The following is a 72,089-nucleotide window of genomic DNA, read 5'->3' as shown; positions in this document are numbered from 1 at the left end:
TACTTTCTTCCAGTCCTCAGAAACTTCCCCCAATCCCCACTGTCCTTTCAAAGATTATCAAGAGTGACCTTGCAATGATATCAGCCAGCTCCTTCAGCTCTTGTGGGTGCATCCCATCAGGGCCCATGGGCTTGTTTATGTCTAGCTTGTTTAAATGTTCCCTGACCYGATCATCCTCCACCAGGGGTAAATCTTCCTTGCTCCAGACTTTCTCGCTGACCTCAGAGGCCTGGGAAGGCTGGTCTTACCAGTAAAGACCAAGGGAAAGAAGGCACTGAGTATCTCGGCCTTTTTTGTATCCTTTATCACCAGGTCCCCAACCCATTYAGAAAAGAAAGCCATATTTTCCCATCTTCCTTTTGCACCTTATATATCTGTAACTGCCTTTCTTGTTGCCCTTAACATCCCTCACCAGATTCAACTCCAGGTGGGCTTTAGCTTTCCTAACCCCATCCCTGCCAGCTCAGACAGTGTCTCTGTAGTCCTGTTGGGTCACCTGACCCTGCTTCTACCTCTTACATGCTTCCTTTTTACATTTGAGCTTTGTAAAGAGTGTCTTGCTCATCCATGCAGGCCTCCTGCTACCGTTGCTTTATTTCCTGCACATCGGAATGAACCATTCTTGAGCTTGGAGAAGATAATCCTTGAAAAATCAACCAGCTCTCCTGGACCCCTCTTCCTCTGCAGGGCCACATCGCATAGGATACTTCCAAGCAGATCTCTGGAGAGGCCAGAGTCTGCTCTCCTGAAGTCCAGGGTTGTGATCCTACTTTTTTGCCTTGTTCCCTCCTCTTGGGATCCTGAACTCTACAACCTCATGGTCGCTGCATCCAAAGCTGCCCCCTACTTTCACATCTCCTGCCAGTCCCTTGTTGTTTGCAGGTATAAGGTCCAGCAGACCATCTTCCTTCACTGGCTCCTCAATCACCTGTGTCAGTAAGCTATCACCAGTGCACTCCAGAAACATCCTGGATTTCTTGTGCCCTGCTGAGGTGCCCCTCCAGCAGATGTTCATATATTGGGGTGATACTGGGGTGGTTAAAATCCCCCATGAGGACCATAGCCTGTGAACATGAGACTTCTTCCAATTTTCTGAAGAAAATCTCACCATCTTCTTCTTATCAGGCAATCTGTAGAGGACACCGACACTGGCTGCGCACATTGGTCTGCCCACTAATCCTGACCCATAAGCTCTCAGCTGACTTGTCATCCATCCCTAGACAGAGCTCCATGCTTTCCCACTTCTCTCACGCAAGAAGGGCAACTTCACCTCCTCGCCTTCCCTGCTCGTCCTTCCAAAAGAGCCTGTATCTATTCATTGCAGAACTCCAGTCATGTGAGCTAGCCCACCACGCCTCTGTGACCTCTAAGGAGGTCACTTTTCCCTCATGAACGTGATTTGCRAAAGAAAATAACACTTTCAGTGCCAACAAAAATTTCATCAAGAAAAATTTTCAACTCTAAAGTGTAAGTTCAAACACAGAGTAGTTTGGACTTTTACTTGGAATTTGGGAGATCCAGCTGCACAGTCCTACCCTGTGTTTAGAAGGTCTTAAGCCTGTCCCACAGTCTCCTAATCTCCATATTGTCTGCTGTTCTGGAATCAGTCTCTCTTGGGTTTGTCTGTCATTATTTGTTAATTTGAGTGAAATTGATTTTCTTCACTTTCAGACAAGGGAACAGCTTTGGCATTTTTATGTTGTTTATACATATATGTGTGTATATATATACACACACATGTACACACACACACACACACACACACACATAGAAAATATATTTTCTATCAGATTTTTCTATCCTGGCAGATTTTTCTAAAACTCTAGGCAGCTACCATAAGCAAAAAAGACTAAGGATACTGATGTTCTCAGAATGACACAAACTTTCCTCAAATGTGCTTTAAAACTTGTACACTGAAGTTTGTGGGGTTTTTAAGCAACAGGCAATATTCTAAGAAAGGCATTAATTTATTGTTGTGACAGTGTAGATCACAGCAGTGTATGGAGTGCAGTTTGAGCCAATGCAGAGTGAGGCACTACAGAAATGCTGAAATTGCCTCAAAAGTGTTAGAGCTGATTCAGTTGCATTTACTGTAACTGGAGTTCCCTTGAAAATGGAAAAACATTTTTATTGTCATATTTTCTTCCTCCTCTTTTATTATTGTATATGTCCCATAGCCTTTTGGACCATAAACTCCCCCAAACTAGGATAGGATTCTTCCTGGATCCTCTTCCTAGAAAGGCTGCAATATCTGTTACAATAATAACCAGAATTTATAGAGACTAGAGTGTTCTCTATAGGTAAGATTCAACAGTTAGTATGGTAACTCGGGTAGAATTTTGTCTTGCTTTCTTTCAGCTTTATATTTAGCCAACGTCCTGTGGATCAAGGAATAATGGGATTGGAGAGCTCAAAAGTGATGGCCTAACTCTTCACCCTACCCAGCCACACTGCTTCTTGAACCTGAACAGAAAGGAATATGACCCTCCAAAAACCAAACGCCTGACCATAAGGATTATTCCCTTTTCTGAGGTTCACTCTGTTCCAAATGTCAATATTACCATGGTTTTCTTGGTGAAAGTTGATAGAACAAGATAACAAACAAGCAATTCCTGAAAAAGTAAGGACTCTAAGTTATTAGGCTAATAGGATAATAGCCTGATTCCAGTTGGGTATATCTCCTACGGAAAGATGGCTCTTCTTAAAAATCAACATTTTATGAACTCCATTTGACAAGAAAGCCTGCAGGTATGCTTCTTCCTACAAAAAAACACCCCAAGCACTTTCAATTACCCAGGCTGCATGGTAAGGGAAGTACATGTAAGAAAAGTATTTTCTCCCAGACGAAAAAGAGCACTAGGAATTTCCAAGGACTGAAGCCTCAGGCTGTGTCAGCAGAGATGAGAACAAGGCAGCAGTAGGCTGACACCTGTGATTTTGAATCAAGCCCCCCAAAACTTAATGGAAAGTAAATTTTCTCAGGAAGTGTTGGCGTATGCAAACTCACCTTGAGCACCTTGAACACTGAGCCCTCCCTTTGATCCACAATTTCAATATCCTCCCTGCCAAGAACTGCAGCAGAACAACTCTCTCTCTGGAAGCTGAACTGGAATTGCAGCTTTTGATTTACATGACACGGCCACAGACAAGAGCTAAACGCCACGGAGCAATCTACACTTTTAGAAAGTTAGAGGGACCAATAGCTAAGGCAAGCCAAAGAAGGTACATGAAGATGATTCCCAAGTAAACAAAATAACTGAGAGGAACTTTTTGGCAGCTTCTGTATTTGAGCTCATTTAGGGCAGGGAAGTGCATGCAGAAAGCATCCATTGTATGCTGTGGAATAAGAGAATGCACTAAGCCCCAGCAAATTAAAGACAGGGATTTTCCTTCAGAAAGGCATAAAGGAAAATGGTGTCTGGATCCTTGTCTATGTTCTTTATTTAGAAAGTGAAAGATCTCAAAACTCCTTTTCCCTTCAGCCAGGAGGCACATTGAACTGGGGAGTTTTCCAGCACGGAAAAACTAAATTTCCAGCATCTCCTAGAATGCATTTGTGTCTCCTTCAAACTATACAGTTAAAAGAAAGCCCAGTGAAGCAAACAGCTAAAGGAGGGGAAACACTTTGAAATTATATTATACAGAAGGAGATCATGTTCTGGAAAGCTTTTAAATGGTGCCATTTGACTTCTTAACAACATAATTTTTCAAGTGTTGTAAAAAGCAATACATTTTCTATTGACTCCTCTAGGAAACAGCATTTTGGTTTTGTTTGTTTTGCTCTTGTCATGTTATGTCAACACAACAGGCTGGCACCTGATGCTGACCTTAATGGATTCTTGATAGAGGACCCAGCACTTGGAGCTAAAATGCTGCCAGTCACTACTTAAATGAAAAGCAAAACAACAGGTTTACAAAAACATGCGTCTTTTAGGTTATATAATATTTTATGGTGTTTTTTTCACCAATTCCTYCTGCTGTGCTGAGTAATATAATAGCTCTAAAGCTATGGATTTTTAAAAGAAGTGTGGAGTCCTGCAGTTAAACACACGGTTGTGCCTCTTTAGAATTAAAAGCATTATAGATGTTTACTTAGAAACCAGAATGCAGCTATTGCTGTAGAAAAGCATTTCTCCCTACTCAGAAGTTAACAGTTTTTTACACTGCCTAACACAGAATCAGTTCAATTCCAAATTGTCACTGCATTGGCAGAGATTCAAGCTGCTCTGAATGAATATTGGAAGGTAGTAATAACATGATTCTAACCAGTCAAGTTTGGTTTCATGTGAAAGGCTTTTCTTGAACCATGTACATGCTTTTTTCCACTGTACAGCACTGTGACAGAATGAGATCTGAAGAACAGCAAATTATAGATCATATGTTTGTTTAAATTTGGAGTCTTGCAAAGCTTAAGATAGAATAATGGCCAATAAGGTTGATCCAGAATGCAAATTCTCTGTCCTTATATTCTTCAAAATATTACAGAATTATTCAGAAGTTACAACTATTTTATGACAAGATTTAAACTAGATCAYGCTAAATCCTTGGAATCTTGGAATCCTTGGAAGTCCTCTGTTTATAGAGTGAAAACAATACCAGAACAAGTTTCCTTAACCCAAGTGCCATGTCAGCGTGTTTCAAATAGGATAAGGAAAGGGATTTCTCTGAGGGGCTCTAAAAGCAGACACTCCCCTTGGCTTATTCAACATTAGCCAAGACAGAAAATTGATACAGGTGAGTTTAGAACAGGTGAGCTAAACTGGAGACCTACCAAGCCCATCACTTATGAGAATACCTCACATTCATAAACCAGGAATTATTTCAGTYCTTGCTACATTAGTCTTGATTCAAACTGACGCCTTTCAGTTGTCCTCTATACCTCCCYGACAATTCTTAACAGTGCCTAGTTCCTCACAAGTATTATCCCAATAACCACGGAGAAAATGGACTGCTTTAAGAACAGAAAGGTTCCTAAATGAGAATATGATTTGTCTGGACCATATGCAGGAGAGTTGTCTTTTCCCCAAACATCTAAACAAGATTCTGCCGCCACCCCCCATACTTTTCTTAATCTTCTTCAGACAAGCTCTCAAGTTAAAACATACCTGCCTACAGAAACCAGTCCTATTAAAATCTGTCTTTTGCAAGTATATTAAGAAGTATGGCTGTAGAGGCTTCCCCGAGTGCTTTTTAAATTAAGATTCATGGCTTAAGTGAGAATTGTGAGCATTCAGGCAAGGTTCAAAACTTTTATCTCAGCTTTTTCATCATGGGTGTCAGAGGCAGCTCATATAGCAGGGAGAAAGTCAGCTGTCTTCTCCTCCTCTCTGCCTCCCTCTCTTAAGACAAGCAATGGCATGCACATCACAGATGTGTCATAAATTAGATTGGTTCACTCATGTAGCTGAAACTTTATAAAAAGTCCCAGCAGGCAAACTCACGCAGGGTATAACTTAGATTCTGGGGTTAAGCACACAGAAGTAGCCGTGAGCAAAGGATACATGTCAGATTGCTTTTCATTTTTGCCTGAGATTCGTATCCATATGTGTGTGTGTACGTGCACATGGGCGTGTGTGTGTGTGTATGAATCCATGGGTGTACAAGACAATCCAGTGAAAAACTGATGAAGTAGTAATAAGATTTTATTATTCTCCTGAATTCAATCATTTTTTCATCARAACACTAGGAAACTAGTGGACTCAACATTTATAATTTTTCAAATAAACCTTTAAAAATGCAGTTTTAAAGTTCCCATTGACACTGTAACACAACATTAACTATGGTACACTCACTACTGAACTATAAGAAAATGAAGCAAACAGTATTTTTAAATCTACTGAAAGCAAGGTAAAATGTACATTCCACAAAACACTCCTCTTTGCAGATGGTAAACTTCATCTTTGTAGCATTTCTCTAAATTTTATGATCAATAACCACAATGGGGAAAGATAAAGAGCCTTGCAAATGTATACCATGGTAAATATTTGTGCCTGTATTTCTTCCTTTGATTTCACCCATTAATCTACAAAGAGGTTGCCAAACAAAAAGACTCTTGTTGCCTACTGCCAGTTTTGTGCTTGAAACTTGTATTACATTAATTGACAATGATAATTATCAATTCATAATGAGAGGTTTACAGTTAAATTCCAGTGTAGCAGAATAAAACCACAGCAGTAAMAAACCAACTTTCACAAAATAAAATGGAATCAAATATTATCAATTGTCTCATACAACCAGACCAATTTCCAATGTTGCATAAAATCAAACAATAGCAGACCAGTATTTCAGGGAAAAAATCCAGTCACTAAAAAATTAATGTCAAGCAAAACTGTATTTTGTAGATTACTGAGTAATAACAGCAAACTAACATGCATGTTTTGGACATATGAGCCTTCATCGCCATTTTCGTTTTCTTTACCGTAATACCTTTCAATATCAATGTCCTTCATACTAACCTAGGTAAGTTCTGACAGTTAACATTTTTATCACAACTTGCTTACAGAATGTTCCGTATGTGAATTTATACAGGACATAACAGCTCCAACTCTGTCAATCAGTCAGTTTAGTGATGACAAATATTAAAGGCATCTAAATGTTTGCTAATCACAAATTAATTGTTTGCTAATCACACAACTAGTTTATTATTAAGAAGTTAATACAAGTTCATAAAAACAGTGTGTCTAGGGCATGAGAACCCCCTGGTTTCAGCTATTACGTTTCAGATACTAAAAACTACTTACAAATGTACTTCATATATTGTTGCAAGTGAAGGATAATTTCAGTGATGTCAATGGAGTTACAATAATGTGATAACTAATGTGAGATCAGGTATAAACCCCTGAGTTTTGCAGTGCTATTCTGACCTATAAATATTTTTTGCAATTAAATTAGAGTGCTACTGAATATCAGTATGAACAAATACTAATGCTAATGTGAAAAGCCATTAGAAAAGTGGGCTTGATATTCTAATATTAATGAGATACAAGAACTAGTTGATTTACCTGACTTTGCAATTCACTTTGTTGCTTCAGGCGAAGATTTTCTGGTGTATCAGCCACTGTAGTGAAGGACTGCTTTGGGTAATGTCTAGAAGAAGAAGCACAAAGCCAAACAATAAATATTTACACATGCTAGAAAGTCAAATGTAGTCCAGCACTCTTTGTTACTTCAGTTCAGCRTGTAGCACTTTTTCACAGTTCAATGGTTTTGTGTCAGAAGTATTTACTATAAAAATAGTGTCAGTCATGCCTTGTAGAAAGAACATGAATGAGTTCCTCTAACAAGTCCAAATCCCTCACACCTATCCTGGCCACTGACTGGCCAAAATTTGTTTTCAGTAGAAGGAATAAAACTATGTTTAACTGCATTTACCTGGTATAGTGAGGTGCTAAATAAAGACTAAGCTAATATGCTTTAAAATATAAATGTTTTATGGAAACTGAAAAGTTACAAAAGCGAGTACAGTTGGGATACTACGGTGTCTTAAATCCAGACCTCATTAGTGCAGAAACCTGAATGATCAAGCTAGGTTATACTGACATTCCAGGTACAGAAAGCTCAAATGTTTTAATGTTAAATGTGCCAACACAGCTGTACATAAAAGGAAATTACATCCAGAATCAAAGTTTGTAGTGGTTCAGAATAGCAATCTATCAGGCTTCTCTTCTTCCATTTGAAATTTTACACCTATATTCTTATTATTTGCTTTGCCATTATTTATAGAGACCTTTAATAGTCAAATCCTTCTCATCATATTTAGGCCTCTTTTACAGAACCATGACTTGCTCATTTTTACAGGCTTATCCTGCAACTTTACATCCAAACAAAAAGAAATGTTATAGGAAAGACCACCAACAGAAGGAAACAACAACAAGAAAACCAAGCAGGCTATCCCAAAATAGGGATATTACTATATGAGGTAGCAACACTTTAAAGCAGCTGATTCTTACTAATTTCTGTCCAAAAGCTTCAATCTCAAATCAAGACATTCAGCTTACCACTATGTGAGGCACTCATACATTCAATTATCACTCACAGCTGATTGTCTGCCAGCTATCYCATTTGTGCCTCTCCTTGCAGAGGTGCAACAAAACAAGCACATATTTCAGATACAATAATGTTTGCAACATAATTTCTGCAGCAGAAGTAAGCAGTTAAGTAAATAAATGTCAGAATACTGAGGATATGYATTTTTAAGCATTTCCATGTTCAAACTCAAGGTTATCTCTAATGTGTTCTTTCAGCAGCTAGTTCTATCAATATAGCTTCGTAATAAAACTTCTATACCTTCTAAAGATGATTTGTATTTTCATTCAACTGTATTTTGTTAGAAAGTTTCTTTTGCTATTTACAAGATTTTTCTCCATGAAATGTGTGCTTTTGGTAGAAAAAAGTTCCTTTTTATTTGAAAAATTTAAAAGCGCACATAAAAAATTAAATAGGATTTCAGTTTTTAGCCAAAAGCTGAAAACTTTCTGTTCAGAAATGCAAAAGCAATATTTGATGAGAAATGCTGTCTGGATTTCATATAGCCTGTTCTCCACTATGGGCCTAATTTCCCCATCAGACTACATCTTACATTACCAGACTTCTGCATTGCAATATGATGGAGTAGATCGATGCATCAAGGGAGACTAAGCAGGAATACCTCATAGTTCATACACAACAGTGGTGGGAAGCACCTAACTAGAATCGCCAGACCATACAATGTAAGATTTGGGGGTTTCAGACATATTTTTTTGGTTCTAATCTTTATACCAAGAGGTACCATCTAGTATCTGCTACTATACTGCTATAAGGAGTTATGCATCCAAACTCTCTATGTTTATTACATTTGTAATAAATACATTTGTAATACCTTCCTTTTGGAAGTCATAAAAGTTATCTTCAGGAAGGCACCTTCAAAACTGGTGGACAGTAAGATCCCCACATACATAGTCAACTCATATTACTAAAGTGAGTTTTAGAATAAATACAAGTAAAGGATATAGCTTGCAGGGAAGGTTACATCAACACTTCAGTCCTCATCTGCCACTGTACCACCCTTTGGTCAGACTATTTAACATATTCAGGAATAAGGCATTTGCTGCATTTCAACCACCTTCATTTCCCACCCAACRTCTTGATAAAAATCAAAGATGAGGCTGAAAAGCCTTCCTTAGACATGTACTAGGAAAAATAATCAGGTGACAGAATCAGAAAGATGTATGTATTCTTTATCATGCAGATGCAATAATGAGTTATTACGAGAGCTCACACTCACAGGTGTGCATAAAGTGCATCAGCACTGTCACGTCAGTATGGGATGCACTTCACTCTGGGATCCTAGCTCACCAATCATCTGCATTGCCTAAATGTTGGCAGCACCCAAGATCTCATTTAAAGACTGCTAAATTAGCTCTTTTCTTACATAAACACAGATACACAGTGAGGATGCAGGTCACCTTCCCAAACGGAGAACAACCTTGGATGCCCCACACCTGAGTTAGCTCACGTCCCTCCAAAAGGTAACCCAGCAGACCTCAAGCACACTCACTGTCACCCTTGTGCACAGACACCAAACCCTCAGTCTCTATAAAAAGCTACCTTTTGCAGGCTGTGGAACATCCCTTCATTTACAGTGTCACCACACAAGGAAGGCAGAGGAGAAATATGGGACAACCTGGGGATCTAAGGTTCCCAAGCCCTTACTAGTAACTGCACAGAAAGAGCAAAGATGCAACACTTTGAGGAAGTTCTTTTCTGCCATAAATATGAGAGCTATCCCAGGTTGGTTATTTGCATACTGAGAAATAATGCCACTACAAGTTTAAAAAATTAAGGTGTAATATATTCATATCCATTATGTTAACCACTTGTCTAGGAAGACTCATGTCACTGCAAACTAAAACAAAATTTTGTAGGCATAACACCATCCAGCCTATTCTGCTGTAGTTACAGCTAAGTCCTTCAAGTTCCCCCTAAGCTGCAGCTCTGGCCTCAGAAACCACGGGGAGTGCTGCATACACTGAAGGCTACCTGTCTGCCCTTGCAAACTAAGGGCTCTGCTATGGTCACACCCTTATAAGCAGAAGATGATAGGTAGCTGCACAGCTGAACCCCAACGCCAGCAACACGTAGCAACAACTAGCCTTTGCTAAGAGGCATAAACTGGAGTCAGCTCTTGCGTGAAGCAGATGGCATCAGCATGATACAGTGCCTTGGGACCAACAGACACTTCCAGAAGGGTATTTTTGTTCTTTTTTTCATCGCCTCTGTCTCACCCTTCCTTCTTCTGTCTAGAGGAGAAAGACAAATGTCAGAGTGGCCACAAGGAGGGTCATGAGCCCKGTCTGGAAAGCAGTAATAGGCAGACAGGGAAGGCAACAAGCCACCTCACGGCTGGGGTTCCTGGTGTCCAGTTACAAGGAACTGTGGCAATGAATAGTGTATAATGTGCATACTAAGGAATACCAGCCTTTCAGACATCTGTAGGTAACTCATGTAAATGACAGAATGCCTGTCCCCCAAAAATCAAATGCCATACATGCAGTTTAAAAAATACATCAGGCACCTGTTGAGTGCAAAAAGCCATGCATTCCCATAAGCTTTCACAGCACTGCTTTTTATCATGGTTACATATGACCCAGGTACTCTGATCACAGCACTCACCTGTACTCATTCCATTTAACACGGAGAACAGAGGGCAGGAATCAGCTCAGGCTACTAATGCCTTGTTTTGCCTTGCCCCCGCAAGAAATATAGGATGGCACTCCTCCTGGTCACAGCCCCCAGGGCCCCTGCCAGCAACAGCAGAGGAGAATATGCCTTTCTAAACCCGGGCTCCCAAATTACACCTTCTCTTTATTCTGAAGTACAGGAAAGYATACCTTGTTTGTATCCATTTACATGATAGAGCAGCTTTTATTCTGATCATTTGCAAATGAAATGGTTTGTTCCACAAATTAGTATTCAAAAATTCACAAGCATTTTAACAGCCAGAGCAAATCACTTAAGAGCTGATGCAACCAAGATCATTACTTTAGAAACAGTAGCTCCGTATTTTAAGTGAAAAAGGTATGCTTAGCCTTGAACAGGTGCTATTATGGTTAAAATTACTATGTAAATTAATTGTATCAATGAAAAGTATTTATATATGAACATGGAAGTAAACAATACCCATGACAGAAGTAAAAAAAACCTGCTGAAATTGAAATTGGCCTTTAGAACTGATCAAATTAACCATTTATCACAATGTATTACTGTGATTAAAAAAGGATCATTTAGCAAAATCGAATTACCAGAGCATTCTACTATGGAYTGTCATTTTAACTGTAGCTGATTTATGAAACCACCCACACAGTATATCAAACCAGAAAGACATGGTTTTAGATACGGTCCCTCTAATTTATGGAAATTCTTGCTTCACAACCATTAAAAAGGCTAGTGTTACATTTAAATCCTATATTCAGCATTCACATTTTTGTAGTATCAGTAAGCTTAAAACAATGTCTTCAGAATTATTAAAAATATCAGTATTTAAGATAATAAATTATCTGAAAACTGAAATGCATTTTAACATTGTATAGCTTTTATCTAAAACAGAATGCTTGTTAAACACAAGTATTAAAATGACCAAATCTGCTTAACTACCAGTTTAAGAATATACTGCATTTCATTAGAACATTCTGAGTAAGGACGAGTAAACAGATGGCAACAGCTTTTAATTTACAAGGCTTACAGTAATATCATAGTCACTGGTAATCCATTGCTCAGTTTCTCTTTTGTCTGAGATGATGTCTGAGAAAAAGCAAGGAACTGGTTAAAGAGGTTGATGTCATGCCAGCTATTTAATGGCAATGTCCAGAGGATTTTTGTTTGTTTGTTTGTTTGAAGTCTTTGTTAGTAGTCTAAGTCTACTTAGCAATATGTCTTACCACACTAGTGTTATTAGGATTAATCCTGTATAAAGATCTATACAAGAAGTTCCAGAACAAATCAATATAGACAGTATGGTGTTTCTGCTATGTGTTACTGTATTGCTAGGTTCAGCTGCACAGCTTGATTAATAAACTAAATCACAATTCAATCTTTGACTCTTTATGAGGAAACTCCTTCACTCTGGGATTTGGAAACAACAGTAAAACCTCCCAAGAATTCAGGAAAGTACCTAAAAGTTTGTGGTTTTTTCCAGCCATTAATCATAGAAAATTTCCTAACTATTTGTTTACTTGTAAGGTTTTCATCAGCTTTTCCACTTTTTCAAATCAATCAAAGGAATACAAAACATTTTCTGATAGATAATGGGATGAAGATTCAGACTTCTTGGCTTCACAAAAGGTCAGATTCAAAGCCTTGGATAAATTCAAGTCTGTTCTCAAATCAACTTGTTCATACATCATTCTTGTTCATTCTGACTTATCCAACACTTAAGATGTTATTTAAGAAAGTTTTTTTGTGTATTTTCTTATCATAATGTTATCTGTTCATGGTTACAGAACTACAACACTTGTCAGAATTACTAAATTTCTGTGAGGATATCTGTTCCCCTAGAATATCTTTTCAATYGCTTGCTTACAACATACAATTTGTGACACCTTTTAAACAGACAATAGTCACAAACTACATGAATCAAAATTATTTTCCTTCTCCTAAGCAGAGGGTCAAGCCCATTAAATCTTTTCATAATACCAATTACCATCACTGGCTGTTACATTAGACTATGTCTGTCCTCTCATAATTTTTGTATGTGGTAACTGTTCTTCTAAATAAAGCCAACTCTAGAAGATAAGGAAGGGAAAAAAGGACACTTATTTACAGTTGCAGTAGTAGAGAGCTGAATTTAAATATCCTAAAGTTATCAAAATAAAACTAAACCAATTTTAAAAGAATTATGGAAAACAAGTAACTAGAGAACTAGAACTTCAGTATAGCATATGCAAGAGTTTCAAGCTGAAATTAGTTAGTTGATAATGATGCAGTTGTTAGGCTGCAGTCCAAACAAGTGATGGATGGGTAGGGAAGTTGCATCTCAGACTTGGAAGGGCCCAATCTGTTAATCATGATCTGAGCCCACGGCCACAAACAGCACTGAATTCAGCACAAAACACAGAGGAAAAACACAGGAGAATGCCAATTACCTTTCATGTAAAAGATATGGGGTGGGATAATTTACCTAGGAGGAAGGAGACAAGTTATTAAGTTCTCCTCATCCAGGGAGTGTTTAAATTGGCAGACATCGGATATGAATCCCAGAAGATTTTGCTTACCACCAGGTTTGAAAACGTGTGGGACTACTTTCCACTCTTGACCTTGAAACTGTGCCACTACACAGAAAGGAATGTAAGATGTGAGAGAGCAGAGACAAAAGCAGCAGGAGGGAAATCTTACCCACAGCTGACTTTTTGCTTTGAAGTTCTTGCTCTGTAGTACTTTCTGCTGTGAAGCTCAGAGGACTTCTCTGATTTTCTTTTTGAAGTTTTCTGTCCAAGATTATTTGTCTGTATGGAATTAAAAAGGCTTTTGAAAGAGGAATAAGCTAATCAGTGGAGAATACAGATTTGGTACTTGGGAAGTCAGGCAATGAAGAGGGCAAGGAAAATTTAACAATTCTCCAGAGCTGAATTTGAGGACAGAATTCTCTTTGGCTACTGGTAACTGCTCTGCTGTATGGAGAACAGATCCTCTTGCAGCTGGAAAATATTTTTCCACCTCTCTTCTGCTGTTCCAGGGACCAGCTTCTGGACATATTTAATTTCCACCTCTGTGTCACGGATGGGTGCACACCGCCACACTCTGTACTTCTTACCTGAAGCAGAAGAGAAGGTTGCTCCAGTATGCCCACTCAACATGAGGTCACATTTATGAGAAAAGTACCCACAGAGAGAAGAGGTTACACTGTTTTGAGAAGATTTAGCAAAAAAAAAAGATTCACGAAAAAACGCTGCAAGCAAGGATTTTCAACCTGCTTATTGGGGTAGGCCATACAATCTATTTTGGAGCAAGTGAAAGGCTATATAACACTCTATCATATGACTAGATACACATGTGYACATCATCACGTGACCAAACATGCACTTGATACCTGGCTATAGAGACCCATATCYGGGGCCCCCTACAAAAGTTAAGGTTAGGTGGCACATGAAATATTCTGACTGTACCTGGCCTTAAGACACAGGTTAGTTTCCTCTGCTACAGGCTGAAAAAATGAGGCCTTTACTGAAATATAACAAGACAGAAAATGATGCTTAGTTTCAGAAAGAACAGTGTAAAAATAAAGTAGCCAATGCTAGTATCAAGTTTCATCACTCCTACCATTTGAAATTCCATATAGAAATTCCACTGCACCAAAAGAGTAGAGTATTAGAGGTTACCTCTGCAAATGTATGTCATATAGATGGAGAACATAAAAATCAGGAAGACTATGTAAAAATCTTATAATCACTGGCATAAGAGGGAGCTATGCAAAACAGGTCTACTTAGGAGATCTGGAACCTAGATGAACATATTATTTTAGAACTAAAAAAGTAGATTTCTTCTTAAAAAGTAAAATTTTGTAAGTTTCCAGCATTTTCACAGCCTATATCCAAAAGCATTAACATTCCTCAAGTAGCCAGTATCTACCAAGTTTTAGAAAAAAAGTGTAGCGGTAACGATATTAAATTACTTTCTTCTTATAGTATCAAAGATGATGAAGAAACCTACTCCACACACATTTTCAGATATTGGTTAGCAGGAAGTCTGAGTTCAGACTGCTCAGATTTTTATTTCAACCAGCTAACCTGAACACTATTGCGAGTCGGGTCTGCGAAGGCGAAAGGACGAGCGCCAGGGAATGTCAGGCCACCCGCACTGTGTCCCACAGGACCCTGTGTGCGTGCTAACAGCAGTGGAACTGAGCCTGGAAGCATCCCCAGTTGCAGATCCGACAGAGGCTGAACAGCTGAGGTGCTGGCCTGTCTCAGCTACCCCAGTAAGTGAAAACCTGCTCTTATCACAGGGCCTAACGATTGCTGTCTTCCCTTTGCTTACCCAATGTTGTTTTGGTATCAAACAGTTCTTCAGCTCTCAGGTGATATTTACATTTTTTCCATGTCTTATATTTTCTCATTCATTCTTTTAACTTTCTTTCACAATTTTATATTTATTATACATACAAAGTCATACTGGGTGAGTCTTGCTACTTGAGAAATTCATGTCAAAAGCTTTCAAAGATTTGAAAGACTATAATAGAGACACAAAGTTAATATTTAAAATACTTAATGTATAACAAGAAGAATTGTTATACTGCACATCTCAGCCTGCTGAATCCAGATTTAGCACAAAATCAAAAGAGTAAAATACAAGCACAATTAGCATCAACAGTAAAACTTCAAGAATTTTGAGTGAAGCCAAGACCTCACCCCTTCATTGGTCAACATTCAGACATAGGTGTTTCTCAGTATGGGATTCAAATGCTCAGGGAAAGAAGATGAACCAGGAGTGCAGTGAAGACTACAGGGCAGCCCTGAGCTGCAGGGGAGCCCACGGACACCAAACAGCCAGAACAGCAGGTGACAGAGACAGACGACTGCCAAGGGAGAGCCACAGCCACGGCAGGAGCCAAAAAGGGAGCTAAAGAAGTTCAGGGAGACTTGGAAGATGAAGGCAACTGTGGCAACGCAAAACAAAAAACAAAAATGCGACTGCACCAGCAAGATCTATAAAACAGCACTGGAAATCAATCAAGAAGGGCAAAGAGGACACTTACACACATTATATCATTTGCCACTGCAAGACTGCTACCAGGATTTCACCCAGTGACTCTAAAGCTCAGCTGGGTTTATACAGGACCTGTGCCTTAACACAGAAAACCCCACAGATTGTTTTAAAACACTGTTTTTTTAACATTTTCAGTCATCACCAGCAGCAGACCTAAAGGCTGATGCCTCTGTGTTTTCAAATCCTTTTCTTCCACATAGCATCTTAAGTATTAAGACATCAACATGTTGCTGTCCTCCTTTAAGAAGGCTAGTAACAGCGCACAGAGAGATATCGTAGAAGAAGTATGTTTTGGACAGGTCCAAATGCTCTGTCTGCCTACTCCAGCATTGTTCTGATGCGCTACATCAATAGATATTTATCACATTTGTTCAGTGCAGGTTTGTTCTTTTTCTAGATTTGACTGGGGTATAATTCATGTATCCAGCAGTGACAAATTTTCTTGAAAATCTTCTAAATTTTCCTATCAATTATTCAAGCAGCAGTGAGTTGGTAACTCGAGCAGCATGACACTGAAATATGCAAGTAGTTTCTAAATTCTGTTCTTACGTAGAGCATGATGAATGTGCTAATTTTCCCTAATACTGGAATATTTTCAAGCAGTAAGAACATTTATGCAAAAAAATTGTTTGTATAAATGCTTTCTCTGCTTTCCACAAGCCAGTATTTCTGTATATGGCTAACTCCAGGGGTTCCCATCTTACATATCATGACTACCAAATCTTGTTCCCATAGAATGTTCTGTAATTTCTTTTCTTCCAAAACCTGTAATTTAAGTTCATCACCTGATTTCTAATCACAGATATGTATATTTATATCATTTACATAAGTCTTCCTCAAGTAATCAAAATGACTTGTACTCAGTGAAATGTGTCAAAGACTACATAGGTAATTTACCTAATTATTTCCTTACCAAAAGGAACACTGAGTTAGATTAAACTGCATCTTTACAAGTAACATAGCTTAAATAACATTCTTTCCCTGATGTTCTAATACTACATCTATTCAATTCCTAACCCTCAGACACAGCAAGGTATTTTTAATAGACAGCCATTGTTAAGTCACAGCAGTGCTAAACCTCAGCCTGCCATACTACAATGAACAACTCTGTGCTTGCATGGCAATTCAAGCCTTCTCATGACTGCTGAACACACGAAAGGCCCACCCAGTACCAGGAGTACCTCTGAGTGATCTCCCTTGAACCTTAAATCAAGGCCGATTTCAAAAGATTTATCTACATTAAACATCATAGCAGAACAAAGAAAACACGCAAGATAAAAACCACATGCATCGTATGAATATTGGAAAAATATTGTTGCAGTATTGCGACAGAAAGTGTATTTACAAAGGAAATGCTGTAACGGTAAACATTACAACACATTTGGCATAGGATTTTGTACAGCCCTACATGACCCAAAAGCCTGAAAAGAAGATTGTAAATCAAGCTCAGTTACAGGCTGTAGACCCAACTCTCACCTTCTCTGTGCTGAAACTTCTATACCATCAGATGACATTGGTTAAACTTCTATTAGCAGAAATTAAAGTTACTTTGAGAATACTCAAGAGTCTTTACAATTTTGCTTGGAATTAGGGTCCCATTCATCTGTTGAACACAAAGAAAATGGCTTCACCTCTGAAATAATTAGTTTTTGATGCATCGTTATTAATGTTTCCATAGCATCCACACACTTGGCATTCAAGACAACAGCAAAACACTGTATTCAGCAAATACTTCTCCAGTTTCAGCTGTACATTTTGTCAGGCTGAAGGAATCTTGCCAGCTAACCACATTTTATAAACACCTACTTAGGACCAGACTAGGCAGCTTGAAGTCTGATCTAGTCCTTGTGCCTAATGATTTCCGCTGGCTGGCTMTAGATCTTCAAAAGCTTCTAGACAATAGGAAGCACTGGGTACAGGGATTTAAGGCTTTCTTACACTAAGTCCAAAAGAAGTAAAACTTGAATCTGTGCTAAACAATGCTTTTTCTTGCTCTTAAGTTTTCAAACTCAAAAAAAGTACAATAGAACTTTCATTCTGGATTTTTAATGTAAAAATGTATGCTGGAATAACATCAGATATCAAGACAGTGATTCATCTACTGCCTACTGCACGTATTAAGCCTTCAGCTTCCAAGAACATATTAACTGAAAGAATATTTGCTACTAAGAACTGATATTCTTATGCATTCACTGAAAAACTGTTAGGCTATATATCCAGTAGGTCAAGGTGTAATGAAACTGGAGTACAGATGTTGTACTCCTAAAATTGAAGATTATTTAGATTTTTTTCTAGCTTCCAGCTTCCATGTTTTCTAATTCTTACTCTTCCATGYAAGCTTACAGGCTTTTAATCTTTACGCTTTTCTTTGTTTCTTTTACAAAGCTATAGAGCCAAGCTACATGAGACAGCACATTGGTGCTTCTAAATTCCAAAGTTATCATTCCAAGGCATGGTAAAAAGGACCACAGGAGCACTAAARAGCCACCTGGAATACAGAAGAGAAACAAATGCTAAAAAGACATCATGAAGAATTAGTAAAGAAAAAGACAGTCAGAATTACTAGTCTTTTATTACTTTGTGCTCTTCAGAACTGCTGTTTAGATGGTCATCAGAAGGGTGGGAAACCTAAGCTCCCTAAAAGCCATAAGACTTTACCTGATAAGTCATCGGATAGTTTACCACGCTTGAGTCATAATTGGCTTCCGCCTCCAGAACTGCGGGTATAATCCTGGAGGGTTCAGCCATGTTTGCTATGCACTATTCACTTCAGAGGCACTGTTTCTGCAAGTAATGAAAGGAGCACACCTAGTATATTGTAACATAAGTAATTGGGATAACTTTATTTGAAAACTAGGGGAGGAGAACAGATAGGAGACGGAAACAACCTGTCTTGAATGCCTTAACATCGTTACCTCTTAAACTGTAATTACAGTGTCTTAAGCATTTTTCCTTGTAAAAACTGTGCCACCATCAGCAACTAAAATCTAGCAGCAAAAGAGTAAATTACATAGGGTTATGTTTACATGTGTACTAGAAGAAACACGGGAAAACCTGTGGCAAAAGCCAAGAGGAAAATGACAAAATTAGTAGGGAAAAGATGCCATTCAGTGTTTATGTTTCTAAATGGATTGGCAAATAATAGCGCATATAGACTCACAGTTGCTAAAAAAGATTCCGTATTTTTTTCTTTTTTCAGCATCAAAAATATAGAACCTGGTTATTACCTGCTATGTAAGCAATTTTATATTTTATTTATTTAGGAATTATTTATTCCTTTTCCAGTGTTCCCAGTTTAATTAATACAGTATAAATTTCAAATCAGTTAAAGCTGTAAAGAAACAGCCGGAGRAAGCATGGATTTGTATTTTTTACATTAAACAAAATATTTCTAACATTTTCAAAATTTTACTAGTCACTTGTTCACATACTGTAAATTTTAAGCAATCATATTATTTGTACAGCTTTATAAACTGTCTKTAATGTATCCACTTGCATAAAATGAGTATTAGCAAAAGAAGAAATAATGTTATATCATACCCACATTTTCCAAAATATAGCCTATGCAAATATAGCATGTAAGATTTCATGTCACAGCACATACACCCACACAGAATAATTGGATAATACATCCAAAGTCTGCTTTCAAAGGAAGATACCCTCAGTGAAGTCTGCTTTGGCCCATTCTGCTGAAAGTCTAAGAACATATAGAAGCAAGCACTGTAATTTTTTATGTAAAACCTTAGCAAAAGCCCATGTAACGTTACAATAATTTAATAAGTTCCATGTAACATTTCATAGGCTCCTCAAGGTGACTTACAGCTGTAGAATAGAATGTCCTACTATGCAGAAAATACAATCTAAGAGTACCAAATCCTAAGCACAGGAATCAGGCCCAACCAGAAACAWTTTTTGTTTGCTGTGAAAAAACATCAACTGTGCAGCATACTTTCACATAGTACCCTGCAAACACCTCCAGAATTTCTACATGTATTATGCTTTCTGCTCCTCATGGACTGTTAACTATTTTGAGTATAATGGGGTAGAATCAGACACAATTGCCATTGCTCCTTAAATGCACTGCTGCAAAAACTGTACTCTCCCCTCTTCCCCCTCTTTGCTTTCTCACTCTCTTTTCTCCCCAGCTGAACTATACCTTCATGTACCTTCCCCTTAAAGTACAGGAGTTGGTGCCACAGCTCTTCGTATTTTCAATAGATTTAGGTGAATGAATGAGTTTTAGATAACTGGTAGAGCATGGGATTTCTCATCACTTGCTTGGACACAGACCCTAAATTCTACCAGAATTTCAGAGACCAAAGCAATTACTCTGGATGTCATTTTAGGGGATTTGCACAAGTTTCCATACAGGAAGTCAGTTCAACAGCCACGACTTGAAGACATCTCTTAAGCCGACTTGAAGACATCTCTTAAGCTGTTTGCTCCCTTTGCCTCAAGGCCAAAAATCCTCACTGTAGACTTGCTTCTCTCAACAAATTCAGATCAAAGGGCAAAGAATCCTTTTCCATCTCCTCCCRTGAAGAGAGGAGGATGGCTGCTGATATCCTAACAAAAAGATCCTTTAAGATGTAAAGCAGCCACAAACAAAACTATGTTAGATGAATAACATCTAAAAGGGAAGCAAACTATTCCTAAGTTAATTCACAAAGACAGCTTTCCCAAAGTATAAAACAAGTATTTTAATTACAACAAAAGGCAAAAGAAAAGGTAATTTCTACCAGTTTTGTAAAAAATTCAACCTATACAAGCAGGTGCAATGTCCTGCTGTTAGCTCAAGCGCAAAAAGGTGAATGAGGAGACAAAAGGAAAAGAAAGGAAGTCTCTGAACTACTCATGGAAACACATGGGATACTCATGAGACTAAACAAAAAGCTGGTGCTTTAAATCACACAGCTTAGCAGTTAAATAGCTTTTATATCAGAGGAATGCAGAAGACCTGGAAGAGTATTCATTCTCTTGAAAAAAAGAAAGGGAAACATCTCCTAGTTCTCTTATTCTTAAATGCTGCAGGCCACAGATCGGTCAGACATCAGTACCTGGGGCCTTCTATACCTTTTATTCCGTTCCTGAAACTACATCAGCCAGGCCATCTTCATGGCCTTAAGCCTTAAACAGCAACTGAATCAACTTGGAATAAAACTGAATACATCTTTATAAGCAAGAGATATAGAGATAGTAGAGAGATAGTAAGAAACAGAAACCAAACTATTTGTAGCTGCTGTATTTAAGTTAGCAAAGACTTGAAAAGAAGGGWATATGTTAGTAACAGAAGCATATTCATAAAAACCTAAAACTAGTGTCATGGATGAAAGACCATTATCTGTACTTTACGTCTAGGGTCAGTGCCACCTCTTTTCCCTGCTGGGATAAACGAAAGCTAAGCCATTAAATAATCATCTTAAGAAGTTAATAAATCAAGGCTGCAAGACCACAGAGATTCCGTTAAACTGATGGGGTTTATTTCAGCTGGTAAATACATTTTTTTCCTGACAGGAATGTTTTGTTCCTCTGCTTTTCACTACAATGTTAATGAATTTCTCCCCAAATTTTATTCCAATTAAATAAACACTATTACTAACAAAACTATTCACAAAAGGAGAAATAAAATGCTTATTTTAGAAATATGAAGGAATGAAGTCAGCAAATAATTTAACTATTCATAAGTGACACTCAATTTCCACCAAGTCACTAATTTTTCCTATTAGGAGCTAGGTTTTTTTCTACAGATAGTCCCTTCACACAGTTAACCAGCCAGCCCCATCTGTTCATAGAAACTAGAAGTGTATTTCCACCAATTTCTTGCAAATGATCGAGGAAGAAGCCTGAAGCCTCTGAAGGAATTCAGTGTSTAAAATCACCTGAACGTCAGCCACTTCACATCAAATCAATGTAAAGCACATGGTTTCCTCTATGGAACTTTTGTAATTCATCCTAAGCAGCATTTTAGATTCCAGAAACTCTGCATTTTCTATATATTTCAGAAACTAAAATGATATTTTAAAGTTTCAAAAAGCCATATGCCTTTTGCCAAAACTGAACTGCATCACAAATATCTCTTGGATATATAACCATGCTTTCCTGCTTGTATTGAGATTATTCCTGGAGGCTGCTTCTGGACGGTTAGATTGTGACACAATTCTACAACCAGCCAGGCACGTACAGTACAGTTCCTTCCCCAAACAGCTTTTAACACAAGAGSAAATGCACAATACTAAAACAGGTTCAACGTTCAGAAAGTTTCCAATTGCTTAAAGAATCTCTAGTAAAACTGGTGCATTGTGCAAGTCTGCAGAAGCACTCAAGTTGTGCCATGCTCCTCCATATGTCTCTCTCCTGCACAAGTACACGTGAGCCTTTGGCTGATGGAGCTCTACTTGAATTTTCATCTAAAGGCAGAGGTCAAGATTTCCAAGGTGTTTACGTACATCATTGCTACTGAATTCAAGGCAAGGAAGGTCTCAGCTGAGAAAGCTGAAGGTATCTGTGGAACAGAGCCCTGGTCAAGGAAAGCAGAGGGAAAAACTCTGCTCACCATAGCCCAGGTCTGCCAGGAGAATGAATGGTTTACTTTACCTAGCTTCTCATTAATGTCCGGAAATAAGAGTTCAAAACCGACTCTGGCATTGGATCAATTTCCCCAGGTTTGTCAAAGCATCATCAGTGTAAAACTATCTACTTATCAAACTCTGAACAACTAGTCCAAAGCAGACTGGTATTTGAAGAAATCTTCTCAAGGTATCAAATGCCTGCAAACATGCAAAGCCAGGAGTCTAGGCATTTTTCAGCGTGTAATTTCTCTAAACAGTACACAAGATAATTGGCTATTTTTCTCCACTTTTAGAACATTTAACTTGAAGTGTTTTTACTGCAGCACAAGCACTGGTAAGTTTTCCACATGAAAACTAAATATCTGGATGACAGTTGCCCACAGTCTGTACTTGATGAACACCACAGTTTCATTGAAACCCAAATTGTCAAAGGAGTCAAAATAAGTACCTGAAAAAACAATTTTCACGTGTTATAATTTTTGTGGAACAAAAGAAGTCTTTGAAAAAAAAGAACTCTACAGCATACTGGATTAATCTTGCTATGCCAAAGTTGGTAAAAACATATATATTGTGTACTGCTCATCAGTGAAAGAGTAAACACATCCTGTTTTGATTGGTAAATTGGATAAATGATGATGGTAAGGTAAAGATAATACTGTAAGCAAAGCTATTTAAAGAACAGAATTGCTGTTCTGAAAGAAATAGATGTAAGAACAGAGGGGTAGGTATTGCCGCTGTTCAGAATTATATACACATATATGTGTGTGTGTGTGTGTGTGTGTGTGTGTGTGTGTATGTGTATGTATATACACATACACACACACACCTTTCCCACAGAAATAATTTTGTCTTTTAACCATTTCTCTATTTTTTTTTAATATTACAGTGTATGTCTTTAATGTCTCCTCAAGTCTTTTAATGGTCTTTCAATTCTTTAAATTAAGTTGATATGTGGAGCCCAATCTCTGGGGGCTTCTGGCTCAGACATAGAGGCTAGTCTTCTGATTCCTCATCAGACATAAAAGATTGATGCAGTCCTCCTCTGAAAATACAACTGATTCATGAGCCTAAAAGCTTGGGAACTAGAGCTTTGGCAAAAGATGCATTTTTTGACAGGTTGACAGCTATGGATTCAGGCACCCAGGCTTTAAGGCTACATTGATGCTAGTAAATTAAAAAGCATCTAGCAACATTATCTGGTACTAATGTCAACTGGCGTGAAACAGCCCAAATCCATACTATTAAACTCTCTCACAGTCCAAAACAGGGTCACCATATCCAAACTGATGCCTACTGGGAGCAGGAGTTAGCACGGGCCATGGATGAAATCAGACCTGGTTATTGTCAGGGAGAGTAGTAGCTAGCACAGGCCAAAGCCGCGCCTGACACTGCTATAACAATTTAACAGTATAGGCAATTGAGTTTCAGAGCAATCTTTAATTTGCTAGTACAGATGAAGAATATGAGTCCTGGTTAGAGTCATAGTACCACTGGACTCCCAGCCCCTCTGCTCTCCAGGAGGGAACTTGAAGAACCCTTTCTGCCCTTACATTTACACAGCGCCAATATGAGATCTTCTACATGGCTTTTCCTTCTTGCCTCTGTTTCTAAATGACAGAATCACAGAATGGTTGAGGTTAGAAGGGACCTCTGGAGATCTTCTCAGACAAACCCAATGCTCAAAGCACAGTCAGCTAGACCAGGTCTCCCAGGACCAGGCCCAGTCCCGTTCTAAATACCTCCACGGATGGAGACTTCACAACCCCTCTGGACAACCTGTTCCACTGATTGACCTGAACAAGTTTTTGCTTACGTTTAATTGAATTTCCTGTGTTTCCATTTCTGACCACTGCCCCTCSTCCTGTCACTGGGCACCACTCAGAAGTCTGCCTCCATCTTCTTTACTCCCTCCYGTTTAGACACATGGATAAGATCCCCCCTAGCCTTCTCTTCTCCAAGATGAACAGGCCCAGCTCCCTCAGCCTCCCCTCCCATGACACATGCTCCGGGACGTTAATCACCTCTGGGGCCCTTTGCTCAACTTGCTCCAGTGTGCCCACGTCTTTCTCGCACTGGGGAGACCAGAACCACATGCAGCACTCCAGAGGGGGCCTCACCAGCGCTGAGYAGATGGGAACAATCACCTCCCTTGACCTGCTGGCATCGCTCCCCCTAACGCAGCCTGGGAGGCTGAGGGCCGCCTTTGCCACAAGGGCACACTGACGCCTTGTCTTCAACATGTTGTCCACCAGCACCCCCAGCACCTTCTCTGCAAACCTGCTTTCCACCTGGTCGACCCCCAGCCTGTACCACTTCATAGGGTTATTCCTCCCCAGGTGCAGGACTTTGCATTTCCCTTGCTTGAGCTTCAGGAGAGTCCTCTCACCCCATTTCTCCAGCCTGACAAGGTCCCTCTGAATGGTGCACAACCATCTGGTGTATCAACCACCCCTCCCAATTCTGTATGGTCTGAAAACTTGCTGAGGGTGCACTCTGTCCCATCATCCAGGCCATTCATCATGATGTTGTGCAGTATTGGATGCAGCATCAACCCCTGGCAGACACCAACAGTGACTGGCCTCCAGCTGGACTTCACGCCACCGATCACAGCCTTTTGAGCTTGGCAGTTCGGCCAGTTTTCAGATCACCTCACTGTTGGCTTATCTAGCCCATACTTCYTCAGTTTGTCTATGAGAATGTTATGTGGGAGACCATGTCAAAAGCCTTGATAAARTCAAGGTAAACATCTATCAGTGGTCAGAAACTTGGATTAGAATTTTCTGTATAGAACTAATATTCCTTATAGAATGAAAACCATTAATGTTGAAATAGTTTCTGTCAAGATTTCCAAATTAATTCCCCCACCAGGAGAAGGTGGTGTTTTTCCTTTTATACTCTACCACTCAGGGGTTGGCACACAAATGTGGGAGTGCGAGACTAGTTTCTCCACAAACCCAATTCAGAGAAGAGCTTGAAAGCAAGGTCACCTACTTCTCAGGAGAGTGTACTAATTCTATTATTCAGAAATCACTCGAAGTCAGAGAGTCTGACAGAGACCCATCTAATTCAGCAACTCAATCCTAATGCATCAGCTCTCTGTAACATGAACTTTTGCACAATGTAACAGCTAGTTCAATCTGGTCCCTAAGAGAGCCTCTAAGGAACACAATTCCTCACACTAATCCAAGGGGTATTCTGCACAGGTCTCCGTTTCTCCTGCTGGTATCATTTCACTTTGCATAACTACTTAAACTGTTTTTGGAACAAGAACTGGAATTCAGGGAACCTACCTCTTTTTTGCTGAATACTCCAACTACAGGTCTATAGAGTCATTCAGTTCGATCTCTCACTTAATTTATATTTAGTATTCTATATAAAATAGAACAGCTTCTACAGAAGATAATAAATAACCATTTCAGAACATCATAATCTGGTGACTGAAATGATACTTTGAGAGACCAAAGGTCCCTGTAGAAATTTCTAATCTGAATTTGTCAGAAAGAGATTTGAATCTTGGTCTTCCATCCTTTGGCTGAGTATCTTGATTAACTCAGAATAGAAAGAGACAGCAGCTGTCCTAATTCATCTCAGGTTTCATGAATACAGATTTTGGCTTTTAAGGTGCCAGGACCTTAAATTAAACAATCAACTTGGGGTAAAATAAACACTGTGCTTAACCTGATATAACTTGTTTTACCTACCCAAACTTCATCCAAAAATCTGTAGTTATAGATTAAATTAAATAAGAAAAGTCAGTGCCCAAAACAAATGTTAGTTGCACAGCTTTTTGTAATTGGTTCAAATAATTTATTACTAATGTTCAACATAAATATCTATTTTGAAAACTGAAATATTCCATTTCCATTTTGTGGACAAAACAGCTCTCAGAGATAAATTGATTTCAGCTTGAAGCGAAGGAAGCAAAATGCCATTAGTTCCCATCAACAATTTTAGAAGTATTTTCCTCAGAACATTGTTAGTTCCTTCACCAAAATTTGTTTCTTTGTGCATTGCTGAAATGCAGGAAAAAAAACCACAACCTTTTCCATTATCAGTATTACAGAATACTTATTTCAAATAAAAAAAAGTTATCTTTCATCTTATCTTAAGAATAAATCAACAATTCCATCCTTTGTAATCCCTATTTTCATTGTCTCTAATATTTTTGCAGAAACCCCAAAATAATCCAGRACTCCATTTGAAGGACAGAATAATGACTTATTTTCACAGTTTCCATCTGTTTATACAAATGCTCATGGTTTGATTTCACATGTATCATAATGACACAGTGCACTTAAGAGCTAACAGACTATCCAATTTACTCATATAAACAAAAGGTAAAATGGTGCAGATGACAGTAATAATGATGTGCTTTTCAGAGGCAGATATAGGTACCTGTTCTATCCACAACTCCTGGACTATCTGTACCTGAGATACTGCATCCTTTGTTCTCTGATACCCAGGAAAAAAAAATGGAAATTATATGCCCAGTGTGGTTCAAAGCCCTATCTCTCCATTAGCAGTTTAAGTGAGCAACAAAAATGCACCTAATAGTTCAATAGTCAAATTTTGTTACGGTCACTAATTTCTTGTCACTGCTGTACTTTAATAGTATGTTTCCCACTCCAGGAAACTCTCATACATAAATCACATATTTCTTTTCTTCCCTAAGCCAATGATTGCCAAGTAAGGTAAATGAGGAAAATAATACAACTGCAAAGGCTCATAATCAAAGTAAGTAAAGCCAGTTGTGGGATGGGGAGAAATCTTTCTAGTGGCCAGCACTGCAGTTAGTCAAGGATTCAGAATTCAACAGAATTCAGAAACTCTCTCAATGCCATTCACTTCTCATCCCTTTCTTCTATTACTTAGTCTCTTCTCAAATGTCTACCCCTAGAGCTCTGTCTACTGTTTCTAGGCTGACAGCATTGTGAAGAAAGTAATAAATGAACAAGGACTCTCCAACATGCCAGAAAATGGTTCTGTTTCCAACAATGATTCTTGTAAAAAGGGCCAGCAGCACGGATAACCAAATGTACAATTCTCTCTACATGGTGCTGCCAATAATGATAGCCTTGCATATGTCCCACCATAGGTAACTCCACCACCAGCCTAACAACAGATGGAATCAGAGAGAGACRTACTCAGGTGGCATATTGATCAATACCACAGAAGAAGACTCAACCATCTGCCTCCTGCCACTTGCACAACAATGCAAGCTGCAGGCTGAAATATCCAGTTTTGTTAGCTAGCCGAAGCCCTCTAATCAATACCCTGCGTGAGGCAACATAGCTTCTCTTTTTACAGGAAGACATCCAGGGCTGTATTAACAGGAACATAGCTAGTAGATTGAGGGAAGTGATTATCCTCCTCTATCTAGAACTTGTTAGACCATATGTAGAATACTGAATCCAGTTTTGGGACCCAAATACAAGAAAGATTAATAAACTGAAGTGAAATCAGTGGAGGGCCACCAAGATGGTCAGGGTGCTGGAGTGCTTGTCCTGTGAGGAGAGGCTGAGGGAACAGGGCTTGTTCAGCCTGGAGAAGAGATGGTTTTGAGGGGACCCAACAACACCTTTCCTGTACCTGTGAGGAGGTCATTGAGAAAAGGAAGCAGGCTCTTCACAGCAGTGTTTGGTGGGAACACAATAGACAATGAGGATAAATTGAAACAAGAGAGGTTAAGGCTGGATACAAGGAGAAACTTTTCCACCATGAGGACAGTCAAGCAGTGGAACAGATATCCTAGAGAGTTTATGGAGTATCCATCCTTGCAGGTTTTCAAGGTGCAAGAAGACAAAGTCCTGACCAAGCTGGTCTGACCTCATAGCTGAATCTGCTTTGAGTAGGAGAATAGACTATAGATCTCCTGAGGTACCTTCCAACCTGAATTATCCTGTGATCCTATAATAGCTTCCATTCACATCTATAAGAAGGCTCTGTACAGGTATTTTTGAACTGGGGTGGCACTTATGCTGTGGATAGTGGTGCCCATCCCCGCCAGAACTTTAGACCCTTGATAAAATCTGAATCTTATTTCCTTCTTGAGCTAAGTGTAGACAGTGTGTTTGCTAGCACCATGCCTGGTACCTCAACACATTAGAAGAGGAAATATATATCAGAATAGGAAGCRTACTGCACTGGTGCAGCAGCCCACAGTGGGATTTTCTTGGCTATCCTCAAAGTCAARATGGACAGGCAACAACCAAGGCTGAGCACAGAAAGCAGTGTGCAGGAGAAAGTTAGGAAGTGCCAACACCCCAGCTGTCCTGTGATTTCATTTGTGAGGTGAGGCAGAGAGAATTTATTGTATAAGCATGTGCTTCAACCCTCTCTTTTACAGTGAATTTGAACAAAGTAAATTTTGTGTAATGAAAAACAAGTTCAATAAATATGCTACAGAGTATTCATGCATTCATATGCCTGCACAGTAGCCCTCAGTGGGAATTTTTTCAGGGCACAGAAATGTGCTAGTAAAAATTTGGGCTGAGCACAAAACAGGGCACACAGGAAAAATTTACAAGGTCCTTCACAAAGTAATGTCCATTTTTTCTGTTTTCCCAACCTGCAACAACTATATATTCTCATATGTTACTATGATCTTGATACTGAATAATCTATACTGTCCTTGTTTAGTACTGCATTCCTCTCTTACACGGCCATTGTTTTATACATGTGCGCGCGCACACACACACGTCTACTCCTAAATATTCCATTGAGATGCCTACCAATTAAAAGCACTACAGCCACAGCTGACTTTGAAGGGAGCAAAGAAGGCCCAGGGTAAGAAGCGGCTTCTCGTAATGAATACAAGCAGCAGGGGCTGCCACTGGAACAGAAAGAAAGTGAACAACTGGGTCAGCAGATGAAAGTGGCCTCTCTGCTGTACATGACTGCAACTTGGTCCCAAATACCACTGAGAAACACTTCAAGAGGAACACAGGATCGCTTCCCACTGCTTTGCATCCCACTAATAGTTGAACTTGCCTGAAGGAAGGGATGGCCTGTTAAGACATCTCACAGTAGTCCTCCTTGTAGATCAGTGTGTGGTGAGGCCTGGCAGTACCAAAGTCTAACAGTCTAATAGCAACCTAATAACAACCATTGGATATCTGCACAGTACCTTAGACCTACCTTTATTTCCTGTGGCACATGTCCGAGATGCTAGCAAAGGGCAAAATACTAGGAACAACCAATAATGCAAAGACCAAATGGTTAGTTAAGAGCTAAAACAATTTAAAAAGCTACTTAATTAAAGGTTTCTTCAGTTAGACTCTGCTTAGAATCTGGATCACACATCACAGTTATGAAAATTTCCTCTTTTACTATATTTATTTACCTCTACTGAGACAGAAAAGCATGATGCAGCAGAAATTAAAACAAAGCAGCTCTTTCAAATATAACACCTCCATACRCAGCCAGAACAGCAAATGCAAAATTATCTTCTGCCTTAGGTCAGTGGTGTAACTTTAAGTTCCCCCAATTACTTTTCTATTTATTTTTCCAGTGAGTCTGAGAGCATGAGCATGAATAGGAGCAACTCTGAGGTGTGCAATCCTGCCAAACATGACCTAATCCATATTAGCCTTAGCCACAAGTTTCTAGTTATAGCACTTTTGCGTTTTCCATTTCCTTTCATTTGAATTGATCAGTTCAATTTGAGTTTTGCCTGTTTTTAAAAGCTAGATTTGACATAGATTAGCAAACTAACCTTCTGCTGAGAGGCTGCTGTTAATCAGCTGAAGTAAGAGCACACACAAGGCAAAAGGGACAAAGGGTAGCACTGAGAGTGTTCAAGTGATATGATACAGTATATAGCTGGATCTCAGAAGAAGGATGGGAGAGGCTGGGGAAAAGCAGAGTCTCAAAAAAAAAATGTATCGTTAAGTGAGGAAAGTGGAGGACAGCAGTTGGAGAATGGGGCATAAAGTGTTTTCTTTGCTGCCCGTGCAAGCAGCAAATTAACTATTTAATGCATCTATTAACTGATGGAGTCACAGGAATAGATGGAAAATGGATCAACAATGCAAGAACAACAGAATCATTAGGTTATTATTTTTGGGCAGAAGGAAAAGGCCAGGATCGTCTCTTAGGAACATATGACGCAACATGAAATGCAAACAAAGTACAAGCAAGTCTCTTGTATTTTCTATCATACGATCAACCCTGAAATGTCAAGAAACATGAGCAYGACAATACATCTCTGTCACTGGGAGACAGAATACACTTACAGATCAATGGGAGCCACCCCCTGATTTATGGATCTCATATCCCTCGTAATACTTCTCATAAACATCATGAATCCATATGGTGTCCAAGTGTTAGATTTTGTGCTTGCTTTAGCTAAAAGATACTTAAAACAAATAAAACCTAAAACTAAAATGTCCCTATGCAATTCGAGGACTCCCCACTGACTCCTCCTTAGATGAGGCTCAGGAATGTAGAATGCCCTTTACAACTTAAATGGATTAAATGAGATCTAARGAACTTCTGGTTTAGATGATAGCATAGAAACAAGAAGCATTTTATTCAAAGATCCTCAGAAAAGCCTGTGTGGAAGTGCAAACCTGCCGTTCACAAATTTTAGTGACACGTATCCTGAGCAAAATGACCATTCACTGCACTGTAAATGGTTTTTTTTTTGTTTGTATGTTTATGTTCTTCAATTTTGTTTGGGTTTTTTTGTTTGTTTGGGGGTTTTTTTAAGCCACATTTCAGAGCTCTGACTAAAGAGCCCAACTTCTGCAAGTAGACAGTAGCAAACCTTCTTGGAAAACCCAGCAGTGGGGAAAGGAAACATTACCAGCAGCACACAAACAGTGCGGCAGGACTCTCCAACCAAAAAGAAAAATAAAAGTGAAATAGAAAATAAAGGAGGCAAGGGACAGCCAGACCAAGAAAATAATAGATATATACAAACATGCATATACATACATGCACACATGCTCACAGACTTTCATAAATATGAAGTGACAAAGGAGAAAAGATAGAAAAGAGCAAATTAAGGGAAAAAATGAAAGCAGAAGCAACAAAAAGCTACATTTACTGTGGTTTAGGGTGAATGACTCAGCATTCTGTGGGCCAAGGCACAGAGCCTACCAAATTTGAAAAATCTCTGCAGCTATTGATTAGGTTAGAAATCACAACAACAACAACCACCACTGCAATAGCAGAGAAAATTACTCCCTCACCCCTGCAATCAGAAAATCTTATAACGAAGGAAATGCGGAGGAGAGCACTATCACTATCTTTAATAAACAATACTGCTGAAGCAGTAGCTAGAAGAAAGTGTGTCATTGTTAGCACATGACTCTGTTGGTTGAGTACAAAAAAAGAGAAAAGAGAAAAGGAGACAGAAAACTGTAATAAGAAAAATTGTCAAAAGCTGATCTTCAGACAATCAGATAAGAGTCAGAATATGGAAAATGGTTACTGACTAATAGTTCAGTAGATTGCATCTACACAGAAATACAGTGAAAGAATATGCAGAGGAGTTTGGGGGGGTTGGGTTTTTTTGTTTTTTGTTTTTGTTTGGRGGGGGTTACTTTTAGACTATTACTTTGGTGATAAATGATTATTCTTCTTAAAAAGGTATGAAACAGCAACACAATTGCAAATACCACTATGTTCTGCCCCCACAGTAAATAATAACTGTCACTTCAGTGCTCAGACAAAGCGTGGGCTCACTTCTCTACAGAGAAAGTGTCGCATAATGGCTTCGTAGTTTACCTCCCAAACATCACTATAGCGAATAATCACTAACACCTTTTTAGGTCAACAAAAAGAAACAACAGTTTACATTGCTATAGCCTGTGGCCAACAACAACATAAAGTAACATTTTGCCAAGAGATCCCAAATGTTGATATCTAAAACAACCATCAGTATCTTTATGTTTGGATTAAGAGACCATCTTAAAGCATAATTATCAGCTACTTTCTCTTCATGCTTTCTTTAGCAAAAGCTTAACAGGTTTTGCTGATGGGATCTGCAATAAATTGGTCTACTCAAAAGGTGGACTCCAGCCTCCAGTCAAAAAGACAGTGTGCAGGGCCTGCACAGCCTGGAAGTCGGCATGCTGCCTCCCGCTACACGGATCACAGTAAAATTACCAACAGGGCATTAGCTAAGATGAACAAACCTGAACAAATTACACAAACATCTCAGTAAAAATGAGCTTGTCTATGTGCGTTAGTAAGATGTTGCCAATGCACGTTTTCGGTTCTGGAGACAGTTCTCTTATTGCTCTGCAACATGGCCTCACAAATCTTGCTATATTCAACACAAAAACATAACATGAATTTTTGAAATCCCTTACCAATTTCACTGTCAAACTTGGCAATGGCACAATAACATTCAAGTGCTGTGAATATTAAAGTTAATCGAATTTTCTTTACCCAGTCAAGTTCTCCACCTCTAAAATAAGCAGGTATGTCAGAATTTTTGTTTAACCTTTGCAATCTCTAAACAAAAATCTAACACTGTGGCAAGCCTCARTTGAACAGCTGAACAATTTTCGGGTAATGCTTTAAAACTGGGGCTATGTCCTCTCTTCCAAAAGACTTTTCAAGAGCTAAGTGTTCTCAGCAATACATAGTAATTCTGTATCTCCTGAACAGCAACCTGAGCATCACTAATAGCTTAATAAATTGTATCAGTGGATTAAAACAGGAATGGAGAGGTCAGTTGTAAGGTGATACAAATCAGGCTTTGATCCATGACGGAACTAACAGACAGACTGCAATCACTTTGTCATAGTTAGAGTGGAGTTTAAATCAGCTCACTTTCGGTGTCTAAAAGCTAGAGCTCTCTTAAGTAACCACTAATGTTGCCTCTAAACATCATTGGAGAAAGACAGGTATCTCCAAAGGGTGACCCATCATGTTCCACAGGAGCTAGGACACTGTATCAAAAGAGATTCAGCAATGACCTTTGAAAACAGCCTAAGCAAGATGAGGGAAAGAAAAGCTGCAGCCCATCACCTCTCATGGGACCTCTTGGAAGGAAATAACTACAGCAGCCAATGGATACCATTTGGCTTTTTTTTAGAACTTACAAGCAGATCAACAGTACTCCCTCCCCTGGGACTCTTATCTACACTACAGCTCTATGAGAACCATTCAGTTTCCTCTTCCACTGTCATCAGACCATCATTAATCCCATCAGATCTCTCTGCAGATCTTGTTTGAAGCCTGATCCTGAGGGGATTGAAGATGCTGACAGGTATTATGTGTCCTTGGAATGTTACTACTTTGTGGACAGAAACAGACATTTAGTTCAACAGATTATGTTCATAACCCTTGAGAACAGAGTGAATAATTACACTGTTAAAGGAAACCTGAAATTGTTCTCACCTAGATTTTCACTACCAAGTTGGAGACACAGAGAAATACACTTGAGAAGCAGTAGATCCAAACATCCTTTAGCATTTTCAGTGCTTTCACATGCATAGATATTGTTAAGCAGAGCAAGATGGATGATTCCCCCATCCTCAGCCTACTTTAGAGTTCTCTGTACCTAGGCACTAATGTTATTTATATTCCACATGTGAAAAATACAGTAAATGTTGAACAAGCTTATGTGTTCAGTTTACTTGGGAATTTTTGTCGAAGTATGACAATGGACTTTGGGGCATTGACATTAGATGCAAGCAAAAAAATGAGAAAAAAGCAAACATTTATTTTAATAACTGTTGACAGCCTAGCTGCAGAGCTATTGCAMACAAAGTATGTGGAAATATTACTGTTATGAGAAGGGGAGTTTTTAAAAATGATTAATCTTGACTATATAAAATGTCAATGAGTTCTACTAAACTTCTCAAAATACAGTAAAAAGGCATTAAATCAAAAAGACACTAAATCAAGCACACATTCCTAGAATCAACTAGGTAACTAGGAAAAGGCACATTTTTTTGATTCACATGTTTTAGTGCAACAAACACTTTGGCATTAATGAGTAAATAATAAACATATTTGCACGGTACTCAATACTGAGATTCTCTGCACAGGTTTCTACAGCAAGTAAAAATCAAGCAAGGTACTTTCTGCAACAAACTATTAGTGACCTTCACCAAAAATGCTGGAAGGTGCTCAAGTCAATAGCAATGTAGCACAAGTGGCCTTAGGAAGCACATCAGTTACTGAACCTGAATGAGATAGTAACCAGTCCTGACAATCCCTCCTAAGCAATAATCATTGGATCTTATCACTTAGCCTTACTTTTTAAATGACTGCTGCTGCACACTATTATTTTGGCTGCAAAGTAACAATTAAAGAGCATAATACAGCATACGCTGTCCAATTCAGAAAAATCTGTATCACATTTCATATATGGGAAAATTAAAGTCTCCATCAGGAAGACAGCATCAAAGACCTACTGTAAATATAGCATGTTCCAGTTATTTATGTTTCCTTTCTTATCAAATAATTCAGGTCAAAAAAAAATCAAGAAATTTACATTTATATAGCTATTTTTAATGAATCAAAAGACTAATCAGTATTTTATCCTTTGTCACACTTCTGGCAAAAGTTTCTGAAGTCTGTAAATTGTAAAGCTGCTAAATTAAAAAGAAACTTTTCAAAACTTAGCTTGAGATAAAGATTGCTTTCTAAACAGAGAATTATTAAACAGAAGTCATATCATGGATTACATACAGAATCTTATAGTTTTTTACAGCATCTCAATTAATTTTTTTTTTTCAATAAAACTTTTTCCTGTTGTGTACGAGGCTGGTAAAATGAGGAACAGGGACCACCAATTTCTGACAATTTCTCTCACATTCCTAGAGTCAGGTCACAGAAAAGTGAATCTTATTTTTTCATTACTTTATTCTTTTTCCAATGAGCAGAATAGACATGGAGTCTGGGCTATTCGAATATTTGAAAGTCCTAACATGTTGCCCTGCAATAGTGCAATGTATTTGACATAAAATCAAAAACAATCGAAATTCATCTATTTCTAGGTTCGTAGTAGCTCCACAAACATCACACATTTTATGATAAATCTTTCATACCAGCAAATCTTCTATTGTGGCACCCAATTATTTGATGGTCATTGCAGTTTCAATCCATTTTTATGGGAGAGCTCTAGAATTTTTAACTGGTTTCTCCCATTGATAATGTGTGGTTATATACACAGAACTTCTCGTTCCTTCTATTTTTTACAGCTTCTATCCAAAACCAAGGAACTGGATACTAGGACTAAAACTGTCCATTCTGTTTTAGCTGTGGAAGCAACCGTGGGAYTATTTTTCTCATCTGCTTAAAAGAAGACCTATTGAGATTATGGCCAAAAATGGGAGGATATTTTCCCAAAGATTTTGAGCAATACAGCAACAAGAAACCAAATCATCCTTGATGTCCCAATCTTGCAATCACCCAGGATTTGTGACATTCCACTTAGCTTTTGGAACTGTCTCCTAGACTGGTGTTTTTCTCCTCACCCTCTAATCACACTTGCAATGTTTCATCTAGGAGTTTTTCTCCAATCAGCTTCTACTTTCTTGTGGCAATTCAGCAAGGCTCCATCCTTGGCTCTTCTCCTCTCTCTTCACAACTTGCACTTGCAAGCAAATTGCCACTCTGCCAACAGCTCCCAGCTGTGACTTCGCAGTCAAGATCTATCCCTGCAGGCAGGATTCATCCAATCAAACACAGACATCTACAGGATGTGTGTCTATATCTGAGACTAGTCATCTAGACCCCATTAATAGCTGATGGAGAGAAACAGGCACTTGTGCACATCTAATAGAGATCAGATGAGTTATGCCTTAGAAGTGCCTATTCCTCTCCAATGACTACAAACTGATCTCAGGTGATATTGATATCTACAACATAAAAGTTCAAAGTTTACTGTCTAAACTCTACTTCTCTTACATCTCTTTGGAAATAACCTGCTGTCCATTTGAGACACACATACACTAAAACGCAATACTTAACTCTTAGCCTCTTTGTTACTATTTTTCTGCTTCCACTGTTTGTCATAAACTGCCTATTGTTTCTTATTTTATACTTATAACATTTATATATACTTATAATATTTAACCTTTGGGTTAAAGCTACTAAAAAAACTGAATGACAGATACTTTTTTCAATACAAAGTTTTTGTTCTACCACAATATCATAGCAATTTAGCATTAAGGAACATGTTTTTGATGTTCTACACATATGTTTTTCACAAAGTGGTTTTCCCAAAAAAATACAATACCCATCCTACATATTCTTTGTGCATATCTTTAGGTAGCTAATTAGGAATAAGATCRTAACTGTAGGGTTAGGAACTGTTCATAACTGTAAGGGTAYGTTGAATGTGAGAGCATCTGCTTCATTAAGGTAATTTGATCAAGGACCTTTTCAGTGCAAAAGGGAAATAAGTAAAGGGGGAAGAAGTGAGAAACAAAACACACAGAGACCCAAACCTGACAGACAATGGGTAACAGACAATGCAAAGACCAAAAGTCTCTGGTCACTAATTGATGGGCCATTAAGAAAGTACAGGCATAGCTTTGTAGAGGGCCAACCTGGACTTTATAACTGATAAGAAGGCAGACATAAGGATTTCTGGTTKTTCATGGGGGCCTGTGGGACTGTGCAAAACTTACTAAGGAAAATTTGGGGGAAGGGGACTGGAGAAGAACAAGGAGAGGGGAATAGAGAGGAGGAGGTATAAAAGGGGCCAGTTTCATGCAAGCAATGGCCAGTCAGTATCCTCGTCTGACGGAGCCCTGTGCATGATGAGTGCAGTCCATCTCATCTTATTAAATTTTTTCCTAACTACCTTTCTGTGTCATCTCCCTCTCTACCAGCTGTGCGAGTGTTGTCAGGGCTAGGTGCCAGCAACTGGAGAGACAGGAGTGGGTGAGTTTGGGGCCAGCAACTGGAGTCAGACCTCAGGCAATGTTGGCCCCCATGTCTGTGGTGCCAGCAGCTGGGGCAAGAGAGGGTCCCAGCATCAGCCACTGGAGCGGGACCAGGGGCCATAAGGCCTGTGTACCTGCATGCCAGCTCCTTCGCTAGCAAACTTCAAGCTGGACCGTATAGCGGGGAAGGGAGCCAGAATCCAGGCAGGGATATCAGATGGACAGAGACTGTGCTGGTATTCGAGGGGTCCGTGGTTGTGGGGTGCTTGTGAGATAAGTGTGCAAGTGCGTGCATCTGTTTGCTAGCAAGCATCAGGCTGGACTAACCCGTGAGTAGAAGACCTACATAGCAGGCAAGGGGCTCATGATCCAGGTAGGGATATCAGGCAGATAGAGGGGCTGTGCTGGTATTTGAGGAATCTGCAAACGTGCGTGTGCTCGTGAACTGGAGAGTGAAGGTGTGCATGCTTTCACTCGTGACCTTCAGTCTTCACTAACCAGAGAGGAGGAAGGGGACCCAGCTATCTACATTTACATTTTATTTGAGTTCCAGTGGTGTTATACGTGGGTGTTGATGAAGGCAGCAGCTTGTCTGTGGCAGTCTGTGTAACCGGCCATGTTAGTGCCTGTGTCTGTGCCCCTGTGTCTCTGGGATACGCACTCAGCCGCGCTGCTGTTTGAACCTGCAAACAGGACAGCAGCAGCCGCATCCATCGTCTTGGGACACCGACGTGCCGGGTCAGGCTCCAGTAGCTGGGCAGAAGGAATTCCCCCACCCCAGGTGCTCCCGGAGCCTGCTGGAGGCAGCGGCCCTTGTAACGTCCCCTAACGAGAACAATTCACTATCTGTCTTTTTCCATTCACTAAGCAAGCTCAGTGGACTAATGATCAGAGGACACTAAACCCAAGACGCCTTTTGATTTGGGGAGCTTTCTTACAGGTAGACACAAAACTCTGTTTGCATAAACCTAATTTTGAAAGTGTGCTAAAATAACAACAGCTCTTCCTGAAGCAGATTACAATGATAAAAATCACCCAAACTGAAATACACTAATTAAAGCAGGCTTGAGAAATGTATTACCCATTGAAAATAATTCCATTCTCATTGAGCCATGGAAAAATTGGGGGATTTTTACCTATTTGTTTTGCTTACTATTTTTATACTTGATTCAAAGTCTACAAATTAACTTGAAACACAGGACAGAATACTCACTTAAAAGGAACAGAATTTTTAAAAAGAAAACGAAAATACAATATGGAAATATACAATGCAATATGGAAATAGTATGGTACATTTTTGAGAGCAGTAGGGAGCAATATGCCTAGTTAGCCTCCTGGAAATGGGCAGTCTCTCATCTACAACTTCCTCTCCAGCACCGCTTAAATTCAGAGTCTTTCTCCATATTAAACAGTTTGTTCTTTCACTTACTTCCCTTACTGTATATTATCAATTAGCCTTTGAATGTTACCAAGCCAGAGAAAAAGAAACACACAGGGAAGAAAAGAATGAAGGAAGAAAGGAAGGAAGGAACAAACAAACAGATAAATTCCGTCTTTCATAACAGGTTATCTGTATTGCAGTAATACATAAAATAGATTTTTGAAAAATTAAACCCTGCAAGAGAGAGATATCATTAAAAATATTCTCTAGATGATTTTTTGAAATTATTAGCAAAGCACTGCTTCTTATCAAAAGGATTATAGGATGAAGCTGACTTTGATAAGCAACACAGTTACTGGCTTGGTTTCAAAATAAAAATACAGCACCCTAAAACATGGGCTTTGAAGAGAGCTCAAGACATCACCTAGTTCATCCCTTGCTTCAGAGCTGAAGTATCTCTACCCAGACTGCTTCTGACAAACAACTCTTCTTAAAAACCTTCAGTTATGGAGACTCCATTGTGGCGGATTGATGGCACGGACTGAAGACATGGTGCATCTTGAGACATTTATTGTTTGTATCTGAGCATATTTATACTAAAAAGTTAGCTGCTTCAGCGGTTTTACAGATACACTTTGCTAAGCCAATCACCATGCAGATTATGTCACAGGCAGCCAATCATTACACTGATCACGCACGCAGCGATCATGCCTTGTACTTTGCTACTTGCTTCCTAGTTAAGAGAAAAGCTGTCTTGTTCTTAACCTTGGTTCCCACTGGCTTTTGCTGGTTTATCTGTACTTTCTCAGGATGTATCATTCCTAGCTGCACCGTGTCCTTGGGTATGTTTGTCTGAGGCTCCTGTTGCTTGCTACTTGCAACTTTCCACCAGTTTAACCCTGTCATGACCCTCCACACTCCATAGCTTCCCCCCACCCCCCGCAACCTATTCCAGTGTGTCAGTAGAATTACAGTTAGATTTTATTAACATCAAATGAAATAGACATGCAAAACAGATTACCCCCTTCCTCCTTCCACAGCTATAAAGAAAGGTGGGATGAGAGGGCATTCCTTAAATTGCAAGTGTTGCGAATGTAGGCACGGACTCAAGAAGGGGTGCATCTTGAGACCTTTATTATTTGTTTCTGAGCATATTTATACTAAGAAGTTTGCTGCTTCAGCGGTTTTACAGATATATACTGTTCACGTCACAGATACGCTTCGCTAAACCAATCACCGTGCTGATCACATGAGCTCCTGCTCATGCACAAGCTAGCCAATCATCACGCTGATCACGCGCGATCATGCCTCCTACCTTGCTAYTTGCTTCTCCTTTCCCATGCGCTTTGCTACTTGTAACTTTCCACCAGTTTAACCCTGTCATGACCCTCCACAGCAAGGACCAAAGGATGGAGTGGAGACACCTCAGGCTGTCCCCCTGAGCACCAGGCTCTGAGCTCGGAGGCTTTCTCTGTGGAGATCTGAATTGCAGGATGGGCAGGAGGCAAGAGGGAATGGGCAGCTTCGCTTGGGCAAGTGCTGGAGGAATGGCAGAGAAGGTAGTGTAGGTCCAGCCATGGAGCCCAACAACCCCATGGGTGAGACTAGGCTGCTTTCCTTGCCAAAGAAAGGTCTCCACAGTACAGGTCCTTGGCACTGTAAGAGTTTGCAGCCAACTGGGGACTGAGGTAAAAATGCAGAAGGGATTACCCCTTGCACCAAACTGCACAAAATTCTGTGTGGGGGTTTTTTTCCTGTGCGTATGAAACTAACATTGAGATTAAATATTGTTATCATGCTTGAAAATATTCATTTTCCATAAGATATATGAGACCTTATGCTAGAGAGTAAGAACCTAACATGCACCCAAATCATTATTACTTCTAAGCAGAACCATCATCTATGTGACTACTCACCACTTCAAACAGCAAGGATATACTGTAGTACTATATAAAACACTGTCACACAATATATAATAAATACAGCATTAGATCCTGGCATTTGTGAAACTCCAAGCACTTCATGATAATGTTTAAACTTATTTTATTTTTACTTTTTTCCTATTCAAAGTGCTGGACAAATATTAATATTTATGGAGATCATCTGTTAAATAGAAGTATGGAAGGAATTTACAACTATGCAGCAGTTTCCTGGTCAGACTGCTGTGACAGCCTTCCCCTGGAACAGCAAAGGTAGAAATCACGCTTGGGCATCGCCACGAGTTTGACCTCTGACCTGGGCACCAGCTTTCTTCCTCCCTGAGACTCTTCCTAAGTTCAAAGCATGTGCTCCAAAATAATGTTTTCTCAGCATTTCCAGAAATCTTTCCAGAGGCTTTCCAAAGCACAAGGTGAACATGCACCCCAGTTAATGGTGGCCAGTTCCTGTGTGAACTTCAGTGCTGTAACCACAGAGTTGAATGAGAGCAGGTTCTTCTTCCAGCTCCCAGCTCTGATTCCCCACAGGAGAGTTTGTGGAAACAGGTGTGAGCAGATACTGGAGGGAGAGGAGGCAAGACTTTTTTTGCAGTTTTGCTTTAATAGCTTCTAATAAAATGCAGAGATAAGTATTTTCTTTACCAGTAAAAAAAAAAAAAAAGTTGTTCCTTGTTAAGCCAAGCCAAGCCAAGCCTTCAGGAACGTATACTATATACCCCTTTATCTTCAAAATTCATGCAAAACTACATATGTATTCAGCAAGATAATGACCAATGAGATATCAGTGACAACCTGCACATCCTGTCTTCCACTGCTATTACTGCTAATATTATCATCAATTATCCTGCTTAAATACAGGTGTTGAGGGCCACAAGTATTTAGGTGGACCGTCTAAGAAATTGGCCTAAAACCCATCACAGTCAGAACCCAAAGTTACCCTGTTTGGGAGGGCAAGCCTCTCAGCCAGCTAGCAGGATGCCTGTGCCCTTACTTCTTTCCTGCTGATGTTGTCCAGCCCGCAACCATACCTAGCAGCCTCTTGTGGTACCTGTTTCACTGTGTTTGTCTGATCGGGTCGTGTCAGTTGTTATAGCGGGGGGAGGGGGTCAGTTCTAGCTCAATAAGTGTCTTTTTGCCCTTCTCCCAAACAAGGATATATTCACACCAATATATGCATCTGATACACTTTACCTCTGGTTTGGGTGACTACAAGCAGAACAAGGACCATACTTAATATGTTTCTGCTACTTCCCAGGTCCATTCCCAACGCCAGTCTAAGTTTTGATCTTATTTTTCAAATCATTAATGGGTTAAATTCTACTTACATTATGTGCCAGACCTCCACAATACAGATTAAACAGAAAAACAGATTAAGTATATGAGAGTCAAAAGAAGAGCATTCCTATGAAGGGATTCTTCCCCAGAACAGACTTTCAGAGAACACTGCCTCTTCTAGAATCCGATCACCTCTAACACATGCTGGATCTACTTTCTATGTGGAAAAAAAAGCCTAGAATTCCCCTTTAAAATAACTAAAATTTTGTCTAGCCCTTTATCAGAAACTAGAATATCATAATGCACACACGTGATTTCACAGTTCTTACCTATTTTTCACAGAAGTCCCTCTGCTGCTGAGGTAACTGACTCAAACATGAGCCATAAGACAGCACCGATTCCTTTACCTCAGCATTCCTCTGTGTTTTGATGTTATACCCATCCTTGCTTTCACATGCACTGGATAAACTGTTCAGATTTTAACATAATCATGCTATCCTGTTCTATATCACTAGTAATGAATAGCCACAAAGGTTAAAAATAAATAAATAAATAAAGTAAAAGGTTAAGAACTGTATCTTGTATATTACTGCACAAATGAACTACCAGAAGGGAAAAAAAAAAACTCTAAATTGGGGCTCCAGAGCAGCTGGTATCAACAACAGTACCTGCATTTCACAGCCCTCTGCCAGGCCACATACAGGGAATTCTTCCATCCTGTCCTCTGCAACCTCCTTACCTGACACTCTCGCTCCACCAGGTCAGGTCCTAACTCCATGCCCTCCCTTATTCTCAGCCTATGTCTTCTGGACCCATCAGGCAGGTATCTGCACCCTTCTCCCTATCACACCCTGCCCCAAACACACACACACACACACACACACACACACACACACACAAAAAAAAACCCAGAATCCTTCGCCCTGCCAGCAGCCTGGGGCTCGGGACCCTGCCCAGCCTCCTCCTACCGGCTGCGCTCTGAGCGCTCAGAGGAACGGCCTAAAGCCAGCGCTGCCGGGCTCGGCACGGGACCTGCCGTGGCTCTTCCCTGCAACTCGGGAGGGATCCCTCACACCGGCTGCCCTGGGATCTGCTGCCACACCACATCACTTCAGAGGAGTTCACCTACCACCAGGGGTATATATACACTATCACATGGGGGTCTCCGGCCTAAACAAGAACGGAAACGCATGAATTGAAACTGCTCTCTTCAAAGTTCATACTAAACAAGCTTTCATGAAAATGTCATTATCTGGTTTTTGACTAACATTAATAAAAAATAGCTTGTCGTTTTCATTTTAAGCTTTCCATAGAGTCAAGCTACTGTAAAAAACTCACATGGCAGCTAGACATGTGCAAAATTAGAAAAAAGAATGTAATAAATATTGTAATATTTTGGTTTGACAGATCTGTGCCTGTTTTCCCTCTCAATCATCTTAACAAACCTCATGGGTATCAGTCTTCCCCCCTTACAACAAAAGACAGTACTTTGACATCGAAGGGAAGTATTATGCATAAATTATTTGTTTGTTTAAACAGACAGAAAGCTATGTGAGATTTTATATTATGCAAGTTTGTTGCCTTACCTATCTGGTTATAATGTACAGAAAATTATGGTGTCTGGGTCGTTGACAGGATCCTTCTGTAACTTAAAAGAGAGAATCTGAGGTTTAAGTTAAGAGTGTTACTCTAAGAAATCTAGTTCTCAACACCCACCCTAGGGTATTATAATGAAGGCTGATTTTGATCCCTTGGCTTGCGGGGGGACATATCAAAAGCAAATTTATGCTTTCAGATTTTTAGGACTGAACTTTCATATATCCACAATAGCAGTATTCTGAAAATGTGTATTAAACAAAATTATCTCTAATATTAATGTTGTTGCAAAAAGCACTGCTGACACTTCTCATTTGCACCACTTTTTGACACCAGTGATGTGACTTCATGCTGCATTTCCAGAGCCTTTCTTTCCTGCAGGAAGAACTGTGGTTTGAGTTGTGGCATGGAATGAGTTTGTAAAGCATGCAGCACAACAGGCCAGGTCTTATGTAGGAATTCTTGGTACCCAAATAATAAAAAATATTTCAAGATCATGAAACTTACTGCAAAAACAGATTTTTTTGATCCTTACCAGTCTTACTTTTCTTTTAAAATACATGACGGTCTCCCAGGTAGCATTTTAAACAGTTTCTAAATAATAACATTTTGATGCTGGCCTGTCTAACAGGCAGCTTTCACCTCAAAAAACGTAAGAGTTCCATATCTCACACACATTGCATCTTTGCCATCCCTCTTTTCACAGATATTTCAAAGCTTTCAATGGGCTTCAAGGCAAGGAGATTTGATGTTCATTTCCAACCAATATTAGCTTGGCCAATTCTGGTACTTCCTTAAATTTAATTACCACTGGTAACTGTATACCTTTTTTATAAAATACTAAAACTTAACTTCCACTACTCACACAAAAATAAGATACTTATAAAAAGAAATTTCTGTATATCTTTCTGATATTTTTGTAACTTGTTAAAGTAAAACATGCTATCATCAGTATTATTTTATTATATATGCAGTAACCAAGTCAACTTAATGGTACAAATTAACTTCTCTTTTTCTTAAGTTTGATTCGCAGAAAGAGACAAATGAATGCAACACATATCAGAATAAGTCATAAAAAGCTAATAAAGAATTTTAGTGCTACCATACTAAAACAAAAATAATAACAAGAAATAAAAGCAATTCAATACTGGAAAGATAATATAGTATACTGCAGTCAAGACATGTCTAGCAACTCTATCAGCACTAGCTCTCCTACAAAACATAACAAAACAAATAATAAAGTTATAAGAGCAGAAAAAGAATTTAGTAATACTCTCTAAATATGACTTATATGTTGTGCAATAGCTGAACAGATAATCACATGATTAGTGTTCCCTGACGGTGCACTATTAATATTTCATTTCGCTTAGCTTCAAACTACCAAAAAGAGCCAACAGCTTGTATGAATCAATATTTTATCCAACAAGACACTATCCCACATTTATCTAAAACAAATGCTGTTTCCTCAAAGTTTCTCCTCCTCATTCTGCAGTAAAAATGTCTCTCCCCTAAGTATCCACCAGATATTTTGTCACAGATTACAATTCGAAGTTATATTTTTCACTCACAACAAATTAGCATTAGGTACCAAAAAGAATAATTTGTCAGAGGGCAAACAAAATGCCCCCACATCCTCATACACTTCCCTGGAAAGTGTTACACAGTTAAGATGTCTACAGTTGATACACACAGAGTGGAGCTGTGGAAATGGCTAACAAAATTATTTTCTTGTACTATATGTTTGTGTTCACAGAAGTGAACCCCAAGCTTCTTACTAAGGACATTATTCAACTATTTATCCACCCACTGATATTCTTAATGCACCTATCCTGGTTATGTCTCCTTAGCTACATATCTGCTTATTTTGCACTTACCGGCCCTACTGGCTGCCCATAATGACCTTAGTTCACAGAGACCCTACTGACAAAAAGGCAGCACAAAGTTACTGGCATCGCAATGAAATATGGTACCTAGATCTAAATTCAGAAAACTCAGGCAAAACTTCACTATCTCAGCCCTTTGCAATTTGTCACATAACTAATGAAATAAAAAGTGGTCAGTAATAAAGCCAGTCTGCTTTGGCCACCTCAAATTCTTAGCATATTTTTGAGAACAAAAGGCCTTGCCTTGCTCCAGAACTTAAAAACTAAAACCAAAGCTAATGATTAATACGATGATTAAATGAATGCTTAACACGACTAAGTTACAGCATGCTGCAATGTTTTTTCTTTTCTCTCAACAGCTGTATCAAGAATATTTATTCTTCAGTTGAGTAACATTCACTATGCACTTCATCAAACAAAGTCAACATTATAGCTCACTTATTCTTCACTTTGGTCTAAAAAGCCAGAACCGGTTTAAATACCTCACCATCTTTCATCCTGCAAGCAATGCCCCAACCCAAACAGTGCCACAGGCTTACTTCACATTGGCCCTCAATAATGTGTGTAACAATACTCCCAAAAAAGAGACTAAATTAGCCAAAAAACAAGGTCAGAGCATCTCCTTTTATAACCTGGATTTTACCAAGGCCTTTTTCAGCAATTAAATAGGAGAACATGCAGATATTTATGCAAAAGAATACCAGAATTTTAAAGACAATTTTGAGATGCAGCTTTTCAGTATAAAATATATACTGAAGAAAGAAACCAAAGGAAAAGCTAGCAACAAATGTAATGATGAAACGTGGCAGAAAACAAGCAGTTCCATGAACAGCAGAAATTGGCTTTTCTATAGATAGGCCTTTTGAAGATGATATTGCATGCAGATACTCTGACGTCCCAGAAGTGGTGAATTCATGACCCCACTTTATCATAAGCTTTTATCTTATGGCCATGCTATTTCTCCTCTGTTTGGATGCCTCTCTTTTGGAAACTCAGGCAAAAAAAATCAGCCTAATTTGACCTTGTGTCAAATTTGGCTGAGCCAACCAAAAGGCTGGGCAGCAGTCGAGGAACCCTGAGGCACGCAGTGTGTGCCTGGCTTAACTGCAAAGCCAGGCTGAAACCCAGCCTGGCTGCAATAAGAGAGAGCAGTAGTTCAGCTAAAGAGTCACAAAAAAGTTTCAAAGGCTTCTTACCAAGCGTGGTGTCTGCACACATCTGCTTATGGGTATGGTATAGATTCTGCAGTACAGATTCATCTCAAAGTCCTTCCTTATATTAAGTGGCCTGTTTTCTAAGGGACCCAAAAAGCTTTGGGGGGAGGGGGGGGACGGTCTATGTCAGCAGCCGGCATTATAGCCTTTACTATCACATTGTAATATTTTTCCAAAAAACTTCTCCTGAGTGTACAAATTTGTTTTCAGATTCTGTTTAATTCCTTAAATTCAGAAGCTGCAGCTTCATATGCAACAAAAACCTTTTTATGATTTGCAGTAGTGGTAAGTTGTTGGTAAAGTGCTACAGGAACGACTTGGACCCCTCAGCATCTGCCACTGCCTCTCTGCATGGTCAATAAAGACAGACTGCCTAAAATTCTGGCTGCCAAAGTCACTGTGATTTACAGAAAAATCCTTTAAGAGCATCTGACAGCATTCTGTTTCCTGCTCAAATACTTATAGTGGGAAAGTTCTCCCAAGGAGGCAGGAACTCTTGTTGGCAGTTTCAGATGACAATCCATGGTAGGAAATTAAAATCACCGTATTTACTATGATGCCAATGCAGAATGGATACAAATGTAGCTTCCTATTTTGAGCATCTTTCAACTGCTACATAGAAAATTACCATTTAAAAAATCCTCTGTTTTAGGTATGATATTTGATATACATTATTGTACATATATTATACTTCAAGAATAATAATCAAGTTGTTCTAAAATTAGAAATCAGTCCATGAAATATTCCAACAAAAATTTCTCAGCCTTTTCCTCTCTAAAAATCTATGTTTTGCAATTTGTCTTGGTGATCAATAACATGGACAATTTTTGATTACAAGTCCTGTTTAGTCAGGGTTTTTTTCTTCAAATACAAGGGTTGAAACTTGAGTCTGCTTATATATCACACAACAGAAATGATTTGGACTACTATAGGCAACACTAAAGCTAATTAGGACTTCTTAGGTAAAAGTCAACCAACCCCTTAAACTGATGCTCATTTACGTAAAGTCCCTAGCTTAGGCACTATATAAATCAATAAGCAGATCAAAGAAAATATTGGAAGAATTTGCCAAATAGTTAACAACATGTTTCATATTCAAAGTGTGGTTTCATCTATACTTCCTGCTGGTGGGATGTACTTAATTATGGAACGGACTTAAAGAGAAATTAGGGTAAGCCCATCACTTTGGTGTTCCAAAAACATATTCAAACAAACTACATCTCCTAAATATTTCTTTTTGATCTTCCTTTTTCATATGACCCAAACATTCTTTCCTTTCATCTCTCCATATTAATTTTTTTCCCAAATAGCTAATACACTCTCTTTAACTATTCTTTTCCTAGGAATTGTTCTGGAAAGGAAATAAATTATTTTTGTAGCTCTTTGACAAGACAGTAGATTGTTGTGGCATGTTTACTCTCAACATGAACTCCAAAATGTCATATTCTGCCTCATTTAGCCTTGCTTGTTTAAAACTGTGCCAACATGACAACTTGTGTGCTTTCAGCAAACTGTTGTATTTCTCATGGCATCACTGCATGTGCACAGTGAAAAATATTTTGCCTTTAAGTTGCTGATGTTTCAATTCTTCTTTGATTAATATGTGCTTGATTAAATGTCATCATGAAGTTACATTAAAGTAACATATTTAGAGATTTTATATATATTATTCTGTATTTAAAATTAGAGATTTTCATAATCTTTACCATTGAAAAAACTTCTCAAGCTATGTACAAGATACACTTTTAATTATGAAAGTTTCAAATGATATCTTGAAAATACAATTATATATATCTAAAATTAAATTAAATTAAAGGGAAAGTATTTTTAAAATCTGGTTTCTGTAGTGGCTTCATCAAGTTATGCTGCCCTTTGCAGTGTAAGTAGGAAAAGACCCTCTGGCATCTATGGAAGGCAGCACTTCCTAGTGCACACACAAAAGAATCAGGAGACCTAGGTTCTCATCCTATCTGCTTCCTTTATGGTTTCAAATCAAATGACATTTTCTTCATGCCAATCCTTCTGCATGCCATTGATTAAAGTACATGAACAAAGATTTTAAAATGAGTCACTACAGAAATTAAAAAGCTGTTTTTCCATTAGCTAGGCTTGTAGAAGTGACCGTGCCCTTTGAAGGAAAACTCTGAAATTATATTCTCTTCAGTATTTTTATTTTGCTGTCAGTGATTTGCAGAAAGTTATGATCTGCATCTCACTGCCTTTTTTTTTTTTTTTAAACCAATAAGAGGAGGCCTGTCAATGATCACTGCACTCTTGCCACAGGTATTTTAGTATCCATAACATCTTCAAATACATCCCTGAAGCAAAAAGAGATCTGAATTATTTCACTGTTATTGTAAATAAAAGGAATTATGTTTTGCCTCTGAACTCTCCATCTAAACTACATAAACAAATAAATATTTAAGGTTTTGTTTTTGCACAGCCAAGATAAGCAGCTGTGAATTTTTCTCAAGGGAAGGGTGCTTCCTTCCCAGCAAAACAATTCAGGTCATCTGTCACTATAATGGCACCAACTCAATGTAGCAGTAATTTATTTTTAAATGCTTACTAATTCTGATGCACTTCACTCTACTTGAAGACCTTAGAAAATTTTTTCAGAATTTATTTTTGTGACTGTAGTTCTTTTTCATTCTTCCTACTCACTGAAAGGCAGGTTATACAACTTTATTAGATCTCTAGTTTTGGCTTTGACCCTTCCATCTAGACTTATTACTTCAGCAACATGCTGACAGTTGCAGGCAATATCAAAGAATTTCAGCAATTTTAGGATACTGAAGTTGATGAAGCAATTTTAGGACACTGAAGCAATGAATCAGACTTTTATTTCATTCTGGTGCTCCTTTCTTCCTACTGGAGCCATTTCCTTCTTTCCTCTCCCCGCAGCTTTCATACCCTCCATGAACAGATGTCCCCCGGCTTCTCGGCACAGCTGGGTGTCAGCTGATGGCACGCTGGCCAGCAGCAAGCAGCTCCCACAGGCCTCCAGCCCTCCTGCCCAACTATCCCTCTAGCGCTATCCCTTCCTGCTCAAGGATCCCTGTCACTTTGAACATAACGCATTAAAGTGGAGCTGCTGCAAAAGCTATGAAAAATGCACTCTGAGGCTCTATTTCAAGGCAGCACTTAAATGCAAGCACAGCATCATTTATTTCAAACATCCGTGATTTTTGTTTTTAAATTAGCATTTCGCTGCTGCTACTTCCCATATCTCAACACCTGGATTGTGCAAATCTATTTGCATCTCTGGTCGGAAATGACAAAAAGACCAACAACTGTCAATGACTTCAATCACACTTCACCAGCTGTTTGAAGTTGGTTTTGCTGGCAGCATACACAGACCCAAGGCTTGTTCAGTAACTATTTAACTTTTATCTGACAGAACRGTTGAAGAAATATGGTAGGTGTTAAGCCACTGGTTATCAACCACAAGTCACCCTGCTTGCATACAGAGCAAACACACCTGAAAGTAAGCAGTCAGAGTATGTCCAGGACTAGTTACAACCACCATGTGAAAAAGAAGAAGAGAAGGGACAGAAAAGGTGCAGCAAAACTATATCAACAATGTCATATGACTTGAAGCTCATAGGCAGCATGATGCAGTGTCTGGGGAAGGGCTAAAACTGCTTTATTTACATCCCCCCTTCATGAGTGAATCCACACCTGGTGGATCTAGATGAGAGACAACTTATGGTCTTTGACTGGACATAACCTGTGACTTTATTTCATAAAATTCATATGAACACTATTTTGTTTTTGCATTATTACCAGGTGATCCTGTGGTTTACATCAATGTAGGTCAGCAAAAATGACTGAATAGGTTGTTCCTTTCCATTAACCCCTGCTCTGTATTTTAAGTATAGCTCTCTGCCGAGCTTATTGCACCTAGTTCCTCTGCACAGTTGATTAGCTTGGGCAGATCTTCATGCTACCCCAGCAGTATTGCTTCTAGTACTCAAACCACCTTGTTTGGAGCCTTGCGTAACTCTCTGCATGGCACTGCACTGTGCCTCAGGGACCCATCCTGAACACTGCACTCTCAGAAGCACCTTGGAGTTGTGCACCAGATCCCTAAACGAGAGCTGGATGCCTCTATCCATTAGGCACTTTTAAAACACCTACTCTCGACTTTGTTTTATCCAAAATAGTAATGATAATAATGATTCTTGCTTCAGTAGGGTGTGAAATCCTTGGGTGAATTTAAGCAATTCTCAAATGCAATCACTGCCTTTTATCATAAAGAACAGCCCTAAAAAAGGCAGTAAAATATTCAAAGCTTAGTTCTATAGACACGCATTGGCTGTTGCTAAATTGATAATTTTGTATTATCTAATGGCAAGAATATCACACTCTCAAGATACCATCCGACTAACTTTTTATGATGATGCTATTAAGATGGCTTTCACCTAAGTAGCGGGTCAAAATCTGGTGCTACACAAGTTCTTTCCTCTCTCTTCTAGATAAATCTTAAAGAGCTCCTGTGATGATTTCACAGAATCACAAATATAGGATCTTTCATAGAAACATGTAAAGATTTTGTGTTCACAAAGGGTAAGTGACATTTCTCCACATCCTACCCTGTAGCTTAGGAAGGAGAACATACACTGAGGTAACTGGGAGACTATGAAGTCCAGCATTTCCTTTTCCACAACTTCTGTTATTAACCACAAGCTTCTACCTCTGACTTAGAGGACATAACAGTCATTATTTCACTTTCTGCATTTTGAGGTGCAGGTAATTTAAACACTGTTATACTTAATAATGAACTTTTGGACCAAACTCTGCTCTCAGATCCAAGAACAAAAATCAAGAATCATGATTTTATGAATGCTGGTCAATTTGAAGAACGTAGATTCAAGACTTAATGATGATACCTGGTAGGTGGGTGCAGATTGTCTAAGACAAAGGTAGGTCAATTAATTTTTGCAATGTTCTGCTGTTTTGTTTTGTTTTTTTTTAAACCATAACCTATTCTTGATAAATAGAATAGGGTATCTTGAAAGAGATGATGTATACCTCGGGTCCTAGTGATGTCCAGAGAAATCAACTTGTGGTGTGAATCCAAACAGGACTATACAACTTGGCCTGGAAACTAGACAGTCAAATGAAATCAGGAAATTCAGTTTAAAAATAAGCAAGAACTTTTTCACCATGTGGGTGGTCAAGCACTGGAACATGTTGCCCAGACTCTCCATCCTTGGAGATATCCAGAACCGTACTGGACGTGGTCCTGGGAAACCTGCTCTTGTTGACTGTGCTTTGAGCACTGGGGTTGGACTAGACCGTCTCCAGAGGTCCCTTCCAACTTCAGCAATTCTTTGATATAAACTACTTTTTGTGTTAGCTTACTTCACTCACTTTTCCAGCAAAAAGGCAGCAGTTTACAAGGGCACCAAAAGAGCTATTTGGGAGGAAAAAAAATAAATTCATCATGAAATCACAGTTTAACAAACAGAAATAAAAAAATATCATCACTGAAGCTGTAATTCAGGCACTATAGAAACAGAGAGAGCTACTGTATCCACAATTGCTTCAGGTTATTTGATGACCAAAAGTGACCAGAAGGCAAGTTTCACATCTGCCCAGAATGACATTTTTTTTCCACTTCCTTGTCAAGAAGAAGCAGTCTAGTTTCAAATGTTTTTAAATGCAAAATTTTACTCAGTTCAATTATTTTTCTTACAMATTGATCTTGCCCAAAAAAGGGGATCAAAATTTGAAATTGATCTATTTCATAAACACAGTTGTTTTCAAAGACATGCTCACAAAAAAGAGTCAGGTCTATGTTCTGTTCCTACTAAACAGCAAGCAAAGTGAGGAAATCCCCCGAGAAGAGCAGGCCTAATATACAACCTCTTAACCACAGAAATGTGTAGAAAGGCACCTTGGGACAAATTCTCAAAAACCTCAGAGAAACCCCCCAATTCCACATTAACAATACAGGATTGCAGCTGCATAGGCCAGAGACGAAGCAACCAAATCTTTGCTAGTCATTCTCCTTGTCATGGGAATGCCTACTGAGCCTCTAGGCCTATATAGTGTAATGTAACAGTAAATCTGCCACAGAAGTTATATGAAACCAAATGTTAGATTCAAAAAGCTATTAAGCAAATTAGAAGAAAAAAACATCCAGAATTGTTCAATACAAAGATGGAATTTCTAACTCAGGAAGCACCTCTGTCACAGAGTGTTAGAAACTAGGTAGATACAAAAAAAATCCCTTGAGTTCCTGACATATTCAGATATCCCTTCCTCAGGCATGTGTTACTGGCCACTGTCACAAATACGATGCTCACTAGATGGAGCTCTGGTTTGACCCCACACAGCTGTTTCTTAACATTTTAGTACTGGATACCAGAAAAAAAAGGAAGTGCCGATAACAATGCAACCTCCACAACTCTTTACCCCTCTGCAAACCTATAAACCTCAACTCTTAAAGCAAAGCATGGTAAAAGACCAGAGTTGAGGAAAAGCGTTTTGGAGGCATTCTTCCCATTTATAGATTTTTCCATGTGAAAAGAATACACAATATGAATAGTCTTTCTCAAGTATCTTCCCAACAACCAACTACCTAACACCATGAACATAATCAAATATATCCTGTAAGTTTTCCACTGCAAAGCATGTGATTTATATAAAAGAGAAGGGGAAAAAAAGGATCAGATGTAAATAATAACTGGTAAAATCAAGAGTGGCCATTCCACAACATCTCTGAATCAACAGCTTCTTAAATTTGCATTTTTATTCCGTGAATAATTCAACTTAGACTAGAGAGATCCCTCCTTAGAGAGATCTGAGGAGGGAGCAAGTTCAACATGTTGGACCCAATACCAAACAGAGGTATGTGGGTGTGTTCCTTGACAGATTAAGAAACAAGAGATGACAGATGAATCAGAAGAAAATGAATACAGCTAGGATCTACACACACTGCCTCTATTTTACTCATGGATAGTTAGGAGCAGTGGTATGACCTAATACCATAACACCGAATATCAGATGCCATTTCAATATAGCCTTTGGTCTCTATAAAATATTAAAATATGTATAATAGGTATTTTCACAAGCTATTGCTCAGGCATGTTCTTACTTTCAAGAACGTAACTCACTTATCTAACTCCCTTGGCACACAGCAATTTGAACTCTGTTCAGGTTTCTTTTTGGAAAGAGTACAAGAGGTAATCTTCATTTAGATGGAACAAAGTTATAAATCCTTCACTGGCATGCAAAGCCAAGTAGGAAAATGGTTGTTTTCTTAGTATGAAGCAAAGTAATATTGCACACAAAACATATAGCACTAGAGCCTCAGAAGGTTTGAGTTTGTACGTTTACAGTAACATCAGTGGAACTGTGTCAATTTACAATCACACGACATGTCACCAAGAGTTTCCGGTCAAGGTTGCATGAAGCAGTATCAGCAGTCTTTTTTTTTTTTTTTTTAACCGCCATAATTTTTAGTCAACAAATCGAAGCACTTAAATGCGGCTCTAAAGCCAGCTATAATTTGCACCTACAATTATCTCTGCCCTGAATGATGTAATTTCCTTCCTACTCCCTAGAAAAAGCACATACCATTAGAACTATGGCTTCTGAAGCATATAACAAAACTCTTAAAGGAATAGCAACTTTAATCAGCTGTTCAGCTTAACTGTCACAAATGAAACTTCCTCTTCATTAACTAATGAAATGAGATGTATGGCTGCACAAACCCAAGAGAACGCATTCTCTAAAATCTGCATGTCTTTTTATAATGTGAGCATATCTAATTCCTACAAGCAGAAAAAAGTCTGGGAATAAACTGTCATTATTAATGTAACAAAATAAAACCTTTCAATAGCTGTCCTAGGGCTCCTTCCATTTAGTTGGAAAGATTCCTGCTAAAAAGAAGGGTCAGATGGCAGAACTGGGATTCCTACTTCCTTATCTTCAAGATGCAGGAAAGAGGAGAAATGGATTCAGAAGACCCTGAACAGCACAGCAACAAAAAGAGTTACAAAAGAGTAATGAAAAGCTGGAAACAGCCAGAAACAAAAATACACAGCTCCAATAAACTCAATTCCAAAAGTCCTGTATCCTAAAGAGGAGAAACAGTAGTCAGAGAAGAAGAGAGAGASAGACAGACAGACAGACAGACAGACTCATTTCCATGCTGAGATGGTCATTGTAAATTGCTATATGAGGATCAAAAAGATTTGTTACTTATAGAAGGAAGACAAGCCAGAATATTAACAGCAATATTAACTTTATTTATTTATGTATTTATTGCCAAGAAATAGAATTTCTCCTTTGGAAATTTCATTACACATTCTGTTCAAAGACATTTTGTGTAATTTTTTGATAATCTCAAATTAATAGTGTGCTGGGACACACGCTAACTATTTACCTGCATGTGTGAGTCACTAACAATAATCCGGCATGAGATATTGAAGAAAACAGGAGCCAAAGTACAAAGATTCAGAGGGATGAGAGAGAAGAGGACATTGACCTTCCATACTAAAGTAGAATATGACACTGTAGATTGAAAGATGTCTGCCCTTTAAAGTAGACAAATGCTTTTGTATACCTACATAACACAGCAAAATAAATGTAAATTTCTGGTAATTTCTGGTAATTCCTCTGGCATATATGTTTACTGCTAATAATACTGTTACCCAGTGTTAACATTAACAATGTCTCATCAGTTCATTATAAGCATAGATATTTATTGCTTATTTTACATTACAACAAATATCACACCTAGAAACACCTGAGTATTATGTTAGTTCCAACACAAATCAATTCGGGTAACTACCAAAACAGCTTAGCCTGTTTCAACAAAAGTATTCAATTCTGATGCATATTGCTGTCGTTCCAATCTTCTTGCAGTGACATTCCTTCCATCTACTACACATTAAATGGGCTTACAGAGGGAATACTAAGYCAATGTCAGGACTTCTCTCTCTTTTTTTTTTTAAGGAAGCATTTGTCTGTGATGCACTTAAAAATCACCAGCAGCAGCAGCATGCAGCCATAGCCTTTTCCTTTTTCAAAACTCAGATTTTAATTGCTTGCTCTCCCAGCCACAACGTCACGGAAAAACTCTTCCCAGAGAAAGAAGTGATCTGAATTCTAATGGCTGCAAGTAGCTGTTAGTCTGTTTATTTAGCAGTAAAAATGAACTGTCCCATGTTAATGAACAGTCTCTCCTTTCTTACTACAAGAAAATAAAACCCTTGCTACTGCCATTAGGAGAGTCATCAATATCTCAACATAAACTGTCAAATTCTTTAAACAAGTCAGAGAAAGGAAGTTGCATGTTTGTCCATTATGCACTGGCAGCGCTGTTCATCAATGATACTAATGCTTTTTCACCCCAAGTCTTGCTTTGAATTCCAATCAGGCTGCACCAAAGATACTGGCTTCAGTTAGACAAGTTTGAAAAAAGTCATTGACTGATTTGTCTGTCACCTTTCCCTGAAAGGAAAGGTTTGATAATCAACCAGAAACCAGTCTGTTTTGACATTTGGCTGAGTTACTAGTTGCACACAAAGTTGCACTCCTTCCATTCACGAAAGGCTTCATAATCCTTACACAGAGCCTCCTTCAGAACAGCCAGTACCTCCTACGAATAAGTCAATCGACTTTACTAAACAAAGGCAAACAGTTCATTTCCAACTTAGCAAGCCTCAAAGAATGCTGTCTGGCTCCTCCTAGCTATCCTAATATGCCTTCATGATGCTACTATTTGAAAAATCCTGGGAATATAGACTCAGTCTGGCAGCTGGGAATTAACTGGAGATGGTAACTCCGAAGTCCCATCCTTCTTCCTCATGGGCATCTCCCTGCCACCAAAGCCTCGAAGAGGAGGTGCAGAAAACTCCATGCAACAGTACTTGGAGTTCGACTTCACAGCAGGGAAACCCCCCAGAAGCTAAGTTAGGCAGGTTCAGACCTCTTTGCTCCAGAGGAGTCATGAAAAATAAACTGACGGAGTCAGAATCTAGCCAAAGGATAACAGGATGTATTTCAGTGTTTACATCTACTTTCATCACCCCTTTGAGAAAGCACGTGATATAGGTGATGAGAAAATTTAACAGTTTTTGTCATTAAGCTTAACAGGTCTTCTGTCAAAAAATTATTCATACAGTTCTCAGAACAGCACAATGGCAGAAAAGGGTTAGAAAGTGACTTGAATTCTAAACACTTCAGTTCAAGAAACACTTAGTTCTCTTAAGCTTAAATACTTTCATTAACTTTTTTTTTTTAGCTGCAACAGTGCATTTGCACTGTTAGGTTGTATGCCAAAAATATGCTTGATTTGGAAAAGATAAAATAGTCCCTTCTTGAAAAGACTGTTGTTTAAAGACAAATATTGAAATAAACACCACACAGAGGAAAAAAAATTAAGGAGTGATCTTGGTTTGTCATCTTTTCAGTTCTCTAAATAGCCCTCTCCCTCTGGTAGAAGGTTTCTTGTTTGTTTGAAAGCAGGCTACTCCTGGAAGATGTGCTTCAAAGATCTGGATAGGCAGACAAGTGAGGGTCTAGTGCGTTATTAACATCAAGTATGGTCCAACACATATGGACAATATAGGAAAGGAGAAAGGACAGTCCAAGCAATACCCAAGTAATAGCAGAGCATAAGATTTAGAGGGAAATGAGCCAAGCTGCAGATATCTTCTCCAGCATCATACAGAGCTTAAATAGAGCACTAAATGTTTAAGCTAATGAAAAGCAGAGATGCAAAGGGAAAAGCAGCACAGACTGATTAATGAGAAGAGACACTAGTCATCAAACTATCGGTGCTCTTCAGGTTGAAAATATTACCTTTCCCAGAAGAATGCCTTTGCTTGTGATGCATGAATTTGCACTTTAACATTTCAAGTATTTTAAGAAGCTAAAAGGAAAATATCTTAATTTATCCAAATATAAAGAACATGAGAAATGATAGTAGAGAACCTATTCAGGGCTTTCAAAAAACAGCTTAAGAACAGTATTCCAATAATATGAAGACGGTAAATTTTAGGTCTTCCATTTTACAAGTAATTCTGGCAGCTACAGTACTTCAACACACACACATGAAAAAAAACAATAGAAAACACAAACCCCGTCAATTTTCTTGGAAAAACATCTATAGTCAAAATCACTTCCATGTCTCCCATAAGGAATATAGCAATTCATCAAAATCATCAAAAGAAGGTTCACAGGACAATAACACAGAATAAAAAAAAATATATCAGAAACATAGCCAAGCAAGGAGTATGAAAAAAAACCCACCTCTCTCATCACAGTATAAACACTTTTCTGACTATGTTACAATAGATTTCACAGCTTGGTATCAGTCCTAAGAGATCTATCCAATACAGAAATGTAATCAAAAAGGAAAAGCGAGTGTGTGGGCCTGCATTAATCCTTTTCTTTGTTACATACTTGTGCTATTAATTTACAATTAGTTCTTAGATTAGAAAGTTAAGATTTTGTTTCATAAATACCACTGGGAATTATAAGAAACTGCAGATGGAATTAATTGGATTTGGAGGAGTAGAAAGGAGGACTGTGCTAACTTGACGGTTTAGAGCAATGCCACCATCTCAGTGTTCTTCATTATAATTACTGCTATTATGGTATGCACATCTGGTAAAGTCAAACCACAGAATCATCAGTAACAGAATGCAGTACAGCTAGATCCCATGATTTTGTTGGATGATAGTCCGAGTGAGCACTTCACAATACTGCTCTTGAGCTTGTCCAGAAAATCCTGTCCATTAGCTCACCCCATGCTAGTATCTCCCAATGCAAAAACAATTCAGAAAAAAACAGAAGCAATATGATAGATCAAAACCTGGTCACCAGGTGGTGGGGTTTCAAAGACAAAATAAAATAAAAATAATTAAAAAACACAGTCGCTGCTAACACAGTATATGCTTTCTGCCAGCAAGAAACAATTGACAGGCACATTGAAATGAGTAGGAGGAGGACCAAAATGATCACAGGGTGATCCCATGAGCTTTTACTTGCTACCACTTTGACTGAAGCATCTTCATGTATACTGAAGCTGTATCATTCAGCTCAACCAGGGTACAGACAAGGACTGCTGTCCCTTTGCTGTAAGCTAAAAGTACAGTTTCATAATCAGTTTAGGCCAATGCAAGCACATAATGCCATGGTGCTGTCAAAAGATGTGATCCTGCCCTATCTCTGCTTTCCCCCAGCACCTGGAAACCCCCTTGTTTCAGTACTAGCAATCACATAGCCACATGAGCACCAGTACCGGCCCAAGGAAGCAGGTGAGAAAGTGATGGGAGCAGCAGAAGGGAGGGCAGAACCAAGACTTCCAGTGGCAGTGCAGTCTTAGGTCAACTTAAGCTGACCATAAAGCAACAGAGAAGCCATATGAAAGAGTTGAATCAGTTACTTCTATTAAATAAGAAATCAGTATTATTATTCAAGAGCCCCAATATGATCCTTATTCAGATACTGTTTAAGGAAATAATACTTATTCCAGATTTACATGACTATAAGTTAAAAAAAAAAACAGTAAAATAAGTAAAATCAGCCCCTCTCTCACACTTTCAAAACAGAAAAAATAATTAATTCTGCCAGGATTCCAGTTTGTGTCATATAAGTAAGGTTATTCTAATTCTCCATCAATTAACTTTCTTCATCGCAAATAAAGGCTGCACAAACTGTTTTTTCATTCCAATAAAAGAACCAAAATTTTAAAATATCACTTCTCAGCAAACTGAATGTAAATATTTTTATTTTAAGAATTACCACCCCACCTTCTCAAAACTGTAGTTTTCTATGACATAAAGCAACATTAGGCATCTTCTCACATTAATTGCTGTGTGATTAAGTGCTCTGGAATGGTCTCCTTTAATCCTTTTTTTCCTTAGGGATATCTAACTTTTCATGACATATTTAAGTGCTCATCAAGCCACAGATCAAGGCGGTCAGAATGAGTCAACAGTGTGGTGTTTTAGACTCTTATTTGGGAGACAGGACAAGACACCAGCAAACAGCACTTAAGTGTGAGAGCACACCATCCTAAATACCTGCTCTACTGAGGTTTAGAACAGCAGCAAGACATGGACGTTCACCCTGCTTTGGGATGTCCCAGTAAAGGTAACTGCTGAGCAGCTGGACAAAGGCGCACAGCGTCAACTCTGTTCAGTACCTAGCCTCCACCTTTTCTATTTTCACTCATTAATAAAGGAAGCTTGCAAAAACTATTTCTCGGAAGAAAAAAAAAAACAGCTTTATTAGAAATTGCATCAAATCTTTTTCTTATTTAAAATTCTGTGGGTGTATCTACACAAGGAAAATTGTGGATGCTAAGCCAAATTAATTTCAAGTGTGAGTTTAAAACGAGTTAGTTAAATCATGGTAAACTCCCAAGTGGACATTTTCATTCACAAGTAAAGTGGCCTAGTTTAATCTGATTTAATTAATATTTTACAAATTCACCCCCTTGTTAATTAAACTTAACATTCCTGAGCGTGCCCATACAGTCACACTGTAAAAAGCTGTGAAACACAGAGCCTCCGAGTTTCTTCTCTCCCAGCGTCTGCACCGGGTTTTGTGAAAGTCGGGGCCAGGGCGGGGGGGCAAAAGGTAGGTCAGACCATGCGACAAGGAAAGCGGGTGCCCAGGCCGCAGCGGCAGAGCATCAGTCCAGGAGGAGCCCGGCTCCCAGACGCCCCCGCGCAGGAGGCAGGCGCCGCACAGGCAGCCGCGCCGGGTGCGCAGGGCACGGCCGGCGGACCAGCTCCGACCGCACACGGCCGGCCGGCACTCGGAGCACAGGCCTGGCGGCAGGGGGGCTGGGCGCACGAGTGAATTAGGAGAGTTTCCAACTCAATAAGCAAGTCTGGACAGGTCTGAAAAAGATATCTGTCCTCACAAGAACAAATCTGCTTTAGAATAACTGATGTAATAGGATATTAACACAAGAACAATTGTTAAGAAAATGGAAAGCTGTATTATCTGAATGTTTAAAAAGACTAATCTAAATAAATATTGCTTTTACCTTACTCATCTTTCATACAAGAATACAATTTTTCATGCTATTTTCTGCTCCGGTTATTTTTGTCTCTATTTGTATCTTTGCAAGACCAATCAATTAAATTCAGTCTCCATAACCAAGCAAAGCACAACACTGCAAAAAAAGTTGGGATATAAATGCTAGTTCTAAGTCGTAATAAACCTGTTTTCAAGTCCTAGGCTTTTAAAAGCACAAATTTCACTCATATCAAGCTCATACTGAGTAGACAAAAGGGCACTGAGATTTCATACATAATAAGAAGCTGTATTCCACCTAATTTTTACTTATTCCTTCACTGTGGCATCTGTAGTACTATCAATTTAGTGACAGAAAGGTAAAATAAGTACTCCACAGAGAGGAGACAAGTTAGCTGAACTGGAATTCTTTCCCACGTGTTGGGCGCTTGGTGATAAAAACAGGATCTCTCTGTCCTCCCCCTGCTCGACTGCAAACAGCTCCTATCTGCACTGACACTCGGAGAGTTGTCTAGAGGCCTATGCAAAAGAGTTGCTAGTTCTGTTCCTACTGGGCAGGTATCCAAGCTGTAAAGCTACTGTTCACTTGTCACTAATTGATACCCTTGGTAGTCCATTACGGAAACTATGGAATGAATAAGCACCTCTCACTGGTAAAAATATGCTCAGAACATGGTAAAAAGATTGAGGCACACTGGCTAAAGAGCATGAGAAAGGCTTCACTGCTACTCATGCTCCATCCATTCAGAAGATAAATAGAGGGCTTCATTCTTCAGATCTGTCACTTTGGCATCTTTCATAGCAATAAATTAGCATTTGAGAAAAAGCTAGAGGAAAATGAATTCTTCTTGCTGGTGACAAAACCCAATTCTCACACATAAACATAACAAAGGACAATCACTTCATAAAATATTCTCTGAAAAATAATGTATTATTCATACGCTGAATCATGCAAAATTTCTCTGACCTTTTGTGCATAGCTTTTTCTGCATGTCATCTACTGTTTTATAACTTTTATGGATTTTTTATTCTTTCAAATTCATCAAAATTAAAGTTAGGAAGTGATTTGATATTGTATTTTAAAACACCACAAAATCATTCTACTAGAAATCAGAAAAGGAGGCAACATTTATCCTTCTCCAATTTCTCCCAATGTCTATTCATGAAAGATTTCACTAATTGTTAGAAAATCCTCTATTCTGGTTTCTGGCTTCTTTATGCATATTGTATTGTTAAATTACATTAACTTACTGAATAAGCATTTTAGGAGAGATATATTCAACTTCCTTTGTAACGAATTCAAATAACAAAGATAACATTTGATAGTAAATTCTAATTTACAACATCTAACATTCTCAAAGGTTAGTGCTCAGTACTAAACATCTGGAAATAGTAATACTAAAACCATGCCAAACATACAGAGACAATTCTAGCATTTGAACTATAGCTATTAATTTGATATTGTGGTGGCACATGCATTACAGACTAACTAGTAGTCATGAGAGCTATCTCACCACTGCTGGCACTGAATTGTCACACTGAGTAGAACTTGCCCTAAAAATGAACATGCACAGTTCCCATCAGTTTGTATGTAATTTTTGTTAAATGTATAACGAGGGAATTTTTTCTCCTTTTCCCAGGCCAAAAGGACCAGCCAGTCTGGCCCCATGCACCCTAGTCCCTACACTACTGTTTTATCATTATCCCATGCCTGTGAAACCTTGTACTTCTCTGACATCAGCTGAAAATTAGAGTAGTTGGAATGCAGTCAAATGTAGCTTAGTGAAATAGTGCCCTGGTAATTTCTTATTGATACACCCAGCCAGTATCAAGCCATGAATTGTAGCAGTTGCCATAAATCTCAAACATTCAAGCAAGCAGAAGTTTTCCAACAATACAGCTGATTACAATTACAGGCAGAATTGTTTCTAAAGATTCACAGAAATAAGTTTTGAGTGTGGCAGGCAAAAAGTAGGGAGAGTTAGAAGTCACAAGCATTCAAATTGAGCTTACAAATAAAATTGGACTGTCTTCATCCTATTTTACAAGAAAAGCAAAAAATAAATGAAAAGGAATTCAGTTTTCATGTCAATAAGCATGGCTTAGAAACCATTACAAACCCACTGATCTACTGAAATAATACGTCCTATTGTTAGAACTGCTGAGCACCCAGCAGTAAGCTGCACCCAGCAGGAGTAGCAGCTTTTCAGCTTTTCTCAGAGTATGTGTATGCTATATGCATACACATATTTTCTAAAACTTTACAGTTCAGGGCACCTCAGCTATTGTCAAGGCTTTCCAAGAAGTTCCACTACATGGAAGCAGTATCTACTACTACAGCGCAAATATCACATTCAAAAAAATTTAGTTAACTGTTTACTAGTCTGATTCGTACTTCCTGGCTTTGTCTTCTAACCCAAGTTGTGGTAACTGTTATACCATATCTGTGATACTGGGGGGGGGGCGACACTATTCCAGGTACAAAGTCAACACAATTTAACTTTTAGAATGAGAACACTAAAATCAAACATAGAAGTTCCTGAGACAGCACTGATAGACCTGTGCTGGTTGCCAAAACCCTGGTTGACATGGAAATAACTACTTCCTCCACCACCTTTAAAACAGCTGATGTTACCTTGGAGTACAATACAAAACTGCAAAACATAGACCAGCTTTGAATATCTTGGTTTATGCAAGTCACTGTTGAAAAGTTCTCATTCCCTAGTGGCAATTCCCTGCTGGTATGATTTTTTTTTCATGTATTATAAAAATAAATAAGTAGACCATACATTTTGCACAGGTTTTATAAGCAGAATGCAATTCTGCAGGATTTTATCTTACTGCATCTGTTTTCTACTGCTCCAGCAATTATGTTCTGGTAGAGATATCGGCATAGCATTTCAACTATTCTTCTGAGATGGACATCTCAAAGAGCCATAGAAATGACATAATTCTGCATGCACTTGTAAAGTGACATCTAAAGCTACACCTCAGCTTCTGTTTGAGTATGACAAGATGAAGAAAAAGATCAGGCATACCCTGTGCAGGACTGTGAATATAATACTACTACAGTATGTGGGAGGCAAAATATTTCATTGCAAGGAAAAGCTGACAGTGGAAATTTCCATTCCTTTCATAGTTTAAATGTGGACTCGGATCTTATACATGAAATGTATTCAAAACTGGGAAGCCCATCAGTTCAAAAAGTCAGTAGCAACACCTGTTCCAACAGAACCTAAAGTTAAATGAATAGCTTGATTTTACCTTAATAACTGGTGAAATCCTTCATAATTGTAAAGTGTACACATCTCCTATGTTCACAACACACATACAAAAATCACTGCCTAGGTAAAATATATCTATGTTCAACCCAGGTCACTGCAGATCAAAACAACTATTCCCACACATGTTGCAACCTATTTCCACTTCTGCTGAAATTTTTCCTTTTTTCTTCTCTGTGCGATTCTTTTAAAGCTATCCCTAATTCCAGCTCTTGACCTCTGATACACACATCCTTCTTCTGTTCACTTTAATGGCTGCAGAATGTGTGGATCATCCCTTCCATTTGCATCAGCTAGCTTCCACTTGCTTCAGGCACCAGGCAATTTTGCAGGTCTCCTTGGGCTTTATTCTAGCCTTCTTAGCTCTCTCTCACATAGAACTAGCCCTTCCCTATCATCCCCACACCAGTCCCCCAAAATCCTAAACATACACTTTTCTTTTCAGCATGCATCATTGTCTGAAATAGATGCGAGTACGCGCTAACCAACTATTTTACACTGCTTATAATCTCTTGTTCACATAGTAAGGGCCATTCAAAATGAGTAGAACTTACTGTGAGGTTCTTCCATTCTTGATACCATCTTGAAGTTAAATACTATTTTATATAACACCCAAGAACATCTCAGAGTTCAATAATAAAGTTACTGCACCGTCTATCATTTTGGAAAATTCAGCTTGCAAAGCTTAACAAATGAGGAGAAAGATGGGTCTGGATAAGAACATATGAACAAGCTAGTAGCAGCAACCTTACTGGAAAATAGTATTTATTAAGAAATTCTAAACAATAAGAGCAGCTTAAGATCTGTACAATTTCACTGCAAGCTGCATAATGCAGTCATCATTCTGTTAGATGAAGAAAATGCTAATGCAATACTAATATCTGTCAAATGCCACAACGTACCCAATTTCAAAATGTACTAAATTTGCTAAATTAACATCACCATCTTCTCTTGTAGAACACCCACAGCGTGCTGGTACTTTGCAGGTAAAACTCCATCCTTGATACAGTGTTTATAATCTATATAGAAAACACAGGAAAAGCAGCACTGAAAGTCAATGCAGTTGGAAGATGGAAAAAGCAAGGATGTTGTATTTGAACTAGGTTAGCAGGGGTTATTTGTTGCTAGCTTTCTATATTTTTCTGTTATTTAACTTTTCAAAGTAAGCCTTAGTGAGAATGCAACAGAAAAGCCAGGATTTCAAGGTCCTTTTGAATGCTTGTCCACCAAGGAGGGATTTGAATGAGAATGGAATCAAGACCTGATACACACGGGTGGAAGTGAAGGGAACGAAAAAGGAATTAATAGCAACATATCATCAAGCTAGATATGGTCAAAATTGGAGACAAAATAGAGCACCTCCTCATCACATTTATGAAGGCTGAGGAGAGGCAAGAATTGGGGCTCTGGACATTCAGCTAAAGAAAAGGAAACAAACAAACCATCAGAACCAAGACAACAGTTTTGAAACAAAAGTAGAGACAAGAAGGAAACTACCAGGGGTGCAATGAGTGAAGCGCACTAGGAGATGGTATCAAACAGAGGGAAAGGGAAGAGGATTGAAAGTTACATACCACGGTTCTGATTGTGCAGGACAGGAAGACGGAGCCAGGTGCCACCAAGGAAATGCAGTAGTACAAGAGCCTGGGGGGAAGAGGTGGACAGGTTTTGCCATGTTTCCATTTTATTGGCAGAAGGCCATGTGGAAAAGTCTAATGTAAGGAGGGAAAGATAATCTATTAAACACCTATGCACAGCTGGTATAATAAGTTCCACAACCAGACAGGGTTACCCAGGGATGAGTTACCAAGTTAGAATAGCAGAGGCCTGGTGGTGGTCCTTTTTCTCCATAGCATAAATAAGACACCATAAGATACCACAAATGCTGGCAAAACCCATACCCACACTTGGAAAAAAACATTCTGAAGCCTAAGGAGGAAAGCATTTTCCATGTCAGCTATGCTGCAACCAGCTAAAAACTGTTGTTAACAAATCTAAAGTGCAATTTCTAGGGAGTGAAGGAGACCTGAGAAGAGACAGAGAATTAGCAATAATGTCAAGGATAAGAGAGCAGATAGCATTTTTGAGCAGCACAGAAGCATAAAGGAGAAGGAAAGTGCAATTGTAGCTGCTGAGGAAGCTGGAAAGAAAAGGGCAATGCTGCCAACACTCAATTCACGCGATTCTGATGGTAAATGAAACACTTATCTTGCCTACGTCTATACAGAAAAAGGCAGAAAGCAAGTATTTTTAGTGACACAGATGAATTCAATGCTGTCTTAAGAGAAATCATAGCTCTCTTCGTAACTTTAGGAGCATAAAAATCTAATACAAAACTGCTTAGCTTTTCTAATATTTTCTCATCAGGGATACTATAGCATTTTACTGTGCACCATACAGTACTGTGTATAATTACTGTGTAAGTATATTTAACTGTTTCTGAATACATTCTAAAAAGGGTTGAATGAAAGAAAAATGATGCAGAACCGCCATCATCACTGTTGTACCTTATTATTGCAGCATAATTTCATGTCCAACCTCAACACTGATAAAATTTCTTTCCCAAGCATTCATCCTAAAGATGAAGAAAAAACATCCCTCTCTAGTGGTTCTAGCTCTCTGCATCTGCAGATTTATTTAATCACATCTCCTCTTAAATCTTGAGGTATTCCTTCTCCAATTTTACTTTCTTCTCCCCCCTTTTTTTTTTAATTTAGATCCTCCCTCACTCACAGCCTCAACGCCATTTCTTTATTTCTCATTCCTCCTCCACAGCTTTTCTGCTTTCATTCTGCCTACTGCCCTCTTTTTCAGCTATCTGTACACTGTAAGAAATATTTAAATAGAAGATCTCACTTTCCAAACTCTGTTCCTCTGCCAGTTTGAATGGGTGAGGGCAGGCGCTGGAGCTAGTGGCCTCACGTCGCTAAGCAACCGCTTAGCACCCCGCTCAAGAGAACGGGAATAAGCTCTCGGCTCTGATGATGCAATGCCCTGATTTGCAGAGAACAACGGGCCTACATACCTCAGCTGCGGGAAGATCGAAGTCCTGCTCATTTTTGGAGGAGCGTAGGAGGACAGAGGCAAGAGTAGACTGTCTTCATTAAGTAAAAATGTAAATAAGCTTTCCTAATGTGCCCCCCTGCATGTTATTCTCACCTCTAAAAGTTAAGCAACATTTTGTATTTAAAGAACTTTTGGAAAACTTTAGTGTCACAGTCACACAAAATAATGTTAAAACAAACAGAAAAAAAGAACAGCATCTAGATCTCTGGATTCATAACTGTGGTTCACCCAATTAGGAGGTCTCTCTGCTGCTTCATAACTGTGTCTGACCTTCTCCCAGGTCTAGTAATTCTACAGCATGGTGAGGCTCTATGTATTTTGGCGATTCTGGGCATGGTGTTGGGAGACTCCCTGTGAGGTAAACCATGCAAGTGCAAAGTGGCTTCATCATAGCCAGCCTGAGTCTGGTCAAAATTGCTGCATATGCACAGACTGCGGGGCATGGTCCCACTGCAGTATCTAAACTGTGGTACCATTAGCTGGGACTATCATCATCTCATTCAGATGTAATTTCTATGCCCTCTCTGAGGTTTCTTTCTCAAATCACAAGTATAAGTATCTATCTGGATATGAAGATGTGTACCGTAAGAGTCTTACCCTAGATCCTGCACCTGTTTTGAACCAGACCCTAGATGGCCTCCTTTACTGAAAACCAAGGATGCCAGCAACTGATTCCAGGGCTGAAGGCCCCATTTTGGAATGGAGATTGGAAGGTTTGGAAGATGAACATAAAGATGTCACTGTCTTCTCACTGAATAATATTACTTGCATTTTGTCTTCCTAGCTCAGACTGTATTCACTGCCTCATACCTCATTTTTTTCCTTTTGATCCAAGAGGATGAGCTAGCAATATTCAAGTCCTGAGGTAAATAGATATTAACTGCTGGACTTTGGAGTGATCAAGGCAGCCAGTGTGCAAACTTAAGGATTTCAAACAGCTCAGCCTCTCAGACTGGACTGTAACTGCAGATGGAGCTCACACCTTTACTCTGGCACCAAGTATCAAGTCACATGAGCACAAATCATGGTGAACCACTGCACTTAGTTCTTCAGTATATAAATAAAAGAGCCCAGAAAAATACCTATGTCAAGGTCTTTTTCAAGTTCAGAGCTATGGTAAGGGATCAGAGCTGAAGCCAGAAATGAAGCCCCTATATCCATTTTTCTGTTTTGCTCTGAGACTAGTTAACCAGTCAACTGACTGCAGACCAAAGACATAGAGAAGCCTTGACAACATCTCTCACATCATCACTACAATAAACAGAAAGATATGCTATGTTTAACGGAACAGTAAGCAACATATTTTAAAATACGCCTAAGTTATTTTCATAGAAGAAATTCAAACAGAATGAAGACAATAAAGTTTTTATGACAGCAACTTAAGGCTGGATTTACTAAAGATTTGCTTAGAGAAAAGTCTTGGTGAGTCTAGATAATCTTCACTTTACTTTTGCACTCAGTAGTCAGCAAGATATCAAATAGCATGTGCACATTTGTTCTGTGTATTAGGCCAAAGAGGGAAAGTAAAGAAGAAAAGGACTTAATACACACATGCATTAGATAKGTTATTACAATAACATTTAATGTGTATACATGTATGTAAGTTGATAGATGCAGTGAATTCAGAAGTAATTTCAATGACATCAAAATTTTTCATATTCATTAAATTTAAGAGCAGGCTTACATGATTTGCTGATCAACCTATACTACTCTGCACACAACAGAACCAACCTGGGCAAGTTACGCAACAACAGGAGTAGAGGCTGAACTGCAGACTGAGATTAACTGAAAATATAACAGAAGTTAGATTATGAAAGTTTAAAGAACTAAAATATTTTCTCATCTCCATTCTCAAGTCCTGGAAAGTAAGCACAGTTTGTAGAATTTGGGTATCCAGGCACGCAGATTAAAAAAAAGAAGAAAAAAAACTCTTAGGTGTAGAGAAGTGAAGCAAATGCCCCCTGTGAACCAGTAGAACAATGAAAGAGTCTCACAGAGACCTCAGGTCTCCTCAGACCCTGGCAGTCTTCTAACCGTTGGAGAGGACTGTCACCTTAGGCAGCTATGGTTCTTCCTAATGCACTCTGATGCTACCATGGTTTTAGCCTGCTATCCTGTTGGCATTGCCATAGTCTATTAATGGTATCATAACTTCTGACATAACAGTTGCATTATGAATCCAATTAATATGTCAGAAGCATTCATGTAATCAGCTCATTACAGAAATAAAAAAACTTGTTCTTTTCTGGAGATGCCTGTTTCATCTTCCTTAAGTATATATCAGCTTTTAGATACCTTCTCAGAAGTTTCCTTAAGAATCACATTTCCCATTATTTCATTTTTGCCCAGACAGCAAGTGGGAAGAAAACCTCTGGAAATGATACAGAGAACACAAGCTAAATACAAGCCAACTCTATGACACCGTTGATAAAATGCAAATGTCATTCTGGAAAGGACAAAGACAAATTAGAAGGGTTCTAAAGAAAGCAGCAGAAATTATAAGAGTTTTAGAAAACATAATTTACGAAGAAGAACTACAAGGGTTTGTTTAGTCTAAAAAAAAACCAGAGTCTGAAGTAAGCCACAATAATTGTGTTTCAATACATAAAATGTTACAAAAAAACAGAGCTAGCAATTGTTCTCCATATCTGCTAGGAGAGAAGAAGAGGAATTAAAACAAACCACAGCAAATAAATTGGACTTCAGGAAAACTATAAATTGTAGACATACTGGAGCAACCACTCTGAGAAAACTATGACTTTTAAGAACAGATTAGACAAACATACATTCAGAAAAATTTAAGTATACTTGCTCCTACTTCAGTGCAAGAACAGCTAAAATGATCTAAAGTTGGTTTCCAGTCTTTAATTCTTCAATGTGCATACACCAAGACAAATGGTCTATGTGATACCTATATTTTTATAAAAAGATTCACAGAATAGTGAGAATAGATTTATTAAATTATCATTTAATTTTTAAGAGTGTCTTCATAAATACTAATTTATTTCCATTTAAGGTAGACTAAAAGGCACTTATCTGCTCCTAGATACTCTTATGATATATGCTTATCAGTGTGTGCTGATTAAAGCTTCAGAGTGCAAACCTGTAGTGGGTATGTACCTGGTCATTCAAGCTGGAGAGCTAGAAGAGTCTCAGCCCTGATGATAGATATATCACTTCCGTATGTGCCACTCACTACAAAAATTTATGTCTTACCTAGACTAGTCCTATGGACCAACTAGGCCAAAGCACCTCTTCAACCTATTTTTTTTTCCTTTTAAGATAAAGACATCTGAAAAGCAACAAGCCCCATTTGCACAGAATCTCCCTTATGCAGCACACCCATCACCTTCCAAGCAAATGAACTTTACATCCTTCTGTCTTTGCTCTCACTTAGCCTCTCTCACTACACTAGAGAGCACCTCCGGCAGCTCATTAGAAAAGAACACCATGGGGCTTGCTCACTCTCATCAGTACCAAGGGAACACCTGGACATGAAGGATAATGTATCATTTGACAGGTAGGGTCTTATCAGCAATGAGCATGTTTAAGACTAGAGAGGTGCTGTCCTCTGTTTTTAAAATATCACTATACTAATTGACACAATATAGATTAACACTTTATGCTGAGTCAGACCAACGCGACATTCAGTATCTGACCAGATTCCACAATTCTTTCTTGTATTTTGTTTACAAAGCACACAAAAAGATCCTTTTGAGGCTGGTATATTTCTATCAGCCATCCCTGCTGGTTAAAGATCTAACCAGTACTCATAGTAAATTAAATTTAAATGACCAAAGATTAGCAATTTTGATTATACAGGAACTGTTCTATGCTCCCCCCCAAAAAAATCTGATTCATCTATAGTCTGAAGTATACATCTTTCTCAGAACATTATAAAAGAAGAAGACAATGACTATTCATAACTTCTCTTTCACTTCACAGAAGATGTCAAAATATTATTTATGAGATTATGGACACATTTATAACTAGGCCAGAAATTGAACATTAAATGTACATCTTGGGGAAAATTTTGCATAGCAAGTAAATGACCAGGAAAAGGGTTCCTCAAAAAAAGAATAAATAACATTAAACCTAATGAAGATTTTTTTTCATTTTAGTTAAAATATCTGACTCTATAACAACTTGAGAGTTAAATTCTTAAGTAAAAAGGTTTTGAATAAATAACCTTTTCCATTCTCTTTCAAATAAAGTAATTCTTTGGGTTCTCTCACTGTGAGAGTTTATGGATCATTGTGCTCTAAAGCTTCAAGATTTTTAGTATTGTTTTAATCACTCAATGAATGACAACAAAAATAGTCACCGACAAACCAACTGTTAACTTCTCTATTAAATCTGGATCCATGTACTAGCTGGACAGTTCATTAACATTAACCTCCAAACAGAAACAAAAGGAATATTTCTTGAGCAAGAACATTTCTTTTTTAGTAAGATAGTCTACTCTTATTGCATACAAGTGGTACACATGTACGGGGAAATCTAAAAGGAATCCAGAAGGACATTAGCATGGAGTTGCATTTCCAAAATACTAGTAAAGGCTTCAGAATCATTCCACCTCAAAAAGGTCATTGTCCACCTTTGTTAAACAAATAGAATAGCTATACCAAATAGACAATAACTATTTGTTTCTTGCTTTTTCAAATGTTGTAAGTGAACGTTGCATGGCAGGCTAATGCCTAAAAGCAGAGTCAGTCTCATTGTTTCGACACAACTGGAAAGCAAACACTTCAAAAAGCAGAATGAAAGTGGGCACTGGCTTTATGGAAATTGGATTACCAAGAGAACAGTTGCATGCTGTGAGAGACAGTAAGATGCTTTGCTGTGGATAGAAAGTCCACTGTATAAAAAAAGAGAATTCTGACTACTCTTCAGGCAGGCTGTCACCACATGGTGTCTGTTTTCTTTCTATAAATCCAGCCACTGTAAGACTAGGGCTACAACTTTAGACAATTAGAAATGTGGTGGAAGGAATAAGCTGATGTTGCAATGCTGATTAAAAACATGGCTACCTGCCAAGTACCACCTTCTCAGATCTTGTTAAAAACAAAAAATCATTTCATGATTAACCAACAGTATTCTAAAAATACTGCTTTCACTGCCTACAGAATTATCACCGACATAAGCAAAATGTTTTCTAAGCTTTTAACTCAAAGCAGGAAAAGTTACATTTTAACAGTGCTTGTTTTTTTCCAGTCCATTTCCAAAAAAGTCAAAGTTATATCTTGATTACTTAAAATTAAGATTTACTAGGTATACA

The sequence above is a fragment of the Apteryx rowi genome, unplaced genomic scaffold, assembly GCF_003343035.1.
Source record: "Apteryx rowi isolate R43461 unplaced genomic scaffold, aptRow1 scaffold_222, whole genome shotgun sequence".
NCBI lineage: Eukaryota > Metazoa > Chordata > Aves > Apterygiformes > Apterygidae > Apteryx > Apteryx rowi.
Note: the sequence above shows the minus strand (reverse complement) of the source record.